The 60,948-nt window shown below is 57.0% G+C and overlaps 2 protein-coding genes and 1 long non-coding RNA gene across 5 annotated transcripts in view; all 3 read left to right on the top strand.

The window, feature by feature from the left end:
* The first annotated feature begins 506 nt into the window (after positions 1-506).
* ECM1 (extracellular matrix protein 1) lies at positions 507-17,502 on the top strand. Its single transcript, XM_034756653.1, has 7 exons — positions 507-674; positions 9,511-9,591; positions 10,240-10,583; positions 11,600-12,043; positions 12,712-12,932; positions 14,610-14,697; positions 16,189-17,502. Exons 1-7 carry the CDS (start codon positions 614-616, stop codon positions 16,372-16,374), a joined length of 1,425 nt encoding a protein of 474 aa, XP_034612544.1. The 5' UTR covers positions 507-613; the 3' UTR covers positions 16,375-17,502.
* A 22,875-nt stretch (positions 17,503-40,377) lies between these two features.
* On the top strand, positions 40,378-48,611 carry LOC117869475. 2 transcript variants are annotated; one of them, XR_004643819.1, is made up of 3 exons: positions 40,378-40,601; positions 40,757-40,906; positions 44,549-48,611. It is a non-coding gene; the product is annotated as an uncharacterized LOC117869475 (long non-coding RNA). The 2 variants fall into 2 exon arrangements; XR_004643818.1 differs by having other exon boundaries at positions 44,151-48,611.
* A 5,203-nt stretch (positions 48,612-53,814) lies between these two features.
* ADAMTSL4 (ADAMTS like 4) overlaps positions 53,815-60,948 on the top strand; it is a 59,731-nt gene continuing 52,597 nt past the window's right edge. For both annotated transcript variants that reach the window (XM_034756408.1, XM_034756409.1), the window contains exon 1: positions 53,815-54,471. The gene's annotated coding sequence lies outside the window, so the exon portion shown is untranslated. The remainder of the gene's footprint in view (positions 54,472-60,948) is intronic.

Genomic DNA, 60,948 nt, shown 5'->3' with positions numbered 1-60,948 from the left:
AAAAATCAAAGCCGCTGGGCTTTGACTGGTAAGTTCACAAACAGCATTTTTCTTACTTTGCCTGTCACTTGTTATCCATGGAAACGTGGGTTTGTGTGTGCGGCGAAATCCGTCTTTACCGACATTTACCGTAAAAAACCAAAATCGAATCCTTCCAAGCTAAGTATCATTATGGAGGGCACCCGTGTGGGACAAACGCCCCTGGCATTTGCCTGCCAGTGTGCTGGGACACGTGGTTGATAATGGGGATCATATATGAGCTACGCATGACACACGCAGAGATGGGAGATGAAGCGTGTCAGTCATTTAGGCTTCTGCTCTTCCCATATGGGAGGACTGGCCGCTTGTTGGCTTGTTGCCGTGTAAGATTATCTCAGACGGAAACCTCTTTATGTTTTGGGGTATTTTCTTAGTGATTTAGGAAGCTGTGTGCACTGCAGGGCGTGACGGCTGACGTCAACCCCATGACTCAACTCTGTCAGCCTGAGAGTATATTACAGGCTCCGAAGGGGAGGAAACGAACAGCAGCTCCACGGAGAAACCTCAGGCACAGAACTCACCAGTGCTGAGAAGGTCGTGTCCTGATCCACCTCGATCTCGCAGGCTCTTCGTGATGAGGGCTCCCGTGTTACTGCTCGTCCCTTTGCTGTGCCTGGCCAGAGCGGCTCCGCATGGTGAGTGCCCTGCTTCACGTGGGCAGTTTTGTTTACACCCGGCCCGGCTCCATTTCTTTCTAGTGGGGATCCTGGTGCTGGCTTGCTGAGTAACCAGAGTGGGGAGACGTGGAATCTGGTCCGCATCTCAGGCAGATCACAGAGCCTCTGTTTCCCTCTGCCAGCCTTTCTGTCTCCTTTAGTTAGACTAGCAACAGAGGGTCCTGTGGCACCTTTGAGACTAACAGAAGTACTGGGAGCATAAGCTTTCATGGGTAAGAACCTCACTTCTTCAGATGTTAGACTTTAGTTAGACTGTGAGCTCTCAGGCCCGGGGCAGCTGTGTCTGGGCACAACGGGGCTCAGGGTGGCAGATATAAGAACTATATTGCAAAGGAGGCATGCAGGATCTCCAGGGTAACCGCCTCTGCTTTAGGGGGAGCTCCCCCCAGTTCATAACAGCCACGCCACATGCTTCCAATTTACTGTCCACTTGTTTAGTTCCCAAGCTGCTGACTCGGGCGGAAAACTCCCAGTTACCAACCCGTCGCCTGCGTTTTTCTAGGACAGACTCATCCCGAAAGGGACAATAGCGCAGAAAACTAGGGAACAGCCAGTCCCGGCCACTCCTCCTGTGCCTGTAGAGATAATAGTCTGATTAGGGGGGGATACGGTGAGGTCACCTGTTTGAATCCAGCCCAGTAGGGGTTGAATGTCTGTTGCCATTTGGTGGGTCTCAGCCCAGTTCCTGGGGCAGTTTAAACCAACCCTTCGTTGGGAACCTCAGCAGAAATGCCAGCTCTGACCGGGCCCTAGAGGATGAACGTTCCCCCTGCTCCATGGAGACGGGGTCCCCCCAGGACAGAGGCCAGGCACATGTAGGACGGGAAGCTTGCCCGGCTGGGACACTTGCTTTGGGGTTAGTCACCAGCCTCTCGGTCCCCTTCCTAGAAATTCACGCGCAGAGCAAGGCAGAGGAATCTCGTGGTTGTTAGTCCAGGGCAGCCAACCCTGCTGGCCCACATGGGGGGCCGGTAGCCCTATGCAAGGCAGGAGCATGGGTGTCCTGATGATGCTGGTCCCGTTTCCAAGGAGATGTCATCTAGCAACACCAGAGAGACAGCGTTGTCTCCCACCAGAGCAGGATGTGGGGAGGGGGCAGCAGAGGCCTTCTCAGCCTGGGATGCCCCTTTAGCAAGTCTGTAGGCAGAGGTGGCAACAAAAGTGACAAGATTTAGGGGCCCCCAAAATGAGACACACACACTCCCAATGGGTCGGGTTTTGCACCCTCTGCACGGCTAGTCCCCCCTTTTTGGTGGCTCCAGTCAGACACCCAGAGCCAGGAGTTGCTACTGAAAACTTAAGCTCAGGAAAATTCTTCCCTGCATCCCTGTTAAAGCTTCACAAGAAAATAGGGTTGGTTATCAGCTCTCTGCTGATCCCAATGGCCCCTTCTGGAATCCAGGAATCCGTATTCGGAGCTGGGGCAGGTTTGGAACGTAATTAGTGTTAACATAACATAAGAACCAGGGCTACCCAATGAAATGATTAGGTAGCAGGTTTAAAACAAAGAAAAGAAAGTACTTCTTCACACAGTGCACAGTTAACCTGTGGAACTCCTTGCCAGGGGATGTTGTGAAGGCCAAAGCTATCATTGGATTAAAAGAAGAAGGAGAGAAGTTCATGGAGGATAGGTGCCACAATGGCTATTAGCCAAGATGTTTAACTTGGAGATTCAACCCTCTGTTCTAGGTGTCCCTATGCCTCTGACTGCCAGATGCTGAGAGTGAACAACATAGGATGGATCACTCGATGATTGCCTTGTTCTGTTCATTCCCTTTGAAGCACCTGGCATTGGCCACTGTCGCGAGGCAGGATACTGGGCTAGATGGACCATTGGTCTGACCCTGTCTGGCCGTTCTCATGTTCTAAGTCCTGTCCACACACAAACCCCCTAAACTTGAGTGTAATGGTGCTTTTAACTCCAGCTGGGTGGCCCATCAGGGGGAACAGGGTACAGTCTGAGTTAACATAGCTTTCCAGATGCTAACACGATCACTTGAATTTGGAGCATGGTCGGCTGGCTCCGGAGGAGGGGTCCAGGTCCCAGAGCGGGTGGGAGAGGCTAAGGTGGGTTGAGCTGGAGACCCGCTAAAAAGAGAACATGGGTGCGGCAGCAGGTGCCGGGCGTCTCAGAGGGGGGTGGCGCGTGGGGCAGTAACCCTCCTTCTCCCTGGCACCACGACAGCGCGCTGTTAGCAGACTAGTTGGATTGGAGCTGGCGCGGGTACACCCCCCCCCACCCCCGGCTGAGATCGGAAAGGGATGCGCTGCCAGCTTCCCCTCTCGGAGTAAGGAGCCGAAGGGTTCCTGGCCGCCACTGTTATGTTTGCTCGGGTTAGATAAGAGTTTAGTGGTTTTTCCAACCGGTCCTTTGGTGGCGTTTGACGAGATCTGCAGAGTCCTTGGCCCACGGCTAGGAAAAAGAGCCAGGATCACCCGATGTTCCCAGGCAAGTGCCCGAGGGGACGTTTAGAGGGGTAAAAGGGCTGTGCTGGTCAGCACTGGGTCACAAGCTTTCGTGCCAGCCAGCTTCCTGGCTGCTCTGGTTGTGACCCCGATTGGCCGTGCTCCTGTGCAAACACAGCTGTTTATTTAGGTGCTTTGGCTGGCTTGAAGATTGACAAAGGTATTTAAGTGCCTAAAGATGCAGATGGGAGCCTAGTAAGATTTGTGAAAGTACCCTGCTTTGGTGCCCTACTCCCTTTGATAGTCAAGGGGGGTTAGGCACATAACTCATTCAGGGGCTATTGTCAATGCCACTCCGTGCCTTTGGCCTCTAGTCCTGTTTTTGCCAGGCTGGTCTCTCTCTCTTGGATACTTATCTGGCCCCATCACTGAGCACGACACAGTCTTTAATGGATTTATCCTCATGCACCCCTGTGGGGTAGCACTGGGCTATTATCCCCATTGAACAGGTGGGGAAACTGAGGCACAGAGCAACTAAGTGACTTGCCCAGGGTCAGACAGGGAGTCTGTGGCAGAGCAGGGAATGGACCACTGGTTTTCTAAGTCCAAGACTAGAGCCCACCCTCCCTCTCCTGACTGAAGCCAGGGGGAGCTAGCAGTGCTCAGCACCTCGGACAGCCTTACGTGGCTGGCCCCCATGTCATTGAAATTGTGCCCTGAATGCCCCAGCCCAAGGCCTGGGTTCCCCCCTCTCATTCTGCAGTTTGCATTATCGCCTGCTAAATATCTCTGTGCTCCTTATCTCAGGCAGCAGCTCCACGACCTGCCCGTGCTTCCTGCTCCGGCCTCAGGAATTTCATAAATAAATTGCTCCTGGCTCGTCACAGTCTCCCGAAAAGTGCAAATAACCCCCAGTTGAATGAACTGAGCGCAGGGAAACCAAGGCAGCCCAGCAGCAGCCAAAGGCTCCAGCATTGCTGGCCTGCAGGGCTTGGCAAAGGCAAAGGAACCTGGCTAGCTCCCCCATGATTGGTGTCTCGAGGCCCCAATGTGTTAGGTGCTGTACATGTACCCAGGAAGAGACAGGACCTTATGAAACGTGCTGAATGATCCCTGGGTGGTTCTGCGTACAGCACCTGACATAATAATGAGGCCCTGGTCCGTGACTGGGGCGCTTAGGTGCTACTGCAATACAAATAAATAGCAATCAGGATCATTGTCCCCCATGTTACAGATGGGGAAACTGAGGCACAGAGTAGGGAAGTGACTCTCCCGGGGTCACGTAGCGAGTCAGTGACAGACCCAGGAGTCCTGACTCTGACTACAGTAACAGAAGACAGGTCATTGCTACTCATGGTTGAGTGCCCAGTCAATCCCAATACCAAAGTGCTAAACTATGGGTATAAAACAATCCCCTCTGGGGTCAGGAAGGCAGCCCGCTGCTCTGTGTATGCCACATGGCACAGCTAGACCTGTGCATTGTGGTCGCTGTTACTGGCCCCTGCCAGGGACATGATCCAGGGCTGGGTGCACCACGGGTCTGAACTGGCATGGTGGTTCCCATGTCACTATGGTCACGTTCTGCCCCAAGCCGACCAGGAACTAAGTCCAGAGCTTCCAGGTGTACTTTAGGCAGTCGTACCCTATACGTACCCATCTCTCTAGGGTCTTCTCATTGTGGCATCTGTTCACCTGCTCAGCAGAATCATTAGTTAGGAATCAGCAAGTGGGGTTTGATTCCCCTTCCCCCCCCGCCCCCCAAGAAAAGTTTCATAATCTGTGGTCGTGAGCGTTTCCCAAAGGGGCTGGGTTAGCTGCATGGGGATCTTGGCCAGAGGGGCGTCTCTGCATGTGTGTGCATAAGAAACAGAAACAATAGGATGAACTTCAGGTTGAGTAGCAGGTGACCTTTCCTAGCAGTGACGTCTCCGGTTGTGGGAGCCCCAGTGCTTGGGTTATTTTAGACTGGACAGGACTGAGCCCCAGAGATGATAATAGAGAATCAATCCTGCGCGTGTCACTACATTAACAACGTTACAGGAGCTGAGATCAGGGCCCCATTGTGCTGGGCGCTGCACAGACATATAGACAGTCCCTGCCCTATTGAGCTCACAGTCCAACTAGACAAAGGGTGGGAGAAAGCCAGGCTTATTCTGCCCATTTTACAGATGATAATATTAATCCTTAGCTCTTACATGACATTTCTCATCGGCAGATTTCAAAGTGCTTTACAAAGGAGGTCAGTGTCCTCACCCCATCTTACATGGGAGAAACTGAGGCACGGGGAGGGGAAGTGGCTTGCCCAGGGTCACCCAGTAGGTCAGTGGCAGAGCCAGGATAGATTGTAGGTCTCTTGAATCTTAGCCCAATGCACTATCCGCTATGCCACACTTCCTCCCTAATAAGGCGAAACTGAGACCTACAGCGATCACATGACTTGCTCAAGGCCACATGGGGAGTCGGTGGCAGAGCCAAGAATCCAGGTCTCCTGAGTCCCCATGCAGTGCTCTCACCACAAGGCTTTCCCCATCACTAACTGCTGTGAATACCCCCCACTCCCCCATGTCAATCTCTCCCCTCCACGCAGCACAGCTCGGCTCTTCGCAATCTCCCGTTCAGAAGGCCTCTAAAATGTTTATCTGCCATTGACCGTTGCCATATCTGCTTGTGTCAATAGGAGATTCCATCTCGTTAATTGCGGTTTGGCTTTGGGGCCCTAACGATGACACACCCCGAAGCTTTGTATTCAATAATGGTTTCTTACACAACAGGCCTTTTGGCATTTTTGCTTTTGGAAAAATCCTGGCAGGATCTTTTGCCTAGTTCAGTGGTTTTCTTGCATCTGGCATCTCAGGCTCTGGTCCTGTGCTCTTGGGCTTTGAGCGTTTTGTGTCAGGGTAGCCTGCAGGATTGGACCTAAGTTCTGAAAATTCCTGATTCCAAGGACCATCTAGTCTGACCTCCTGGCTGACACCCACCAGAGAATTCCATCCAGTTACCCCTGTATTGATCCCAGTAACTTGCATTTGACTAAAGCATCTGGCAGAAAGGCAAGTCTGGGTTTGGATCAATGTATCTATTTGCTGTATTGACGCGCTCTCGTTGCTGTCTGATCTCTGCACTACCTTGGATTTAAAAACACGCAGCTGTGTAGAGACCCCTCTCTGCCGGGGCCTGGTTCAGTCCCCAGCCACGGCCGACACGGAGATCATTGCACAAACCCTTCTGCCCTTGCTTAACTTTACTCACGTGCGGAATCTCACCGGATTCCTGGCACCCCTGAGCTCAGTGGGATGACAGGAGTCAGGGTGCATGCAGGATACTCCACCGTTAGGGAAGGGACATGGCCGTGGAGGAATCCATCCAAAGCCCCAGCCAGGTCTAGTGAGGTGCCAGCCTTCCATTTCTGTACCTGGCTTCTGTGAACCCCATTTTCTCAGGACGTGGCTGATCCTAGCCATGAACCCCTTGGGAGAGGGAAGATCTAGGTCTCGTGTTTCTGTGAGACAAAGGGGAGGGGTGGGAAGCCAACACCCCCGGTTTGCAATGGGCGGCGCGGTGCAAATGTTAGCACAGAGCCGGGAACTCCTGGGTTCTCATCCCCTGATTTGACATGGGATTGGCTGGCAGGGCCTGAGGGCCTGGCTCCCTTTCCCGCTGTGTACGGGGAAGGAAACTCACCGTGCCCAGCCCAGGCAGAAGGAGGGTTAGGCAATATTTGCTCAGGGATTGGAAGAGGATAATGGCTGTCTAAGTGCAGAGCATCATGCGATCCCCAGGGGCAGGGCGGGTGTAGTAAGGCAAAGCAGGTTGGACCAGTCTGTTTGCAGAGACGGGCATGCTTGGATCCGTTATCACACCTATAGTATCGATAGGCCCAGCTGAGATTAGGGCCCTCGGGGCGCTGCACAGACCCAGAGTGATACATTTACAATCCAAGTAGACACCTGGTGAGAGGCAGAACAGAGCCAGCGCACGACTTGCCTAAAATCGCCGTCCTGTCTCAACGCAGGGGGCTGGACTTGATGCCTTCGCAAGGTCCCTTCCAGCCTCGCGTTCCTACGGTTCGATGCCCACACGCAGCAGGTGCGTGGCAGGGCCGGGATCTAGAACCCAGCTCTCTAGGTTGTTAGACCGTTTCCCCATTGGGCAGCGCTGCCGGCAGCCTTTGGGCTCCTCACTAGCCAGAGATCTGCTCTGGGATCAATTGAGTGAAAAGCTGTGAGCGGTTGGGGAAGGCCTCTGGAGAGGAACAAAGGGGTTTTGCCTCCTGGGGTCAGAGCCCAGGTCCATCAGAGCCAGTTCCCTCTGTCGGAGGTTAGTAGGGGACTGGAAACTGCTGCACAGGAGGGAGGCTCTCGCGGATTTAGGGCCAGAGCCTGCTCCTTTTGCAGTCGATGGGAGTTTTGCTGCCCTGTGTAACACGGGAAGTCAGGCAGGGGGCCTGGAGGGTCCCTTCTGAGCATACGCTCTGCACAGTCCTGCCCTTCACTTCTCCTTCCCCCTCCTCCCGCTGCAGAAACCTGAGTCAAGCCGAGCTGTCCCCGCGAGCAGCCGTTCTCCCCACGCTTTGCCCTTCTGCCGACCTAATGCACGAGTTGCCCAGTGGCACAACCCAGGCAACTGGAGGCTGCAGATGCCGCTGTGCCCCAATCCTGACCCGCAGCCCCTGCTATCCCCGCCCTGGGCTCCCCACACACCGCTGTGCCCCAATCCCGACCCGCAGCCCCTGCTATCCCCGCCCTGGGCTCCCCACACATCGCTGTGCCCCAATCCCAACCCACAGCCTCTGCTATCCCCGCCCTGGGCTCCCCACACACCGCTGTGCCCCAATCCCGACCCGCAGCCCCCTGCTATCCCCGCCCTGGGCTCCCCACACACCGCTGTGCCCCAATCCCGACCCGCAGCCCCTGCTATCCCCGCCCTGGGCTCCCCACAAACGGCTGTGCCCCAATCCCAACCCGCAGCCCCTGCTATCCCCGCCCTGGGCTCCCCACACACCGCTGTGCCCCAATCCCGACCCACAGCCCCCTGCTATCCCCGCCCTGGGCTCCCCACACACGGCTCTGCCGCTGTGCCACAATCCCGACCCACAGCCCCCTGCTATCCCCGCCCTGGGCTTCCCACACACCGCTGTGCCCCAATCCTGACCCGCAGCCCCCTGCTATCCCTGCCCTGGGCTCCCCACACACCACTCTGCCGCCGTGCCCCAATCCCGACCCACAGCCCCTGCTATCCAGCCTGTGCCCGGGCGCTGCTCAGGGTGAGTGGGTGGTGTGTGGATTAACCTGTGACTAATGCAGACCTGGTTAAGGTTTCCCATCGCTGGGTTTATCTCCTCATCCTCTGTCTGACTATGCCGATTACCAGCTGCTTTTCCAGGAAAGGGGATTAGCAGCATTTAAGTGGGGATGGGCCCAGAGCTGGGGTGGGGGAGGGCTGGCGTAACACCATCACTCACTCTGAGGTCCCCCGGGTGCTGCCAGTGGGGCCAGTAGGGTGACCAGATAGCAAGTGTGAAAAATCGGGATACTTTTTGTTTCTGGGTAGTGGGGGATTATAGTTGTGTATATGAGATAAAGCCCCTAATATGGGGACGGTCCCGTTAATATGGGTACGTCTGGTCACCCTAGTTGCCAGTTCTGGCAGTTTGATCGCAAATGTCACAATCATTGGTGTTTCCCATAAAGCCCCAGTTCCCGGAGTCCTGGGATTATGGGAGAGTCTCCGCTTCTTTTTTTTTTTCTTTCTTTTTTTTTGAATAAGAAAGTTTCTAACCCTGGCGGTTGGGAGAAAGGCAGGAAGACACGCCCCAGCGGCTAACCTTTACAGCCAAAAGGGACAATCTGCTTGGCTGGCCCCTCCTGGCCTCGGTGTCCCAGGGCTGGCATCTCCCGAGAGCTGGAGATCTTCTCAAAGCCCGAGCTCCTGGAGTCAGGGGACTTCGGCGAGCGTTTCTGTATGGCCCAGGGCTTAGGGCACTAGCTAGAACATGGGAAACCCCGGGTCAGTTCCTTACTCTGCTACAGACCCTTGTGTGAGCTTAGCCTCCGTGCCTCGGTTTCCCCAGCTGTACAATGAGGGTAATAGCCCTGCCCTGGGTCGCGGGGCCATTGTGAGGATAAATACATTAAAGGCTGTGAAGCGCTCTGGGCCCTACTGAGGAAAAGGCTGTATAACAGCAAGGGATGACTTTTACTCAGCTCTTGGGGGGCACAGAGAAAAGCCGCAGAGCAGGACCCCCGAGGGCTCCGGCCCCAGGCTGCCAAGGAAGGGACCCCCCCGCCCCCCCGTTAGATCTTGTGATTTCTGAGCCAGACGCCTGATCTCCTGGCATGGCGGCGCTGGGTCCAGCCGCTCACCGCGTCCTTTGTTGTTCCTCTCCCAGATGGCCAAGAGGAGCTGCCCGATGCAACAGCCGAGGACCTGGTCCAGAGCGAAGTGATCCCGGAGCTGCACTTGGAGCAAAGTGAGTCGGATGGAGGGCGCGCTGGCTGGGCGGGTCCCAGTGGGTGACACCGGCCCGGGCGGAAGGAGCAAACACTGCAAAACTAGGGATGGGGTGGGGGGACCAGCACGAAGAGATAGTGGGCAGAGAGCATCCAGGCCATACCAAATGGTGCCCCCTCCCCGCGGATAACGGGGGCCCTGGCTCTGTCCAAAGGGGCTGGGATCTGGCCGTGTTACCCTGCTCCGTGGGCTCGCTCCCCTGCTTCATTAGGGGCAGTGGGTCCAGTTTGGGTCTAGTCCTGGCTCTGCCTGGCATCCCAGTGCGCCCGGGCCAGAGCCATACCAACCTCCCACCGCAGAGCGCACCCGAGCTCCCGGCCACCCGCCCTGATGTGCAGCCCCCTCTGGGGGGGAGCTCAGCCGCTGTCGGCCAGGGATTTAGGGAGGCTGAAGGATTTGGCCTAGAGCTCAGGGTGGCCCCAGGGGGTCAGGATGGAATTGGGGGGACGAGCACCCCCTGGAGGGTGGTCTCCCGTCCTAGTTTAGCTGAGGAGAGCAAAGTTGCAGCCTCGCGTTTGCTGAGCCGGGAATGGGACAGGCTGACGGGAGGCCGGGTGGGGCCTGGCTCTGATTGCAGGCTTGTGAACTCCCTCTCCCTCTGCCGTAGAGATCATCGCCCCCATCCTGGTCCGTGGGGCCCCTCGGGACGGGGTGACCGTGCTGCACACCAGAACCGGAGATGCCGGCGTCACCATCTGCGGCGACGGCCCCTCCTGCCGGGTCCAGCCCTGGGGTCACAAGCTGAACGACTTCCCGCCGGCCCGCCCCAGCGCCAGCAACATCGACAACATCTGCCTGGAGGGGAGGAAGAAGGTGTCGTACGGGCCCACGAGCCTGCCCCGGACGGGGTTCTCCCACCTCAGCCGCCAAGGCGCTGCCATCAACCTCCTGGAGGCCGGCCTGGAGCGGTGCTGCGGGCAGGCTGAGCGCCTGGGCTGCGCGGAGAGCGCGGTGAGTCCCTGCGCTAGGCTCTTGGCTCGAGCTGCACCCGGCTGAGTTCTGGGCGCTGTACGTCTGTACACCTGCCCTGGGAGAGACAGTCCCTGCCCCTCAGGCCAATGAGACAAAGGGCGGGAGGGGAAACTGAGGCACGGGGGTGGGCGTGACGTGGCCGGAGTCCGTGGCAGAACCAGCAACTAAATCTAAATCAAGGAGATATCCCATCTCCTAGAACTGTAAAGGGCCTTGAAAGGTCATCGAGTCCAGCCCCCTGCCTTCACTAGCAGGACCAGGTACTGATTTTGCCCCAGATCCTCAAGTGGCCCCCTCAAGGATTGAACTCACAACCCTGGGTTTAGCAGGCCAATGCTCAAAGCACTGAGCTATCCCTCCCCCCTGAGGGATAAACCCAGCTCTCCGAAGTCTCGGCCTGTGGCCCTAATCACGAGGTCGCACTGCCCCTCTCTCAAGGAAGGATGCTGTAAGGGATCACTGGGGTGGGGGAGAGGCTTCGGGATAGCTCAGGAAACAGTCCCAGCAATCCTGGGTGTGGGGGCTCTCCCCCACTGAGAGACTTAGAGCCATTCGCGGGGCTGGTGATAGGGCCTGGAGAGCCGGGCCTGGGTCCCCACGGCAGGCACAGCACGGGCACTGCGGGATTCTCTGGAGCGGGACCCCTCTCGCTATGCCAGGGGAGCGCTGTCTCCAGGGGCCATTCAGCCCTCGCCCTCTGGGCCGTGGCTGCCAGCCAGGGGCCAACTGTGTTGGCTGGGAGCCGGACAGAGACCTGGCAAATGCATCCCAGTAGCCGCCCGCCGCTGAGCTGTGGCTGCGCCCAGCTCGGGCGCAATGGAGGGTAAGCCAGCCCCCCGGAGGGCAAAGTGCTCCTTGCCCCGAGCCGGGACGGGTTCTGGGGTGGGTGGAGGGCTCTGGGTGGGGGGTCCTGCCGAGGGTGGGAGGGACTCTGGGGCACTGGAGGGGCTCTGGGCTCCCACCGGGACATCCCACTGACTGCCTCCCTCCCGCAGTGGAAGGAAGCCTTGGAGCAGTTCTGTGACGAGGAGTTCTCGGTGAAGACCAAGCACTACCACTGCTGCAAACAGCAGGGCACCGACCGGGAGCTGTGCTTCGCCAGCGAGGCCCTGAACCCCAGCTACGTCCTTAACGCTGCCAGCGCCGTGCCCCCCTGCCCGTCGACTGACCCCGCCAAGTGCACGCCCGGCCAGCCCGGCCTGCCCGGCGCCAGGCTCTGGCCCAACCTGCCCGAGATCTCCTTCCCACCCGGCGAGCCCACCGCCAGCAACATCAAGAACATCTGCAGGTTGCGCAAGTTCCGGCCCGTCTACCTGCCCAGCGCCATCCCCGCCACAGGCTTCGGCTGGTTCCAGCGCCAGGCCCGCGCCCTCACCCGCCTGGAGAACGACTTCAAGAAGTGCTGCAAGAATGAGAACGTCAACTGTGCTCACGCCACGGTGAGAAGGGGGCTCGGCACGGGGCTGGGGGGACGACCCCGAGGGAGGGGGAACCAATCCCAAGGGGCCATTGGCGAGGGGGGGAGGCGTTTCCCCCAGCCCAGCCTCCCTGGTGCTGTTGGTCTGTGTTCAGTCCCGGGGCGGGGGGCGATGGGGTTTGTTACATTATGTTCTCTCCCCTCCCCTCCCCCCCGGGCGCCATTTTCATATAAAGCCCAGAGGGGGCTCTGCCTGACCCATTTCTGTGCTAGCAGCACAGGAATGACTGGGGGGCCGGGCTGGCTGTGGCCCCTCCCCGGCTGTCTCTTTGTGCTGGGTACAGATGGGTGCTAAACAAATGGGATCCCGGGGGCTTTCCAGGCACCGGGAATATTCAAGGGCTTTCGGTCACACCAGGAGGGCCCCAGCTTGAATTCAGGCCCAGCCAGGGAGACACGCCGCACCCCCAAAGAGTTCAGCCGATGGCTAGACAAAGGCCGGGTTATTATCCGAGCCCCCGCTGGGGAAGTGACTTGCCCAGGCTGACCCACGAGGGCAGCGGCAGAGCTGGGAACAGGACCCAGGCGTCCTGTGGCCCACGCGGCAGCCTTAGCCGCCCGTCCAGCCTCTGGCAGGAGCAGAATTGTGGCCCCGTTCCCCCTGTACATGGCTTCTCTTGCTCTCTCCAGTGGGAGAAGGCCCTGGCTCAGTTCTGCAAGCAGGAGCTGTCGGTGAAGACCAAACCCCACCAGTGCTGCAAGGAGGCGGAAGGCAAGGCCAGGTTCAGCTGTTTGTCCAGCCAGGCCCCAAACCCGGCCTACGACAAGGAGATCCAGGCTGTCACCCTGGGAGTGGTGACCCCGGCGCTCCTGGACATGCTGTGCGGGGAAATCAAGCTCTTCACCAAACAGTGAGTCTGACCCGCTCGGCCAGGGACCCGCAGACATTGACCGGGCCTCCGGGGGAATTAGCTTCCCCCGCTGGAAAAGGGGGACGTTGAAACACAAGGGACTTGCCCAGGCTCACAAACGGAGCCAGCAACAGAGCAGGGAACCCAGGAGTTGTCCTGAACTCCTAATCCCCATACTCCCCTCCCAGAGCTGGGAATAGAACCCAGGAGTCCTGACTCCCAGCCCCACCCCCGCTCTACCCACTAGACCCCATTCCCTTCCAGAGCCAGGAACAGAACCCAGGAGTCCTGACTTCCAGCCCCCTGCTCTACCCACTAGACCCCATTCCCTCCTAGCACTGGGAATAGAGCCCAGGAGTCCTGGCTCCCAGCCCCACCCCCGCTCTACCCACTAGACTCCATTCCCTTCCAGAGCCAGGAACAGAACCCAGGAGTCCTGACTCCCAGCCCCCTGCTCTACCCACTAGACCTGTCAGGTAGGCTCGCCGTGACTGTTGCCACGTGTAATGCCGAGAACCGCAGGGCAGTGCCCTATAGAAAGATAAAGGGGCCTGGGAAGGAATTAATCCAGCAGGTGGTGGGAAAACAGGTTTAATTTCTGGGTTAGCAGTTGGATTAGCGAGGCTGCAGCGCCACCTTCTGGCCATGAGGAGAGGTGCAACCCTCCCCCCTCACCATTGGGGTTTTTCCAGCCATGGTTTGCTCTAATTACAGGCAGCTCGTTTTCAATCCAACTTCGCTCCAGGCGAGCAGGCCAGGCATGAATGATTTAGCCAGAGTAGAATCCCATCCAGCACCTCTCACCCTACGCTCCCCACTTCGTGCTCCATGCTCCGGGGCGAGCCTCCCAGTGGGATTTTCCTAGTGCGAGGGGAATTGCTGGCAGTGGGTTTTGCCTGGAGTGATGGCTGCAGGGACAGAGCCCAGGGTCTCTCCTGGCCCTGTCTGGAGGAACCTGATTATCGCTGGTGCAGGGTCTTTGCCCCGTGTCCAAGGAACAGGCCAGACCTCCAGCTGATATAGGGCAGCGCAGCCCCATTGACTCCACCTACTCTGCTCTCTCAACTGAACATCCCGATGAGGAAACAGGCCAGGAAGATCCCACTTGCTGTCCAAGCCCAGGTGGCTCTATGGAACAGCAGTGGAGAACCTATTCTGGTCTCTGCCACAACTCTCCCTCTGCGACCTTAGGCAAATCACTTAAACTTTTCAGGCCAAATCTTCAGGGCTAAACTTGAAGCTTGTGGTGCGTCACTGAACTCTCCCCAGGCGCTGTACAGGCTGGGTAGGCTGGGTTCACACACCTGCCGCCGAAATGCAGCCACCTCTGGGGAGGAATGCGGCCGCTGTTTAACAGCGCACAGCAACATAATGCTGCGGTTTACAACAGGAGGTGCATAAGAATGAAGCATCCGATTGACTCCACCTGGAGAATTTAGAGGGGAGGCAGGACATAATTCAGTGAGGTCGTATTTAAATGCGGTGCTGGGGGCAGCATCCCAACTGGATTCTCCGTGACTGCGAAAGAACAGGGTCTTCGTTTCATGTCTCCACCAAAAGGGGGCACCTCTGGCAGCGCAGCGCCCTCTAGAGCATGATACTGGGTATATTCCAGTACTAGCCAAACAGGCTGCTGATTAGTCCAAGCCCTGAGCTCCACTCTCTTCTTGTTACTAGGAAACCAATCCCAGACTTGATCCAGAGCATGACGGAGCCTTGCTGCAGCCTTCAGGGTGAGGAGAGGACTCAGTGTGCAGAGAAAGAGGTGAGTGCAAGGGAGGGGGGGCTGTGGTTATCAAATAGACCCTGCTGTAGGCACGCAACGTGGCGGTGGAAAGGCTGGGGAGCCGTGGATCCCAGGCCTTCTGGCATTGCTGCCCTGGGCGGAGAGAGGCAGGGTGGTGCAATGGTCAGTGTGGCCTCTGGGACTCCCAAGACCTGGGTTCAGTTCCTGCATTGCCAGAATCCAGCGTGACCTTGGGCATGTCACATCACTCTCTGTTTCGCGGGGCCTCAGTGCGGGTCGCGGTGAGGCCCTGCCTCCTGGCGGGCCTGGCAGGGTGAATACCAAGAGGTGCTCCGATCCTGGGAGCCAGGCAAGGCACTCAGCGAGAAGCAGTGTTAGTAATGGGAGAAGTGTCTACACACAAGTCCGCTCCGCCCAGGTCAAGGACGGCTTAGACCAGCTGACGGCTGCTGTCCCCCGGGAGCTCACATCGGCCGTGGGGTGTGAAAAACCCACCCCAACGAGAGCCGGAGCTGTGCCGACCTCAACCTGGTGCAGACGGTGCCGGGTCGACCACCTCTCGGTGCCTGGATTTGCCACTGTAGCGGTCTAGGTGTAGACAGACCCCGAGGCTTTGTGTAGTTTGTGCTCTGGGGGGGAACGCTCCTGTCTCAGTGGCTCATTACCCTCAGGGCTGCTGGACAAATTCACACTTCTGTCATTTCTGCTAAACCAAGCCATGCTGCTCCTACGCTGGAGTGAGGGCAGCCGGGTCCGGACCGGCACTGGTTTGATTCAGGTTGGCTTAGAAAGCACCTTACCCTCCCCCCCGCGAGAGATCTGGCACCCCAGGGGCAGTGTATGAATCGCCGCAGGCAGACCTGGATATCTGGGTGACCTCATGTAACCCGGCGGCCTGTACCTCCTGCCAGTGCCCCCTAGATCTAAGTGTTAAGGTCCTAGCAGGGTGGCACCACTTACCCTTGGACTCGCATGGGCTTGGCAGGAGCCCCCTTCTCTCCCGATCATAACATCTGGCTGGGAAACCCAGGCCTCCCCCGTTCTGCACGGCGCTCGGGCCCCCGACTTTCTGGGATCGGAGCTTTGGTTTCCTCTGGAGCAGGGGTGTGAAAATGGGCTCTGGTTGGCTGGGGAAAGGGGGAGGCTGGAGGTGAGCTGGGGGGTTTTCTGTGCAAAGATGAGCGACCGCTTGCGTTATTTTGGAACGGGGGGGAGGGGAGGGGTGTCATGTGCTGCGAGTGCTCCCCTGGGGTGAGGGTGCAGGGAGATGGTGTTTCAGAGCTCAGGACATGCCCATAACTGGAGAGGTGGGGAGAGTTTATCCCCATAGTACAGAGGCAGGCAACTGAGGCACAGAGAAGGGAAATGGCTTGTTCAAGGTCATGCAGGAGACACTGGTGCCGCTGGAGGTAGAACCCAGGAGTCCTGACCCCTAGTGCCCTTGGGTGACTGACTCGCTGCGTGTCCCAGGCCTCGGCTCTAACCGCCTCTGCTCGCTGCTCTCCCCAGAAAGCCCGATCCATCGCCGCCCTGTGCACCACCCAGAAGGACTCCTGGAAGGACAAGGATCAGTGCTGCTCCCAGGAGGAGGAGGAGGACAGAACCTACTGCTTCAATGCCAACTACCTGGACAGCATCTTCCTGGCCAGCACGGGCCTGGGGCAGGTCCCCAGCGAGCCGAGTTCGGCGCCGTAAAAGGACAGAAAGAACCAGAACTGTCTCCCTCGCGCGTTCGTGTATCACCGAGCCCCCTTCTCCCCCGCGCTCCCCCCAGTGGTTTCCAATCCAGAGCTAGGTGGCAGCAGGCCGTTGCTGACCTGGCCTTCGCTCTCTAAGAACGTGAGCACTGAAGAGATGCTTGAGGGATTCCGCCAGCGCTTGGCTCCCTTCTGGATTGCGTTTTAACGCCGATCCCCCGGGCCCTGGCTCCAGCTGCGTTTCTCTGATCTCGAGGCAGCCAGCCCGAAGCTTCCTCGTCCGGGCTCCAATCCCCACCCCCTGGGGTGGCAGCAACGGATGAGCCCAGGTTCTTGTGCCCCATCCCCCCAGCCCTGTATCCTGCCCGACCCCCCACCCGCAAACCTCCCCCCCACATTGCAACCTGTGGCCCTCTCTTCTGCAACACATACGCAAAAGGCACTTAACGTGGGTTGATTCCTTCACGGGAGAGCGAGGAGGCTTTGAGATGGGAGCTGAGTGGGTGGGTTTGGCCGCACCTAACAGCCAGCGCCCCCTACTGGCTGGCTTGGCGCTTTCGGGTGGCGGGATACAGAGAAGCAGGCTCCAGCCCTGGCTGGAATCTGCGCTCTGGGGTCCTTCTGGGAGCTGATTCCAAGCAGGGTGTCCAAGGGGAGCCGCAGTTTAGGTGGATTCAGCCTGAACCAGCCGGTTGGTCTCCTGGGAGGGCCTGGGCTTGGGGTTTTGTACAGACTGACATGGGTGAGAAGCAGGGAGTTGGGGAGAGTCGGAGGGGACTAAACTCCCGCGCTGCTTCTCCCGTGAGCCGTCGGGCAGCTGGCCCTGTGGCCTCTACCCTGGGGGCAGCGTAGCTGGGAGAGTCCTTTTGCCCTTGATCCAATTTGCCAGCCCTGGGGGGAACCCATCACCCCCCGCTCTGTGGAGTGGGGGTCCCCGTTCACATTCTCCGCTAGCGCCCGAGCTGGCTTTGGGGTGCACAGGGCAGCGGGATCCTGATCTCCCGGCGGCTCTGTTGTGTCCCCCGCACTTGTAACCTGTGTTTGTACCTTAGCCCGGAGACTATCAACTCTTCTCTGCCAGAGGCTCTAGGGAGATTCCTAATAAACCTTTTTGATGAATAACCTGGACTCTCTCGGGATTCCTGCTCTTTTCTAGCACCTGTCGTGTACCTGATGGCAGGGGCAGGGCTCACCCCTGGGCCGGCCTTTGCTGGCTGCTCCATGACATTTTCCTGGGTAGTTTTGCACAATGGTGCAGGGGCTTTATTGGTGAATTGGCTACACACGAGACCCCCCTCTCTGCTGTGGGCCTGCCACCAGCCACGTGGGTGATGCACGGGGCTCGGAGTGGGCCGGTCCCACGTTCTGATCCTCGGGGCTCGGCTTCTAAAGGAACGTGATGCCATGTTTGGCTCTTTGCAAACGTCGAGCCCCCCAAGCGCCCCCTTTCTCCACTCTGTTACCAAGGTGGGGTCCTGTGTGTGTCCCACTCAGTTTGAGGGATTGATCCTGTTTCTCTGCATCATCGCAGCGGTGGGTGTCATGGTCCCTGACTTCGATGTGGTCTTCCTTAGCGGGAGCACCAGGATTCCTGCTGCCAGGATACAGCTGATGCGGGTGGCCGGAGCTGGGGCTGGGCAGGGTGTAACTACGGGCAGGGATAGAGAGATCATGTTTGGATTAGGGTGGCGCCAGTTGAGAGCAGGGCCCAGGTCTGCCCGGACTCCGAGACAGTCTAAACAGACCGAGGGTTGGAGGGAAGAGAGAGCGGGGACGGGACTTGCCCAGGTCACCCAGTGGGTCAGCTGAGCTGCACTTAGAGCCCCTGGGTCCCAGTCCAGTGCTCCACCCACTGGACAGCACTGCCTCCAGCACCGAGCGGGAGGGGCGGAACGCCCTGGTGCAGGGAATTGTGGGGTAGCGTTGGCAGCGGGGTGCAAAGGGGGTGGGGGAGAGGGGCGATTCTGCATGTACTTTGCCCCGGCTCCCCGGCGCGTGGGGCCGATATGCGCCCGTGCACGCGCTGAAGGGCTGGTGTGTGACTGGTTGGGGGAGCTGGGTGACGTGCAGCCAGGCTGCCCTGCAGACGGACCCCGGGGCAGCTGGGCAGAAGAGAACTCCTGAGGGGGAGGAGAGCCCGATCTGCTTTAGCACCAGGTGGCGCCGGCCCCAGCTGGCAAGAGGCACATGCCAGGCTCAGCACTTGCCCTGTTCCCGGCTCCGCATTGCAGCGCTCGCCCGGCCAGCTGCCCGGCTCCACCTCGAGTCCTGCGAGACACCAGCTGCTCAGCCGAGGCCGCCGTGAGCAGATTGCGGAGAGACGCCCGGGTCCAGCTGGGCCGGGAGCAAGCTCTGCCCTTCCATCCCCCCCCCCACCCCCGCTCTGGCCTGGATTCTCTCCCACGCATCTGCCCTGGGCCGGGGGCACCCGGGTCCCCCGCCTGGCTTGACATTCACACCTCTGTCCTGCTCCCCAGGGCTGTGGAAGATAAGACACCCGGGATATGGGGGTGGGAATGGGCAGGGTGGGGGTGTTAATGTTGTTTTTTCTAAATACGGTGTCGAAATTGACACATTCCCACAGGAAATTTCAGTTTCGCCAAAATGCTGTTTTCCGTGAGCCGAAAGTCCCGTCGGCAGATATTCCACCAGCTTTAATCATAATCCCCATGTTACAGGTGGGGAAACTGAGGCACGGACTTTCACAAAGGCCCATCTCCTTCACACAGATTCTTTGGCTGGGTTCCCGTGTGCACACGTCCATGTGTACAGGTGCATGTTCTTCTTTCCTGGACTCCCCCGAGGTGAATGAATCTCTTGTCTAGATCCCTCCGTCCTTTTCTGGATTCCAGCACAGCTCCCTTTCTGGAAACCGTGCGCCTCTTGTCTGGATCTCTCCGCCCTTTTCTGGATCCCTGGCTGGATGCATGCACCCTCAGTCTGAATCCCCTGCGTGGCTCTCCTTTTCTAGATCCAGCCTTTTCTGGATCTGCCCCCCACTTTCCTTGCTACGTGCCCCAGGTGCTACAGGTCCCTCCCCCTACTGCCCCAGATGCACAGAAGCAACAGTCCAGCTGTGGGGACCTCTGCCCCCCACATAGGTTGGGGATCGGCCGGCGTTGCGTGCACGGCTGGGTTCACTCCCAGTTCAGAGAGCTTTGCTCACTCCAGACGCGGGGGTTGCTAGTCCCCAGATGGGCTCTGTGTGTGTGTGTGTGTGTGTGTGTGTGTGTGACACACATACACACACACAGCTGCATCTCTTCTGCCGCTGACCCCCGCCGTGGAGGTGGGGAGCTCTGCAGACCCTCTCGAGGTCATTGTTCGGGAGCGTCTGGTTCCTCCCCCGCCAGACGGGGGCCTTGACCGCCTGGTGGTTCTTCTTTTCCCCTGTGAACCCTGCCTTCAGGAGGAGGGCCATGCGTGTTATTGGAAACCCGGGGCTCAGCGGCTGCCTGTTTGCTTGGGCTGCCTGCCCGCCCGCTGGCTGGCCTCTCCCTCCGCCACCTCCCGTGTGCGGCCCAGGGGCCTGGGACTATTTGCTTTAAACAAAGTGGGTGCCAGGTTTTCTCCTCCGCGAGATGTCCCGGCCCCACAGCCCTGACTCTCCGGTCACCCCTCCGCCAAGGGCAGGTGGGCAGGTACGGGCTGGGCTCGGGCGGGGGGGCTCTCTGCCTCCTGGGTGCTCCTGGCCATGTGGAGGAGCCAAGCAGGCCGTGGGCACGGGGCGTCTGGCTGCTCCCAGGTCAGGGTGGGTCACGCGGGTGGAGCAGGACGAGGCCTGGCTGACCCGGCTCGGCTGGGTAGCAGGTTCTGTGGAGCGAATTCCCAGCTTGGGTGGCAGGGCCCAGCCGGCTCCGGCTTGTTTGCCCAGTTCTGGACTGCAGCTCCCTGGCACCCCCAAGTAGGAGACTGGCTGTCCCTGTTTGAGTCACCTGCCACTATTCACTACCCCCAGCGCTCCCCTCGGGCCCTGGTGGGTTGGAGGGAGCCAAGCTCCCAGCGCCGAGAGATCAGTGGGGATGGAGCCCGGTATTTACTAGCACCAGATAAGCCCAGGGGCAGTGCTGGGATTTCTCGGCTGTGGGTCACCTTCACCAGGGGGACTCAACAGCCGCTCTGGCCCTGTGGCAGTCACATGCCAGGGGCGAGGGACCAAGCCCTGGAGAAGAGACTGGCCTGGCCGAGGGGCAAGGACACACTGGGGAAGCAGCCACAGAGCCAGTTACGCCGTGCCCCATCCGGGGGTCGCGCTCGGTTACAGCTGTGGGGTTTGGCCTGGGCTAATACATCAAGTGCTCAGTGGGCCGGTCCAGCCAGCAGAGATTACACTGCCGAGCGTAACAGGAGGTGTGTGCCAGTCTCTGGGACAGGACAGTCAGGACGCCCGGGTTCTATTTCCAGCTTTGCTAGTGTGGCCATGGTCAAGTTCCTTAACCCTGCTCAGTGCCTCAGTTTCCCCATGGCCCCGATAACACCTGCCTCCCCAGGGGAGCTGTGAGCTCAGGGGGCTGCTGCCATTAACAAACCCCGGCCCAACCTCCACGACACGAAGAGACCACAGGGTAAAGCCACAGCAGGGCGTCTTCCGGAGCCTGGCCATGCCTCCAGCCTTTTCAAAGGATGCACCTCTAGCATCTTGGGGGGGGTGTTGCTCCAGCCTGCCCGTCAGCTGGTGTAGTCCTAGCGCCCTGGTGCATGATGGGAAAATCCCCAACCCTCTGCTAGGGTACCTGCTGCTCCACAGTGAAACAGACCCGGGCCCCCTGAGGGCAGAGATGTTAAACTTTGTCTCTGTCGGCGTCTCACCTGCCTCCCCCAGCCCTTCGTGGCCCTGGTGCATGTCCTGGCCAGGCGACGAGGGGCAATGCTTATGTTTGGCTTTATAGGTGCTGGGGGGGGGGCGTGACACATGGTTGGCTGGGCACGGATGGGCTAGTAGATGGCCCTGGGTGGCAAGTGGTGGACTCGAGGGCTGGGTGTAGCGAGTAAAGGACTAGTTGGCCTATTGGCTGGTCATGTACAAGGCTAGATGATGTTCCGGTATGGCATCGGCCAGGCCAGCTGGGTCAACGAGGCGTCCAGTCGGGCAGCAGCCGGGCCAACGAGGCGTCCAGTCGGGCACCTCCTCTGTACCGTCTGGAAGGGAAGCCCAAGAATTGGCTGCAGACCCTTGCAGACGTTAATTTGGTGCAGGTTATTTTCCCCAGGTGGCCAATCCCCGCCTGCCAGGACAGCGCGTCATGTGGACAGGCCCATGGGACCGGGAGACCCCCTGGTAAAATCTTGCTCCCCCGCAGCATGGGCCACCCCTGTTCATCACAGCCGCTGGCACTGCTGGGTTTCAGGCTCCTCCTCAGTCGTGCTGCAGCTGGGTCCCACTTGGGGGCTCTTCTGGGGGGGGGCGGGGGCTGGCGTGGGAAATAGATTTAAAGGGACAGGACTGAGTTGACAGCTGTTTTCCCAAGGGGGGTCCTTTCCAGCAGGTCCATCCCCCCAGACCTGTCCCCTCCAGGACTTGGGCCCCTAATACCAGCAGCAACTCCAGCCCTGTGCCAGGGGAAGCAGTGAGGGGGGGCTGTGGGTAAGTCCTATAGGGAGCTCAGGTTCCTGGCGCCCTCCCAGCGCCAGATCGCTGGCCCCACACCAGGCCACGTAAAGAAGGGGCAAGTGGCTGGTGGGAATCGCTCAGCGCCTGGCTCAAGCGACGAGGGAGTGAGTAGCTGATGAACAATGGCAGGCGGGCGTGGAGGGCATGTGGGGTGTGTGTAGGGAGACCCTCCCTGCCCCGGGGAGAGCGCCGCCGCTCAGCTGGGGCTATAAAGCGGTTGCCTAAGAGAGGCAGTAGGAGCTAGTGGTTAGAGTGGGAGGAAACGGGAGGCCTGGGAGTCAGGATGCCTGGGGTCTCGTCCTAGCCCTGGGAGCGGGGTGAGGGCTAGTGGGTAGAGCCATGAGCGTCAGGACTCCTGGGTTCTATTCCCAGCTTTGTCGCCCTCTCTCCCTGGGAGGCCGCTCCAGCGGAAGTCGAGGGTGTTTTCCCTGCCTGCTGTGCAGGGCTGGGGCAGCTGCAGGGTGTGTGTGGGGTGGGAGGATACAATGAGCCTGCAACTTCCTTCGTACAGGAAGGAAGATGAAATCTGTAACCCTGCCTGCCTAATGCCCGATGGCATCTCTAGCCATCAGGGGTTATGCCTATGCCCCAGCCCTTCTCCCTGCACTCGGACGCCATGTGGTCCCAGAGAGGTTTGGCTGCTGATCTGTCTGGAAGGCCCCAGGCCCAGCCGTGCCCTGCCAGCTCCCATCGCTGTGGGGAATGGACAGTGTGTGCCAGGCACGGCTCATCTGGCGAGAGACGCTGCGGAGGCAGACCCCCGTCCTCAGAGCCAGGCAAGCAGCTATGATCCGGTGGGTCGGGCCCAGGGCCTGTGAGTCAGGAGCCCTGGCTCTGCTGCGGGACCATGGCTGAATCACCTCCCCCGCTGTGTGCCTCAGTTTCCCCTCCTGACCTGAAACTATGTTCTTTTACTTTTTGATTGGCAGAAAATAAAAAAAAAAAATTGCCCTGAACGGATTTGATTTTTTTGGACTTGGAAACCAAAACTCCTGTTAGTTTCAAAGCTTTGGGCCTGGCTGAGAACAGCTCCCCCCACTCCCCATTGTGCCAGGTGCTGCCCAGACAGAGCGCGAGAGAGTCCCTGCTCCAAAGAGCTCACAAAGGTAGGTGGGGAATCTCAGGCACAGGGTCAGTGGGAGAGCCAGGAATAGGACCCAGGCATCCTGCGTCTCCATCCAGCGCCATCCGTGTGGGCATCCCCGTTTTGCTGCTGCCTGTACCTCATCCTGGCACTTCTCCCCCGTGCCCGGGCTCACCCCACACTTGTCTGAGAAGCGGTTGGCAGGACTGACTGGAGCAAGTGCTGCCAATCCGGACACCCACCCCCCAACCTGCCCGTGCTCTCTGGCGTGCGGGGCATAACCTTAACCGAGAGCCCAGGCGAACTGGGAGAGCCTTGGAGCGAAGGGGCCTCTTTGGGCAGCTCTGGGGATCCCGGAGCTGTCGTGACACGCTCAGCGTTGGGCACCTGCCACCGCACGTGTTCTCTGGGGGCGGCTAGGCTGGCAGAAGGGAGCTTAGCGGTGCGGAAAGAATCCACTGGCGTTAGGCGAAGGGTTTGTGCTGTGCTTTAACCACCCTTCCAGCAGGGCCCTGCCTGTCTCTCCGGTGGCACCCGCCCAGGGGATTGGGAGCCAGGACTCTTGGGTTCTCATCCCAGCTCTGGGAGGGGGTGTTGCCTAGTGGTTACAGCAGGAGATTAGGAGCCAGGACGCCTGGGTTCTATTTTCCCACGTCCATCGCTGACCCTCTGTATCAAATGGGTCAGGTCACAGCCTTGCTCTGTGCCTCAGTTTCCCTCCCTTCTGTGACTAGAGCAGGATGAGCCGGAGTCTCTCTCCAGCCTCTAAGGGGTTAAAAGGCCTTTGTGGTTTCTCCCCGGCTAGTGACCGTTGCTGGGGCGGTGTCTGGGCCCAAAGGCGCTGGCGAGCTTGTCCTTGGCATGCCGCTGCACCCTAGCCGTGGGGCGCTGCACGCGCTGAGGGGGGTAATCAGACCCTGGCTTTGGCACGCCGACGAATAATTGCCATTCCCCAACTCCCGCGATCCAGCAATCGCTGGGAAGCTCTCCTGGGCTTCGGGGCGCACGCATCTCCTCCTGTTTGTTTAAGGCTGACGTTAATGAAGCGGTGAGAATCAAATGCCGTGGCTGGGTTGGAGAGCCAGGAGCCGGGCCACGCTGGGGTCACGGGCTACCTGAGCTGCCTGTGGTCGCGGTGCTTTCATGCCCAGCCAGCACGCTCACATACTTGGAAGCAGGAGAGAGCGTCAGTTCTGCGGCTTGGAAAGCCGAGAGCCTCAGGCGGTCGCGACGGCTGTTAGGATTTATGGGGCCGGCTCTGAGTGGGGGTGAATCCGGAGCCGAGGCAGAGCCTGTAAATCTGGAGTCAACCCACTGGCTGCCATCGCGTTAGGTCCCGGTTTTGATCGGTGGGACCTTGGTGTAGCTTTGGAGTCACTCCACCCACTGCAGTGGAGTTGGGGGCCAAATCCAGATCTCGCCTGCACGAGTGTAAACGTCATCTCACTCCATTGACTGCAGCTGATGTTAGAACCGGATCCTTAACTACATAAATGTAAATCTGGAGTCACCTTACCAGCTTTGCTGGATCTGGGGTCTGATCCTAATCTATTACACCAGTATAAATCCAGAGTCACTCCATTTACATAAGTAGAGTGACTCCAGATTTGCCTTGGTGTTACTCAGGGAGGAATCTCACCCTTTAGCTCACACCCGAGGCCAGATTTGCATCTGGCTTCAGCAGAATCGTGCTGAGTTTCCAGTTAGTGTCGGCCAGACATAAAACCGAAGTTGAATTGGCCAATATTTGCAACAAGCAGTCGGCTACAAATGAGTGTTATCGGGTCTGTCGTGCTGCCAATGTGCTGGTTGCTGCCCACAACGCAGCGAGGGGCTCAGATACCGTGGTGTTGGGCACCACAGCTGGCTCTAGATAGTCTGTGCCCCAAAGAGTTTAAAATGGCCCAGTAGAATTTAGCTTGACCCTGCCCATTAGGTGCCTGGTTTTTTTTGCTAGCCCTTGTGGGGGTCCCTGGAAATACAGCCGCGGCCAGGGACCCCATTGGCAGGGGAAGGGTCTGGGTTTAGGAGCGATTCCACCACGAAGGACGTGACGTTTGTGCTTCTTGGAGCCTCCCAAAAGCAAAGCGGAGCGTTTTCTAGGCTTGGGCCGCACCGCGCTCCTGGCCGGGGCCAGGCACCTGCAACCGATTAGCGCTGGCTCCGTGGAGGCCTCTCCGGGCGGGAAGCTCAGCCCGGAAACATGGAGGACTAAATAACCGCACCGAGCATAGCGGGGATGGATGGGAGTGCGTGCGACGGTGCAGGGCTTCGTGGCCAGCCCACGGACAAGCCGGCTGCTCACCTGAGCAAAGGCCCTGGTGCAACGTGCAGGCTGCGGATCGGGCCCGTGTTCTTGTCGTTCACAGGGTCCTGGCTTGGTGGAAGCAGTTGCTACAGGCTGGCGGCTGAATGGACCTCAGAAGGGGCAGACCCGAGCTGACCGCATGGCGGCTGCAGCTGTGCGTATGCACAAGCACCCGCGTGTGCAAAGCTGTGCACACTCACACATGCGTATGCTCACACGTGCCTGTGCACAGGGGCCCGTGAATGCCTACATGGGCACGTGCACCCACACGCGAGCCCGTGCCTAAACACAGGTACACAAGGATGCACAAGCACATGGGCTCATTTACCCGCACACACACAGTTACAGGTGGCCGTGCACCCACGCACAAGTGTATGCACACATGCATGGTGCACGTATGCACAAGTGCTCGTGCTCGCTTGTGTCCGCTGTTTACTTTGTTGTTTGCTGCTAGCGCGGGCTGGCTCTGAGCGAGGGAGCGGATCAAAACAGCAATACACCCCTGCTGGCCCCTTAGTGTCCGAACACAGAGCACTTCACTGCTGCCGAAGGGCCTGGGCGTGTCCCTAAGGTGCCAAAGCCGTGAGGATCATGGTGCCAGCTAACATGGGCTCCATCGAGGGTGCTGTGCCCAGGGCGAGGTCTGCATGATGCTGCCTGGTGCACTCTAGGGAAGGGGCGCTGGGTGCCGTTGCGGTTCTGTGCAATGCAGCAGCAGGAGATGGAGTGGGGGGCTGGCCATTAAGGCGTTAATCTTAGCAGGTCGGGTCCTGAGAGCACCCCGCGGGGTGGAGGGGGCAGCTGGGAGGGCTCCAGGAGTCAGGGATGTTTACAATTGGCTGGGATCCCCTGCCACTCGCCCAGTGCTGGCTGGCCACCTTCCCCACTCTGCTGGCTGTGCTGTGCTGCTGGGAACCATGGCAGAGTTGTAAACTCCTTATTCATCACTCACAGGAAGGAAAGCAGCACTTGAAGCCTGGTCATGAGCCCCGGAGCCTTTCCAGGGCCTCGAGCGTTGGCGTTCCTTTGCGCAGGTCAAAGGCACCAGGTGGGCGTTGGCCTCGGGCGAGGAGCACAAGGGGACTCTCTGTAGACCGGGGTAGCCAGGCTGAGAAACACACGGGCATCGTGACGCAGGGTGATTGTGCAGTAGTCCTCAGGCAGCACAAGCGCGCAGGCTCCCGCAGCGAGTGTGAGATCTGCATGCACAGTGGGTGTGCAGCTCTGGGCACCACTGATTGTGCCATCGGCCGCAGCGAGGGTGAGATCGGCGTGCGTGGTGAGCGTGTGGTTTCGTGCAGCCCGGGTGCCAGCTGCGTGGCTGGCGAGTGCGAAATCCCACGCTGCCGGCGCACAAGCTGTGTGCGCGCTGAGCACGAAACCTTCGAGCACCACGAGCATGCAGTCTTGCTCAGGGAGCGTGCGAGACGTGTGCACCAGGAGTGTGAAACGCCCTGCAGCCCGTGTGCAATCTGGGTGCACCGGGAGCATGCAGCTTGTGCACACCCGAGGCCGTGCAACCCTCCACGGGGAGTGTGCTCTGTCTGTGCACTGGGACCGTGTGGTCTCAGGCCACGAGTGTGAGCTCGCTGGCTGATGTGATGACCATGCTGTAAATTAGCCTGGGGGAGGGGTGCGTGTGTCATGGCCGAGCGGTCTTGTCACAGCAGCTTCTCCTTCAGAGTTAATACAGGTGCTACTGACTTCCCGATCCCAGAGCTAATTAAACCCAGCAAGGGTATTAAGGCTAATTCCCACCTGAGCAGTGGCTGAGATTTCACACCTTTCTGGGGACAGGGATTCTATGATCTGTCTGGCCTGGGCTTAGCTGGATTGGACTCCCTCCCCCATCCCTAGGAGCAGGGCCCAAATGCTTAATTCGTGCCTTCACTGTTAACAGCATCTCTGAGTGCTTCACCAGCACTGAAATGCAGCCGCCTCTGGGGTGGGGCGTGGCACCTGTTGAAAAGCACGTGGCAACGCTGCATGGGGATCACTCATCTACCCTGGAAATGCAGCTGCCCCCGCACAGGGCACAGCAGCTGTTTAGCGACAACACCTAGGAATCCCGTCTACAGCACTGGAATGCAGCCACCTCTGGGGCGAGGGCAGCGGCTGTTTAACAGCGCACAGGAACACGGCACAGCGGGAAGGTATCAAGAATGCTGTATGCAGTGGGAAGGGGATTCCAAGTAGTTCCAGTTTCTTTACACCCCCCCAATGTCCTGCCATCCTTCTCCTAGAGGCTCAGGGCTAGATTCATCCCTGGCATAGCCCCTTTGTGGCATTATAGTGTGGGGGGTGCTGCTGGGAGCCGGAGCCCTAACAGACCCTGCTCCCCGCAAGAATCGCCGGGCTGTCTCGGCCACAGCTTAAATATTTGCACGTGGCAAGGAGCAGAGGCGCCTGGAGCCAAGAGCTCTTGTTTGCCAGGGCCGGGAGCTGGCTAAGCTCTGGGGTGTGCGGTTACGGGAGCGGGGCAAACGAACAAAGCGGGGTTGGGGGGAGGGGGAAGGCAGTGCTGGGATGTGTGGGAGATGCTTGCGGTCACTTTGCTGTGGGCTGTGAAGGCAGCCAGGGCCAGGCGCCCACCCCGCTCTTCCTCCCCCGACGAAGGAACCGGTCTGTGCGAACGCTCTGGAGAGCGGCTCTACGGAACGGAGACCCCCTGTCCCATTGGAGGGGTGACATGGAGCAGAGCCAGGCAGCAGATGATGGGGTATACAGCCCCCCTTTACCCTCACTCCCCTTTGTCTGGCTCTTCCACTCTCATTTCTTCCCTCCCTCATCCTCCTCTCCTGCCTTCATCCCTTCTGCATCCCACTCCCTTGAGAACTCCCCCGCCGCACCACCACCACGTTGTTGCCAAGGGAGAATTGCCATGGCTGTGGGAACAGATCCCTCTGATCCACTGAGACCGGCTGGGATACAGGCAGCCCCTAGGGCCAGGGATCCCCAGCGGGAGTGTGTGTGAGTGGCCCGGCGAGGATGTCAGCAATACATCCTCCCATCCTCCCTTGATGCCCTCTGGTCCTGCTGCTCAGGTGCATTGTGGGATATTCCCACCTCCCTCCTGGTGCAGATGTTGGGGAATGCCACCTGGCCTGCTTGTTTCTGCCAGAGATGAGGAAGCGCGGTGCAGCAGTTAGAGCACTGGACTAATTAACGTTAGGGCCAAACGAAGGTTTCTGGCATGGGGAAACCCCCCGCAGAAAAACAAGCTGTTCCTCCTCCCCCAGCCCCCATCCTATTGCCTGCAATGAGAGCTCATCAGCGCTGGGGGCCCCGCATGCAGTCCCCCAGCTCTGCCTGTGAATTCACACTGGCTCTCCTTGTGGGCTCTGGAGTCATGACTGGAAGAGCCTGGCCCGGGGCCTTGAATGTAGGCCCAGATTCTAGGCCAGAGCCCATGGTAGAACAGGGATTTGAACCCAGGCGTCCTTGTCTGCTGAGCTCACTGGGTGCCAGGATGTGTATTCAGCGCAGGGGACGAATACGGAGACAGGGAGATTGTCGTGAGCCGGCTGTGGAATTTGCCCCCGCCTGGTTTTTGCAATGCCTCCCCGGGGAAGTCCTGTGTTCCTGTAGCCTTTCCCCATCTGCCCAGTAATCTCATCTGTTAATCTCACTCGCTGAGCCCGGGTTTAGCTCCCCATAATCCTGCAGACTCCCCTCCCCCCCAACCCCAGAGGTCTTAATTGCTAATGCAGGTCAGGGCAGCAAAATCCGGCCCCGCTTCACCCAGCTCTGGAGGTGGGCTGATGTATCCGGGACCGCTGTGATCCCCTGTATAACACAGGCCAGGGTTTGTACCTCTCAGATGCCCCTGGTCTTCTTAGTTTGTAACTTGGTAGTGGGGGGAGGGATAGCTCAGTGGTTTAAGCATTGGCCTGTTAAACCCAAGGTTGTGAACTCAATCCTTGAGGGGGCCACTTTGGGATCTGAGGTAAAAAATCTCCCTGGAGATTGGTCCTGCTTTGAGCAGGGGGTTGGATTAGATGACCTCTTAAAGTCCCTTCCAACCCTGGTATTCTAGGCTTGTGCCTGACTGTACAGCACTGGGGCCCTGACAATGGAGCTCCTGCCATAGAAACACTAATTAGCCTTGTTTTAACAGATGGGGAAACTGAGGCACGGAGCTGGAAAAGAATTTGTCCAAGGTTGTGACTACAGTCTCCTGCTTCTCAGCCCTGGGCTTGGTCTACTAGGCCGCAGGTGCCTTTCCAACCGGCCACTGGCTGGGTTAATAGTTTGCGTGAGTAGGGAGTTTCGAGCTGGTGGAATAGCCCTGGAGACCAATGTCCTGTGCTTATCTACAGAGCCAGTACCGCGGGGGCGATGGCACAGCAAGCTCCCCCCTTCCCCCCAGCTCTGGCAAAATGTCCCAGCGGCTGGGAAGGGCGTGAGGACACTTTCATCCTGGGCCTCTTGGGTGAGGCTGCCACAAGCCGAGGATTGTGGTTGTTTGCCTGGTAGGAACCAGCCTGAGACCCAGCAAACTCGGTTCATACAGGGCATTGTGCTGTTGCCGCTTCTACGGCCCAGCCTGCCCTCCGTGGGAGCCAAGGCTGCGCAGCCCCTGCCGTGAGGCACTTCCTGGGTCGCTGAGATCAGGCTCAGGCCACTCATCTCAGCGCCGGAGCCAGCCAGTGCCCTGGGAGCCACCTGTTCCCACCGTTCCCCATCGGCGCCTGGCAGGGCATAGCAGGCTCTGCTGACAGGTCGCTGTCTGAGCTGCCCTCTCCCATCAGCGCGTTAGCATCAGCGAGGCTGTGGAGCAGACGAACCCCTTGGCACCCGCCCCGTTAGCCTCACCAGCATCAGCCGGGCGAACTCAAAAGCTCTCTGAACGGGATAATATCGCGTGCCCCTGACGGGACTCCCCGCTTGGTGCTCCGTGGGCCGTCTTTGGGCATCACGTTCACAGAGGCTCGCCCCATTCTCCCGTCCCCCGTCCCGGGGGCACGTGGAATTCCAAACCCATCCGTTCTTTGTGCCGCACAGAACAGCATCAATTCACAAGGAGGTGCTGTTTGGACGGCTCCAGGAGAAGGGAAATGGGCTGGAGGAAATTTACGCCAGCCCCGCCCCTAGCATAGGGAAGCAGCACGGTCTAGTGGGTAAATCACTGCCAGCCAGCCTGGTACTGCTCTTGCCTGCGCTGGGTGACGGTGGGCAAATCGCGTCACCGCTCTGTGCCTCAGTTTCCCCTCCCACCCTGTGTCACTCTTGTCTTTTCGATTGCAAGCTCCTTTGGGGCAGGGATGGCGCCTGCCCCATGGGCTCTGGTCTTGCTGACTTTCCAGTAGCACGTAGAGGCCCCAGCTGAGACGCGGGCCCCCACTGTGCTAGGGGCTGTACGGACACAGAGTGATAAACAGCCCTTGCGCCAAAGAGTTTGCAACCTAAATGGACAAAGGTTGGGTGTGAACCTGAGGTGCCTAGACTCATCAACAGAGCCCCAGGCTCCCGAGGGCCAGGTCTGAGGTTACCACCCCCGCTGGACCCTTGGCCTGAGACGCGTCTCTCGTTTGCTTGCTGATCCTTGCGAGGAGACCATGTCCCAGCGATCTGCCCCAGCCCCATCGTGGGGAGAAAAGCAGCACATCTGCTGGGCAGATTCCAGGGTTCTCCACCCCTGGGCTGCCTGCGCCGGCCTTGTCAAAGGCAGAGCCAAGAGCCAGGGTTTGAGGTTGGTTGTATAGGAACGAAGGGGGGAGGGATAGCTCAGTGGTTTGAGCATTGGCCTGCTAAACCCAGGGTTGTGAGTTCAATCCTTGAGGGGGCCATTTAGGGCAAAAATCTGTTTGGGGATTGGCCCTGCTTTGAGCAGGGGGTTGGACTAGATACCTCTTGAGGTCCCTTCCAACCCTGATCTTCTATCAAGCAGCAGCTCTCTCTCTCTGTGGCCAGACCCTGCCGGCCTCTCCTGGCAGGGCGCAGGAGCTGGTGCTGCATAAACACCGACTGGCCGAGATGTTCCTGGGAAAGGGGAGCTGGGGCAGTCTCAGTAGCAGGCTCTGGGCTTCCACTGCGATTGAAAAAGCCCTGAGCCTCTCCCAGGCTGAGTTTCCCCTGCAAGCGTTTGGCCCTGTGAACCAGCCTGGGCCCTGCCAACACCTCTCTCCCCCCCGGCCCCTCCTCCAGTCTGTGCTAGGCCCCATCTGGGAACAGCTGCTCCCCTGACCCATTGCTAGGTTTCTCCCTGGGTCCTGACCCCCTTCACCTCAGCCAATTCTGGGAAACCACCCAGGCTGGGCCCTGCTCCCTCCCGAGTCTCCTGCTGCCCCGCCCCATTGAGGATCCATGAATGGGGTGCGTGCGGGGGTGGGGGCAGTTTGCACAGCAATCGCACTTAGCCTGTTTTTTTCCCCCTTCCTTAGATTTCCGTTCTGCAGCTGGGGGAAACTGAGGCACAGAGCGGTGAGAGCGACTTGCCTGAGGTCACACGGGGAGTCCGTAGCAGAGCCGGGGATAGGCTCCAGGTGTTCTGCCCTGCCCCCCACCATCTGCGCCGTTCAAGCTCTTAGAGCAGAGCTGCCCGTGAAACATGAGGGTTTTCCACAGCGACGGACACCAGCAAAAGGCTTGGTCCTTATGGCCTGGGAGTGGACCCCAGGCCTCTTTCCGAGCCGGAATGCCACGGAGCCGGGAGGCTGCAGGAGCTGGCTTGGGTGACAGGTTCTCGCAATATGTCACCATTGCGTGTCCCTGATCAAGCCCCTGCCGTGAGGGGGACCACGGAGGCCATCCAGTCTGAGTTCCTGCATTGCGCAGGCTGGGGAACGGCCCCAGGATAATTCCCTAGGCCAGGAAGCGAAGGAGGACCCCATGTCCAGGTGAGAGAATTTAAAACGGCTCCCGGGGTGGTCTGTGGGGTTAATGGGTGGTTTTGTCCTGTGTTCATTAGCCAATGGGACCAGGGCAGAGTTGAGGATAGAACCCAGGAGCCCTGACTCCCAGCCCCCTGCTCTAATCACTTACCCCCTCCCCACGCCATGCCGGGAAAAGAACTCAGCTGTCCTGACTCTCAGTCCCCTGCTCTAGCCACTATACAAACTCCCCTCCCAGGAATCCCGATTCCCCACTGCTCTAACCACTAGCCCTCCCTGTCTCTGAGATAAGTCGTGCCAAGCTGAGTATCCCCTTGATCTGGGAGGGGGGAGATGTTTGCTCGGAGTTCCCCCGTTCTCTCTACATCCCAGGAGGTCGGTCCCTGAGAAGGTCCCGGCACTGGGATCTGTGGGATCTGTAACAGAGATGTGGGATTCAGAGCACGTTGCTCTCGGATAGGTCCCCTTGCAGATGCTTTGCACGGACAGTCCGGAAGCAGCAGGGCGGGGCCAAGAGACAACAGATCCCAGGTCCCGCCACCAGGAGGGAAACTAGACACTGCGTGATTCCAATTAGAAATGGACTCAGGGATTTATTGGCTGGGGTGTGGGCTGCTTAGTCCATCCATCGTCGGGAGATGCGTTCAGGTAAATTCCGGTCCAGGTCACTGAGCTTAGTAGTCTGGCCTGTGCTGGCACCTTTCCTCTGAGAATCTCAAAGCTCTTTACACACCCTGCAGGGCAGTGACATCCTCCTCCTCGTACAGAGAGGGAAACTGAGGCACATAGTGACTTGCCTGACCTTAGACAATGGGTCAGTGGCAGAGCTGAGAATAGAAGGCAGGATTCCTAGCTCCTGCTGGCCACGTTCCCGGCCGTCCTGACCCCACGCTCCCGGCCAGACCTGAGAACACAACCCCAGAGGCCCAAATTCTTGGCACCTGCTTTGGCCACTAGATTCTTCCCACCCCCACACGGGCCCTGCTCCACCCCCGCCATACTCCCTCCGGGTACGTAGCAGAGCACAGGAGTCCTGGCCCCACGCCCCTCCCAGCGCTGGGAACAGAACCCAGGAGTCCGAATGTGTACACACATACACACACACACACAAGCACTAAGAGGTCAACACATTTCCTGTGCCCGCTGCCTTAGTTACGCTGCAAGTTCTAGGTTCACCTGCCGCTCGCTGTTGCTGACTCCAGAGGTTGCTCTGGTAGGTTGGGGTCCTCGTTGGACCTGTCGGGTGTTTCCTCACCCGGCCCCTCTCTCTCTCCATTTCCTCTCGGGCTCTAGTCTAGCTGGTTTGCCGGGTCCTGACCCCTGGAGAGGGAACTAGGACACAGCTGAGCCTGGCTGAGAGTAGGGACTCCAGTCCCGCCCCCAGGGGGCAGAGTTAAGGTTACGGTGCTTGAGTTGGGCCTGGCTCCCGTTCCTGGCTTGGACACAGACTCCCCGTGTGACCTTGGGCAAATCACATGGTCCCTCTGGGCCTCAGTTCCCCACATGTAAAGTGAGGGTGACGATCCTTTGTCCAGTTAGACTGTGAATTCTTGGGGGCAGGGCCTATCTCTCACTGTGGATGTGCAATGCTAGGCACGGGGTGGAGGTGGGGGGCTTGGGCGGGGTCTGTGCAGTGCTTGGCACATGGGGGGGGCTGGGCTGGGTCGGGGTCTCTGCAGCGCCTGGCACAGTGGGGGGGGGGGGAGCTGGGGTGGTCCGGGGTCTGTGCAGCGCCTGGCACAGGGGGGGGGGGGGGAGCTGGGTGGGTTGGAGTATGCACAGCAGCTGGCCCAATGGGATCCGGGGCTGGGTCAGGACCTCTGGCTACTGCTATAATCTCAATAATCATAAGCAACTCCCCCAAGGCGCCTCTGGCCTTTCCAGGCTTCCCGATTCCCCGCCCCCCCACTAATCCCGTTATCTGCGCCAGCAAACCCCCCCCCCATGTGATTAGAGCCCTGGGACGATCCCCGGGCTGCTCCTCCACCCACAAAGGTCCCGAACCCAGAGCGAGGCTCTCGTTCCAATTCCCCTTCCCTGCTCCGTCCCACCCTTGGCACCCCTCAGCTGGCCAGCCCAGCCTCCTCCCTCGGCCCCTGTCGCGCTGGTCTTGGCGGCTGGCTTCCCATAGCTTTCCTATGACACGACTTGGCCCGCCGCTGCTGCTGCATTAGCTAAGGTGCTCTCCGTCTGACCCCTCGCCACCCAGGCCCAAGGGGCGCCGCTCTTCGTGTTGCTGTTGGCGAAGTGGCCCTTCTCTGCCTCGTCCTCCGCTCTTGGCCTGCAGCCCTCCCAGCTCCAGCTCCGGCTGGGAGCTCTGCCGAGCAAGGCCTGATTGGCGTTTGGGTGGGAGATCCCAAGGGAAGGCCCGGACATGCCGAGAGCAATGAGACTTGCGGGGGCTCCCACGCTGGAGTTGGGGCTGGAAAAAGCTGGCAGTGCCAAAGAACGCCGCGCTGCAGGGAGGTACTGGTCCGAGCCCAACTCTCTAACCGGCTGAGGTTCTGATCCACCCTCGGTGCCCTGCATCCTGGCACTGAGCCCCCAGTGCCTGGCATCCCGGACCCCCCCAGTGCCCGGCCTGGGGTTGCTGCCCCAGGGTTCCAGATCCTAACGAAACAACCCACCCCCCCGCCTCCGTTCCCTCCCAGCGCCAGGACCGCGGCTGTCAGCGCTGGGAGCCAGTGCCGGGGGCTGAGTCACTGGTGTGCGATCAGATCACGAGATGATGATTACAGAGTCACCCGCTTTGGCGGGGATGTCATCGTGTGCCTGTTCTGCTTTGCTGGCTGGATTTCCTCCGCCCAGGGGCCTGGGTACACTAGAGGTGGGGAGATGTTCTGGGGTCAGGGGGCCGGGCTGGGGAGGAAGGAGAAGTGAGTCTGGAGAGACCCCAATCCGGATGGATGACTTCAGCGCGCTGGTTAATGAGGGGTTGTCCCGGCACCTGATCAGAGCCACGTCCGTCCCCGTCCTGGGCGCGTGTCATGGAGCTGTACAGCAGGCGAGGTGTGTGTGGCTAGTTGGAAGTGGTACCCAGGTACGGAGGCAACGCTGGGGCTGTTTTCTCGGGGACTCAACGCAGCGGCTGGCGGCTGTGGGGCGTTTTCTCCAGCCCTCGAATCCTCTGGCGCTTCTCTGCCCCCTCGTCGAGTTTTTTCAACATCCTTTTAAAAATGCGGGCACTGGAACCGGATGTGCTGTTCCATAGCTGGCTCACCAACGCCGCGTACGGAGGTAAAACCACCTGCCCCTGCTAAGGCGTCAAGGACGGCTTTAACAGTTTCTCCCACGGCATTGCCCTGGGACTTGCATTGGGCCATGTGTCCACGCTGAGCCCTAGATCCTGTGCAGAGGCATCGCTTTGCGGGGCCTGTCCCCCAGGCGGGAGGTGCGGCCTGTGCACCTTGTTCTTAGCGGCACAACTTCGCGCTGGGCTGCGTGACAGTGCCTCTCGTGGGAATGGGCCCGGTTCACCCGGCGACCCAGCTCACTCTGTGGCTGCCCTCGTCCCCAGCGACCGCTCGTCACCGGCACGGTTGAGCAGAGTGATTTTTTATTTCCTCGTTGGGTCGGTGCGTGCCCCCAGGCGGTGTGTCTTGAGGCTCGATGCTGCCCACGTTGGGGGGGCCATGCCAGGCCTGCTCTAGGGCCTAGCCGTTCCTTGTTCTCGCTGGGCCTCCGGCACTGCTCCTTGGCTGCACCGGGCGGAAGGGCTGGCAAAGGGCCACCTCGGCGCTGTCTGTCCTGTGGATGAGGCTGGCTGGCGATGATCGGCTCCGTGCGGGGCGTCAGAGCAGCTACAGCGGGTGTGCTGGGAGCCAGGACTCCTGGGTTCTAGTCTCAGCTCTGGCCGGGAGCATTGCCTAGTGGTTACAGCAGGTGTGCTGGGAGCCAGGACTCCTGGGTTCTAGTCTCAGCTCTGGCCGGGAGCGTTGCCTAGTGGTTACAGCAGGGGGGCTGGGAGCCAGGACTCCTGGGTTCTAGTCTCAGCTCTGGGAGAAGGATTTGGTCCAGTCGTTAGAGTAAGTGGGCTGGGGTCAGGACACCTGGGTTGTATTTGCATCTCTGGGAAGAGGGGTTGCCTAGTGGTTTGAGGAGAGGGTGCTGGCTGCCAGGACTCCGGGGTTCTATTCCTGGCTCAGGGAGGGGCATATCATCAGCACATATCCGTAGCGCTAACGGCGATTGCTGCATGGAGCAGCTGTGGCTGGCTGCCAGGACTCCTGGGTTCTCTCCCCGCCCCTGCCCATGCACCTTGGGACTGGCTGGTTTCCTGACGGTTAATCGCTACATCTGGCACTCAGTGCTAATTCTGGAAACACTCGGGGAGGTGACTCCAGGGCAGGAGCTTTGTTAGTGTTTATTGAAGACATTTAAAAAAGGCCCAAGAGATGCAGCTCCGGTGGGGTCTGGGACAGACGCAGCCCCACCTGGCTCGGTCAGCCCCGGGCGCCCCGGTGTCCAGCTAAATTTGAAGCTGCAGTGGAATCAGACAAGCTGAGATAAGCGAGGGGCCAGAGGTGATGTTTCCTGTGTCATGTCCCCACAGTGACCCTGGTCCTCCCAATGCCAGGTGACTTGGGATGGTCAACATTTGGCCGGGTCACTGGGACTCAGCAGTGGCGAGTCACCTGAGGCCACTTGCCCTCAATTCCTTCTCCAGACCTGCCTGGCTCAGTGCCCATAATACAATAGCCAGGAGAAGCTTGGAGGCACCTGGAGGCTCATGGGATTGTTACAGATGAAATATAGAGGCCCTCAGCTATGGGCTATATCACAGTATGGGCTTGTGGATAAGGCCCTGGGCTGGCACTTAGGAGAGGGGGGGTTTAATTCCTGCTACCAATTCAGTGCGTGACCCGGGGCAAATGACTCCCGCTTTCTGGGCTTTATTTCTTCCATCCTGAAAGGGGGCGATCATCCTATCTGGGTTCTCGATCAGCTGGTGGGTAGAGCAGGGTGTCGAAGATTTTCCTTCGGAGAATGCTGTTTCGAGGAAAGGGATTGTTCTCGGGAAGTTGTAGAGATTTTGGCTACGTTTCATTTAGAAAAAAACATTGAGGGGGGGGAAACATTTAGCAAATCTTGAAATGTCCCATTTTGACATTTGGGCAGGAAAAAGCTTTGATTTTTTTGACCTGGAAACGACTTTTGGCTTGGAAATTGTCTTTATCGTTTACAGTGAGAGAGACGAGTGACCCACACCAGCGAACTTGTCTGAATTTCATTTCGTAAAGTACTGGTAATTCACAGTTTTGTCCCAATTGAAGACAATGTTTTTTTGGTGGGTTTTTTTTTTCTGAATCTCGAAACTTTTCATGGGGTGAAAAATCCAATTTTCTGACAAGCTTTAATTACCAGCTCTTGGGGAGTAGGGACTGTCTCTCAGGGTATGTCTACACTGGAGCTAGAAGGTGTCGTTCCCAGCTCCAGGATACATACCTGCCACTAACTCTGATTGAACTCGCATGCTACAAATAGAATGTTACACTGACAGCACGCATGGCCAGCCGCCCTGAGTACATACCTCATGGCTCAGCAGGGCTCATCCTCGGCTACCCCTCCATTCATATCACCGCAGCTACCCTTCTATTTTTAGCACACCAGCTCAATCAAAGTTAGCGCGAGTATGTCTCCTCGAGACATGGTCTCAGCTGGGGCTTTTAAATTCTGCAACAATAATTCTAATTCAAGCTGGTTGGAAAATTTGACATTTTTTCCCACGAATGCTTCCAAACGGACGATCTCCGAATGGCGTTGGTTTTAAAAAAAACGGCAGTTTTCCTGGAGGAAGTGTCAAACGGATTCAAAATGAAAAATTATTGGTTTCAAATTGACATTTTGAACTGAAACAGCAATTTTCATTTGGGTCTGACTTATAACAACAGGCTTGGAAGGATAAGATTTTTATCCGTAAACGGTGAATTCACCATAGTCTGCAGAAAAGAAGAGTGAGGAGGGATTTGGTAGCTGCTTTCAAATACGTGAAAGTGGGTTCCAAAGAGGATGGATCTAGACTGTTCTCAGTGGTAGCAGATGACAGAACAAGGAGTAATGGTCTCAAGTTGCAGTGGGGGAAGTTTAGGTTGGATATTAGGAAAAACTTTTTCCCTAGGAGGGTGGTGAAGCACTGGAATGGGTTACCTAGGGAGGTGGTGGAATCTCCTTCCTTAGAGGTTTTTAAGGTCAGGCTTGACAAAGCCCTGGCTGGGATGATTTAGTTGGGGATTGGTCCTGCTTTGAGCAGGGGGTTGGACTAGATACCTCCTGAGGTCCCTTCCAACCCGGATATTCTATGATACTATACCAACAAAAAACATGTCCATGGATAATAATTGACATTTATAGATAGGCAAAGTAAGAAAAATGCTGCTTGAGAACTCGTTAGAGTCTTGCCTTAATGTGTATAAAGCATGTTGTAATGAACGCACCATAAAGCACAAGTGTGGGGGAGCCTTGGGGCAGCTCTAACTTACACCCTGCTCCCTGCTGCCCCCTATAGGGCTGGAGGAGCACAGAATACATGTAGCACAGCTCTGCTAAAACACCTGGCTGCTAAAGCTTTAATCTCAATATCTACATTACATAATTACTGTCCGACCGCTCCACAACGGTGAACATTTAAACAGATAAAAAATGCTTAAAATAAACATTGAGATGATCCACGGAAAATAATAAAACAATAAAAACCAAATGCTGCCAAACCTTATTGTACTACTCATGCTCTCTAGCTCTTATCTAGTATTCCTTCTCCGCAGATCCCAAAGTGGTTTACAGTAGCACGACCCTCCTTTTACAGAGGGGAGAATTGACGCACCGAGAACTGGGGCAACTTTCCCGGTGTGACTCCACTTAAAATGTCCATTTACAAAAGAGGAACAAAGCGCCATTCTCACTCCAAACACAAACGAAAACCGGCGTTTGCAAGTCGATGCTGTGACGCAAGTGGAACCACAAAGTGGAAAGATGAAATGAAGTGAGAATTTTCCTTTCCTCCTTTCCTGGAGGGGGGGCAGAGGAAATCAACATGTTTAATTAGAATGGACATTTCCCTGCCAAAAAAATAGGTTTTGGAGGAAACTTGTCTTTTTCTGGAGGCGGGGTGGGAACTTTCCATGAAAAACATTCAGACCGGCACTACCGTGGATACTGAGGGACGCTGCCTGAGAACGGCTAGAGGAAAGCCTCTGCATCCACGGCTCAGTTTCGAAGGACCCAAAGATGTTTGCCTCTGGTCTGTTGGAGAAACAGGCCCCAAGGGTAGGTTTCAGATGCAGATCCCAGCTGGAGTTTGATGCCTACCTCGAACCCCAGAGGGCTCCGTGCTCAGAGATTTGGAGCCGACTCAGAGCCCTCTCTAGCTCTTGTTGGCCTGGTGTGACATGAGTTTGGAAGGTCTCAACTCCTTTCCCGGTGGGTCCCCGGCTCAAACCGCCCCCTTACCATGGATTCACACTGGTCCCCTCACTGGCAAGCTCGGTCGCAGGGCCTGTCGATGAATTGCAGTGCCTAGGAAGGCGAGCAGCAGCGTATGTCTACGGGGAGGTGTGGGGGAGCCTTGGGGCTGCTCTAGTTTACCCTCTGCTCCCTGCTGCGCCCTATGAAGACTTGGAGAGCACAGAATATGCGTAGCACAGTGTGTGCTACTCCAGCCACACGCTCGGTCTGCCTCCTATGCCAGGGGCTGGGCGGAGGGCCCTTTTGCCAGCTCCACACCAGCCAAGGGGGGCCCTGTTCAGAGGGGGGGATTCTCGGGGGCTGGTTCCCCACACTTTCTGGCCTCTTTGCCTGGCTGGAGTGGCCTAGAGGGGCCAGCGTGTGACTGAGAATCAGACCTGGTGTATTTCAAACCTGACGTTTAGCCTTCTGAGCCGTTCCCTCCAGTCGTGTTGCAGCCAGAGAGTGCCCAAACTCTCAATGCCCGAGCTGGAGAGGCAGCTGGTGGACATCAGGCCCAGAGCCTGCAGGCGCTGACAGAGCCCTCAGACATCACATCACGCGGACAAGCCGCCAGGCCCGATAGGAGCCGGATGGAACGAGGGGCTCCGATCTCCCGGGGGCTAATTTGGGCCTTGGGCCGATACAGCGACAGCTGCTGGGAAGGATGTTTCCCCGCGATAAGGGGACCCTGTTGTCTGGTGCTGGGGGTGCCAGATCAGCACCACCCGCTTGGCCTGGAACGCAGAACCCTGAAGTGGGGTAGGGGGGAATCATCCAGGCCTCACTGCTGCCTCCGGGATGCCTCATACGTCCCCAAGCGCGTCCCGGGCTGCAGACCAGATCCCGCTGCTGGTGACGCCTGGCCCCAATCCAGCGTCACTCTGCTGAGGCTGAATCCGGCCCCGGGCAACTGTCAGCAGTTTCTAAGAGGCCGAGTTTCTAGCAGGTTAGAGCAGGGGACTGGGGCCCGGGACTCGGTTCTAGTCACAGCTCTGGGAGGGGGAGTGGGGTGTAGTGGTTAGAGCCGGGGAGGAGGAGGAGTCTGGACTCCTGGGTTCCCATTCCTCCCAGTCTCAGGGGATGAATTTTAAAATCCACCAGGGCAGCTGTGAGAGGAGGAAACAAGCCAACGCCGAGTCTGTCCCGCCGTGGCTTCCCCTCTATCTGCGTTCCCGTGGAAATGTCAAGGGGCCGGGCAGGGAATTCACTGGATTTGCTGCAACTTGCCAGAGGTGCCTTTGTGAGCAGAAGGTCAGTAAAGCAGCGGCAGGAAAATGCCTCCTGCAGCAAAGTCCTGGGGGCTCTTCCTGGCATAAACCTGCCCCAATTATTAGTGATTAACATCAGGCCCTGGGTGCCCCCCTGCCTGCCCTCACGCAGTGCAGTGACATGCCTGATGCCGATGTGCCCTCGGCACATGGCTGTGTGACCAGGCCCAGCCCACGTGTCAGAGGCCCCCCCACGTTTGGCCGACGCAGCGTAGCATTGGGCTGGAACCGGCTTTCCCATTTCGTGGGAAATTCGGCCATTTCGACCATTTCCCTCCCCCAGTTCGGAAACGGAATGAAATCAAAACGTTTCCAAATCCCCCCTGAAATGAACTTGCCTGACAAGGTTGTTTAACAGCTGAATGGATTTGGAGGCCTGAAGATGATCTAGGGTGCTCCTGACACACTGAGCCGGGGGTGTGATTACGGAGGGGATGTTCTGAGGAGATGGCTTATGGCACGTAGCCGATCTGCGACTGCTAGAAGCAGCGATCTCCAACAGCTGGAGAGGGGACGCTAGCTGGGCAGGGCTACAGAGAATTCGTTCCCAGGTGTCTGGCCGCTGGGGCTTGCCCACATGCTCAGGGGCTAACTGATCGCCAGATGTGGGGTCAGGAAGGAATTTCCCCTGGGGTCAGATTGGCAGAGACCTTGGAGGGTTTTTCGCCTTCCTCTGCAGCGTGGGGCACGGGTCACTTGTGGGTTTAAACTAGAATAACTAGGGGATTGTCTGTCACTTGAAGTCTTTAAGCCACGATTTGAGGACGTCAGTAACTCAGCTGGAGGGCAGGGGTCTGTTACGGGGGTGGGGAGGGTCTGTGGCCTGCAATGTGCAGGGAGTCAGACTAGATGATCATGATGGTCCCTTCTGACCTTAAAGTCTATGAGACATTCCCATGCTAGCTCAGGGGCGGGGGGTGGTTGTCTCCTCAACTGGTGGACCGCAGGGAGAACTTGCAGTGCACATGGGCCGGGGTCCCAGCACACAGTCTGGTGCCTGCCTGGGAGCCGGGGTGGAAGGGGAGGGCAGGAGAACCGCAAAGCTTCTCTCCAGTCTCCCAGCCCTACATCCACAGGCCTGTACCTCCAACGCCGGCCCCAGCCCACGGGCTGTGTACTTTGGCCGAGCCCCTTCGGGCAGCTGGCAGCCCCTGCCGGCACACAAGGGCGCACTGTTCCCAGCCCTGCACAAACACAGGCCGCCCACGCCCACGGACGCCGCCCGCGCCGCCCGCGGTGCCTCAGCGGCATCACCCCCCTCGGGGGATGAGGGGTCAGGAAGCTGCTGGAGATAGAAGAGACCAGCTGACCAACCAGGCTGGGTGCAAATCAAGGTGGCTCCCGCCGCTGCGCCATGGCCTAGTGGGTGGAGTGCTAGCCTGGGAGTCAAAAGACCTGGGTTCAGAGGAAGATTACGGTTTTGTGGGGTCGTGGGCCAGAGCAAGTGGGGGCCCCTCCCCACCCCTTCTGCCTGCAGTCCCCCTCTGTCCCCTCCTCCGGCGCTCCTGCCAGGGAGCGGGGTCAGGTGCCTCCCCTGCCGACCCAGCGCTCTGACCCTGCTCCCCGGCAGGAGCGCCGGGCAGGCGGAGTGGGTTGGGGCTCCTGTTTTTCCAGGGCCCCCCAATTGGCCGGGGCCCCTGGGCACAGGCCCCATTAACCCAGTGGTTAAGCTGCCACTGGTTCTAGTCCTTCCCTGCTCTGTGCCTTGGTTTCCCTTGTCTCTTTAGATTGCAAATCCACAGAGGCAGGGACTGTGTTCGTGCAGCACCCAGCCCCACGGGGCCCCGATGATTTCTGAGGGCTGCTGGGATGCTGCTCCTATCTAATCAGCCCAAGAGACAGAATTCCCACAGCTGGGATGTTTCCACCTTTTCTCCCCTCTGAGCCACCTGCTTACCACAGGTGTAAATACGCCAAAAGAGAGAAAGAGAAAAAAAAAATCCGTAGGCAGCAACTAACCCCGGCTCCCTGCACGCCCAGACCACAGTGGCGAGAGGGTTTTACTCCACATAGCAATCCCAAGCCCTTCGCCACGTGCTGCTGATTACGCACAACCCCCGGGGCCTGGCCGCAGCGCTGGCGAAGGCACACGAGTGCCAGCGGGCAGGTTGGTCAGCCGCCCTGCTACTTTGTGGCCTACCCCTAATCCCACCACTAATTCAATGACCGGAGTTGGCTGCCAGGCTCCTGCTCTGCTAACCCCAACTATTCGATTGGGGGGGGGGAGGGGAGGAAACGGGGATGCTTCCTTAAAGGCGGGAAACCCAGAGGCCTCTTTAAAAAGCCCCAGTGGGGGGAGGGAGGGGGATCAGTTGCCTCGATCAGTCAGCCCTTGGTCTCTCTCCTCAGGAGTCCAGCGCCTAGCACACTGGGGCTTGGGACTGTGGCTCCCAGGTGCTACCATAATACACCTAATAGCCATAAAAATGTACAGCGCCTAGCACACTGGGGTCCTGGTCTGTGATTGTGGCTCCCAGGTGCTACCATAATACACCTAATAGCCATAAAATGTACAGCACCTAGCACACTGGGGTCCTGGCCCGTGATTGGGCTCCCAGGTGCTTGTCAAAAGGGGGGATCAGTGATGGGGGGGGCGGTGACCCCACCTGAGACCCCTTTAAAAGGGCCTGAGTTTTGAAAGGGTGGAGCGGGTCCGAGTGCCAGGTCCCTGTAGGGACCCGCAATACGGAGACACCCAGAGTCACTTCTGAACAGCCTGGCCTCGGCTGATAGCCGGCGGTGCTGGATTCAAACCGAGTGGCCTGCTCTTGGTCTCCTGAGCCAGTCAGTCCCCTCACTCGCTAGCTGCCAAGGAACGTCTGCCTGGGCCTCCCGGGCGGCAAAAGCCCCAGGAGGGACATGCTCTGAGACCACCTCCCATGCCCCTGGATCCCTAGAGCACTACGCCCTGGGGTCTGGGGTCTGTGGGGGTTGGCGCATTACAGATGCCGGAGGCCGGCAGATTAGTTAAAAACAGATCTGGACCGCAAGGATAAGCAGTGGCTGGGGGACTCGGCTGCGCTCTTGGGGTTTTCTCTTCCCTAGAGAAACGCCCCCCTCGGTGAGAGAACCACATTCGGGATCTCAGGGAGGCCAACAGGGTAGAATAATCCAGCTGCCCTTTGAAGAGTCTCTTGTCTTTTTTATCCTACGTTCTCTGGCCCCAGATCAAAGCGCGATAAGCTCAGACTTCGTCAAATAATAAAAAATCCCCTTTTTTTCCTCAGGTCCCTGTGACTCACTCGCTTTCTATTTCCTCTGGATGGGCGCAGGAAACCAGCCCTGCCAGAAAAATGCTAATATTAGCCCCGCCGTGCGCACATCTTCGCTGAGGGAGCGTTATTTATACGCTGTGGAGATGCTAGTGTCTGTCTTATCAGAAGCACCCTACCTCCATCCTCTCCGCATGTCCCCTCGACCTCTGGGGTACCCTCTCGCTGCACGTCAGACCCAATGACTGGGGGGCAACAGGACAGTCTCTACAGAGGCAGAGTTGTCTAGTGGTTAGAACAACATGCTGGGAGTCAGGCACCTTCAGTTCTACTCCCGGCTCTGCCACGTCCCTTGAGCAAGTCACTTCCCTTCTGCGTACCTCAGTTTCCCCTCCCATTCTTTGTCTATTTAGATTGCAAGCCTTTCGAAGAGGAGATTGTCCTGGCACAATGGGGTCCTGATCTCTGTTCACACTACCGTTAATGCAAATAGGCACCAACAAACCAGGACACCTCACCCATTTCATCCGGGACAGCTCCCTTGCAAAAGGGACACTGCTGGGAAAACCTGGACAGGTGGCAGCTCTAAATGCAAATCCTCCTCATTAATAACGAGGTCGACTGCAGCAAATACATTTGAGAAAGGGTCCTGCTAACGCATCAGCTAAAGGAGGGATCCCCGCCCCCGCAAACAGCAGTCAGGTTTGGGTGCCTGCCGTCACACCTGATTGCAGCAAACCTCCCAAGCAGAGCTGGGTGACATGGACGTTTGCTCTGCATGACCCGGACTGTGCTGAGCCTGCCAGTTGGTGGAGGCTAGTCATGGGACCGAGCCCGGTCAAACCACTGCCCATCAGCTATCAGGTGATAACTGGAGACACTCACCCCATACCTGGGCTGGATTCATACCTGGATGGCAACAGCGGGGCCCGGTGTTAAGAACGAAGCCGGACCGGCTGCCATGACAGCCGTGCAATTGGCCAGCTGGGGGGACGGGCTCGGACAGTCCTCAGCGAGGGAAAACCTATGGGACTTCTTAACAACAGAGAGGACATGCCAAGAGCAGCCCAGGGTGGACGGGTGGCGGCGCCTTCTTTGTGTCCTAAGCCTTTGTGTCCTTAAAATTGCTCTGTGAAACTGGGGAATCCCTGTGGGAACAGCCCTCCCCCAGGGGCTCTGGCCCAGGGCACCACAATATGCTTAGACACGAGGCTCTGTAGCATCGCAGGACCACGACCACGCTGCCCGGCTTTATTCCAAGCGTCTGAAAGCACCACCGGGTTATTGCTAAACTACTGCAGCCGGGTTAATCACAGGTGACCGCGGGGCCCGCCGCCAGTCCATGACCAGGCAGCGTCTCCTCCTGACCTCAAGTCTGGCCTGACATGTGCTGGGCTCTTTGCGGCCGAGGCGGGCAACGTGACCCAAAAGAGCCGGCCAACAGCGGCCAGTGATGAGTTCCGTCCTCTTGAGGCCAGTTCTTAATGGTACGTCCCTATTCCTGACAACATCAACCTGTCTGGTACTCAGTGGTCACCTCCTGATGTCTTGCTGAAGAAGGGTCCAGGTTGCAGACCCACGGAGCCGCTAAACCAACTCCCCTTAGGATGTCTGGCAGACGGCCCCCTTGGAGGACCGTTTCCTGCCTGGATAGATGAGGACGTCCCCTGCTGCCGCGGTGCCGCCGGAAGCACCGAGCTCTGCCTCACGCCTTTTGTGCCAACGTGCTGGGGTTTTGGTTTCGCCCAGAAACCTTTAGCCCCAAGGCAGCTGCCTCGTGCTGGAAGCTCTCTGCTGCGTCTTTGAGATCGCCTGCGTCCTGACCAAAGAGGACGCCACCGTCGCATAACCCAGGCTGGTAAAAGAGGTCAAACCAACGGTTCTCTCAATATTTGCAGGGATACGTCCAAGGAGCCAGTCCACTGCACAACGGATCCAGGCTGCGGCCAGGACATCCCTGCATCACCCTGGATCTAGCATGTGGGTTCCCCAACGCACCCGTGTCCTGAGTCATTAGCTAGAGTTTGAATTTGTCTCAGCCGGCTCTCTCGGACGAATCAAAGGCTGCCTTTAGATCTACGTATGCGGCTGTCAAAGGCCAGTTAAATCCACGGTGGAGCGCAGACAGGGCCCCAGCAGGAGAGAATTCCCCTTGGCTTTCCTGCCGGGACCATCCCAAAGGCGGTGGCAGCCCTGGGGATGCACACCCCTGTGCACAACCCAGAGCGCCAACCACGTCCTCCTGCTGCCAGACGGTTCCAGCAGTCTGAGCCCAGACGGACGCCAGACGCTGACCCAACCCCTGAGCCACAAGGCAAAGTCGCCCCGAGTCGTCGGGTCCCTGGCCTAGGGGCACCTCTCCCAGCACTGAGTCCCCCCATCCCACTGGCCTGTATCCCACCTGTTAGTCCTCGGCCGCACCCTGGTGGGTGGAGGGCTCACGCCCGAGGCTCTGCTCTGAGCAGGTGAAGCAGCTGCCTGCCGGATGTGGAAGGACCTCAGAAGTGCCAAGCAAAGTGTCTTCTGCTTCGCACAGCCGACAGCCAAGGGGAACCCCAGACTGCAGGCCCGGAGCCAAGAACCAGGGGGAGGGGGCAGCACAGACGGAAGGGGAGCGAACCTTCGGAGACCCTGACTCCCAGCGGGGGCTGGGAGCAGCCTGAGCCAGTTTTTTCAAATGCTTTTAATTGCTTTGTTCTATTTTTGGCAAGGGAATTTGCTGGACGATGAGCGGCTTTGACTTGATGTGCAATTACCTGGGGCTGGGGGGACCCACTGGTGCGAGAGACTCACCATCCCTTAGCCTCCCCCCCCACAGTTCCCGTCTACCCTCCTCTCTAAAACAGTGCTTGGGAGAGGGGTCCCATGCACAGCCCAGGCACAAGGGCTTTATTCGCCATCCCAAATGCTTCCTGGGAGTGAAAAAACACTCGGTTCCAGGGAGAAATGGGAGAAATTAGAAGGCCCTGCCAGGGGGAGAGGGTGACAGATGGGGCTGGGAAAGAGATGTAGAGAGGCTGGAGCTGGGGAAAGACACGGACAGGCAGCAACTGTTGCAGAGGAGAAGGCGCTTGTGCCAGCAGCAGTGAGGGATGCAGAAGAAAGTGGCACTGATGCTGTGAGAAGAGGAGAGAGAGAGAGAGACAAGGGGCCTGGTTTCCCAGTGCCCTGCATCTCGTGCGATTATTTATACTGCCAGCCCGATGGTTGCAGTGCACTGGAAGAGGGTGGTATCCCTTTAAATAGCTTGTGGACCCCTTGACAGCACTCACCATGTTTTATGTCTCCAAAGGCGCCAGCCGCCCGGAAGAGCAGCAGTGTGTATGCGGCGCTAGGCTCGGCACACTGCGGGTAGTCAGCAAACAGGGCCCTTGTCGTGCCGTGGGGTTCCTTCACATTATCATCGTCATTGTGTACAAGAGCAAAAAGACCCAACCATGTTGTAGGGACACCATTCTCCACTGCCCTGCAAAGAGACGGTCATTGACAGCGGTGCCAAGTGTGTGTGTGTGGGGGGGACACCCTGTCTAGACTGAATGCACTCTCGTGGCACTGGTGCAATGCTGCCAGCCCTGAGCTTTTGAAAATCAGGAGTCAGGCCCCCAAAATCACAAGACTGACTTAAAATCACGGGATTTTTTAAAAAAAAAAAAGATACACGTTTTAGGCTCTCTTATTTCCTTTCCGGGTTTAGGGTTCACATTTTAAAGTTTTTTTCCAGAACCACAAGGACTTAGACATTTGCTTTTGCTTTTTTAAAGGGAAGTCAATGTTCTCCCAAAATCACGGGAATCTGGGAGCTGGGGCTTTCAGAAAAAGGTCACAAGAATGACGATCATTGTACACCGACCACAGTGCCATAACATGTGACCCGAGGGGCATGATTCTGAGTGGCCCTGGATCCTGTGCTGAGGTTTTATGAGTTATTCAGGTAACGATATGTTTTCTAGTACAAGAGTTTTCCCTGGGAAGCATCCCTTTAAAAGCAGAGGTGACTCCCAGGTGCTGCTCTAGGGCTTGCCTGTACTAAGCAAATTGGCATTGGTATAACGGTGTTGAAGTGGTAAGATCAGACTAAATGCCTCCAGCAGAGGGGGTGGGAAATTTTTCTTGGAAACCTATTTTTAGCCAAAACCGCCGTTTTTATCAAAATCAAGACATTGGGGGGGGGGAGGAGTGTCAGTTTTAATCAAATTTAGTTTATAAAGAAAAACCCTGAAGCATTTCAATAACGTCAAAGCGTCCAGTTTCACCATTGCCTGGACAAAAAGTTGTGATTTTTTGCTTAGAAACTAAAGCCATGGAGATTTTTTAAAAAATCTAAATAAACATTTTTAAAAAAGGTTTAAAAGGCCAAAAGCAAAATGAAATGTTTTGCCGGACCTGCAAGACGAAGCACATTCAAACAGGAGCGATTTGGGGGAAGACCCTGTGGCCTGTATGATACGGGAGGTCAGCCTCCTCTTTCCCCCCCGCTGGGAGATTGACCTCTTTGGTCTCAGGCAGTGCCCTGAACGTGTGGGGACTTGCTGCAGGGCCGTGTGGGGACTTGCTGCAGGGCCTTGTGGGGACTTGCTGCAGGGCCGGAGAGTTTGGATTTCCTTCCTTGCAAAGGCTGCAGATCACGTCTCTGAAATACAACAATTCTGCCTCCAGCTGCACCCCGGTAGTGCCAGGGCTGAAGGGCTTTTCGACCCCAAATGAGGTTCCCCCCCCATTAACTCTGGTAGCATTGTCTGGTGGTTAGAGAAAGGGGGTGGCACGGGAATCAGGTGCCTGGATTCTAGTCCTGTCGCTGAGAGGAAGTGGAGTCTGGTGGTTAGAGGAAGGGGAGGGGGTAGGGCCCGTGGGAATCAGGATTCCTGGGTTCTATTCCTGGCACTGAGAGGAAGTGGAGTCTGGTGGTTAGAGCAAGGGTGGGTGTGGGTGTGGGAATCCAGACTCCCGGGTTCTATTCCTGGCTCTGAGAGCAGATAGCGTCCGGTGGTAGATCAGGGAGGGCTGGGAGTCAGGACGCCTGGGTTCTCTGTGTATCACTATATATAAAATGTGTGCATACCGTTTATTTGTAGTATTTGGTTAGGATCCAGGGGTTCCTGGGAATCAGGTCCTGCTCGACTGCATCTAGGTCAGACCCTGCCCGGTGCAAGCTTGTTCCCTACAAAGTACTGTCTGGTCTAGTTGTAAGCGGCTGGAGCAATGGGGCCTTTACCGCGTCCCTGCACAGAGCTCCCCGCAAAGAAATCTTTCCAGATTCACCCTGCATTTGCCCTCCTCCCACCCCATTCCCCTCTTGCTGGCAGGGGCCTGAGCTAAGCCCGCTGAAGTCAACGGAAAGAATTCGACCAGTTTTGGATCTGGCCCCCTGGGCGTGCGTCTTGGACACCCTCCCAGGCTGTGACCGGAGAAAGCCCCAAGCGCGGAGGAGAACGCCCGCGCTAGGAACCTGCTGGAACACATTGCGTTCACTGGGTTCTGGGGCTGGAAGTCCTGTCAGGGCTCATTCGGGTCCTGGGCATGATCCCTTTCGTCAGCCCCTGGAGAGCAAGAGCAGCGGCGGCCAAATCCGTAAACACGGGGCAGCCATTGACCCGCCTGGCAAAAGACTCAGTCGCGCCGGGGAGAGCGAGGGCGGCCAGGGGGGCACCGTCTCCCTGTGGCATTTGTCAGACGTAATTGTCACCACGTCTGGCTGGCTCTGCAGCAAGGATTCTTGGCCAGCCGCTCTCTGTCCCAGTCGGCACTGGGGCAGCCCCCCCTCGCCAATGTGCTGCTGCTCCCTGACCCACTCTGTCTGTTTAGATCTGGGCCTGAGCTGGCCCCTGTCATCCGAGTAGCTGAGCTCCTCATCGACCTCAATGGATTTAAAGGAGGCAGGGCAGTGCCATTACTCCCATTGTACAGATGGGGAAACTGAGGCCAGCTCCTCAGGCGGGGCCCCTAAATACCTCCGAGGATCTGGGCCTAAGAGACGAAGGGCTAGACTGTGAATGGGATTTCGAGTACTAGAGAGGGACGCTCACCAGGGTTGCCAGCGTTATATTTGAAAACTACAGGGCAATTTTCTTAGCATCGTGATCCCCTTTGCCTCCCCCGGTGAGGGACCCAGAAATCCTGTTTTGCCCACACACATCACACGGCAGGCACCAGCACCAGGCACACATGGGCCAGGCTGGGGCAGGTGCCTGTTACTCGCCAGCCACCCTCTGCGCATGGGCGGGGGGGAAGAGAGCAGCACGAGGCCCAAACGCGGATGCCTCCTGTGACAGTCAGCCGCGTCCTGGGCAGTGTGCTTCCATCTTCAGCCTGCCCTAGCCCCTCCCGTCCCCAGGAGCTCAGCGGCCAAAGGGGAGTGGGGAGAGCTGCAGAGACCAAAGGCATTCTGTGCTGCTTCAGTATGAGGCAGGCGATGTTTTATTTATAGAAAGGCTCTCCCTGATAATACAGGGCTGCCGGCACCCCTCGGCACCACTGACCTTGTCACAGCTGCAGTGCGCCCCTCTGGTGCCTAATTCCCCTAGGCACCTACATTTCTGCTGGTTGGCCATTCGAAAGCAGGCTGAGTTCTGGGTTCAAGGAGCAACTTGAAGCCAGCGGGGCCCAGTCCTCTAGCTGTGCTTGGAACGCCCCTAACCACTGATACCTGCCAGCTCCCAACCACGGCAGGAAGGCCGGATGCGGGCCACCGGTAGGTGCGGGGCATGGGGGAGGAGCACAGCACCCACAAAAAAGACAGCCGGGGGCATGTAAGGTGAGCTGGAGAGGCGGGACTCACCACTCCCCCTCCTTGGGTCTGCTCAGAAGAAGAGTCAACCTGAACCTTTGCCAACGTTTCATGATTCATCCATTCCAAGGCCAGGAGGGGCCCTGGAGACCATCTAGTCCGACCCCTTGTATGACACAGGCCAGCGAACTGCCCTCTCCAATCGCTCCTAGAGCAGATCTGAGCAGGGGGGCCAAAACCTGACAGTCCTTCTGCAATCTGGAAACCTTTGGCTTCACGTTCTCTCCCTGCTCTTGTGGCTCAAACCCCGATTTCCACGTGGCGGTTGGGACAGGAAACAGGAGCAGAGAGAGCTGCTTTCCCAGCGCTCCCCGCCTGTTCACAAGCAGGTAATCTGTGAGGATGGCCAGGCTGGGGCCCTGGGGCAGCCCAGCTAAAATCAGAATCCCCATCCTTGACTGTGTCCTGGAGCTAATGCTTTATAATAGAATATCAGGGTGGGAAGGAACCTCAGGAGATCATCTAGTCCAACCCACTGCTCAAGGAGGGCCAATCACCAGACAGATTTTTACCCCAATCCCTAAATGTCCCCCTCAAGGATTGAACTCACAACCCTGGGTTTAGCAGGCCAGTGCACAAACCACTGAGCTATCCCGCCCCTTTAGAAGGAGATGCAAGACATCCCTTAAAGCAGGATGGTCTTGTTAAGCCATGGAGCTGGGCCTCAGTCTGAGATCTGGGCTCTACTCCCAGCTCTGCCCCCGATTTCCAGTATGACCTTGGGCATGTCGTTTAGGCCCAGATCTTCAAAGACGTCCCAATGAAATCAAGAGGAGTTGGGTGACCTAAAGAGCTCTGAGGATCTGGGCCTTAATCGATCTGGGCCTCAGTTCCCCAGCTGTAGAATGGAGCTAATAATCTCCGTTCCTCCCCCCACCGCCCCGCCGCCTTTGTCTGGCCTGTTCAGACTGTGGGATAGACACTCACTCTCACCATGTGGCTGTGCAGCGCCCAGCACCGGAGGGCGACTAATAATAACTATGCCGTACCCTGGCCGCAGAGGAAGGGTTTTCCAAGCCCGCACCTGTTTGAGGTTGGTTTGTGTCCCGAAGCCCAGATCTGCTGAGGGATTTTGTCCCTTCGCGAGGCCGATCCCCTCCCACATGCTCAGTCAAAAACAGCCAACTTTCCAGGTGTTTACACTCTAGCTCAGCCCTACCTGGGGAATTCGGCTGGGCAAGAACGCACGGTCCAGCCTCTCAGGCGTGAGCTGCAGCCCTCGTAACTGCAAACCCCACAGGATGGGCTGGACTGGTGTTTGGAGGGGAGCCTGCCAGGTGCAGCTGGCAGTGTTTGTGTGACGCTCCCCAGGGATGAACCATCTCTCCAGTCTGGTGCTGGGTTTGGGGGCTAGCTATGGCTAGAGACATAAAACCCAATCTCATGGCAGGTTTTATGGTGCTTTCCTCCAGAGAGGATTTCTCTGTGCCACTCCAAGTTGGGGGGTCTAGTTATTATCGCTCCTCTTATCCTAGCCATGTACGGCCAGGCCTGCTAGAGCCAAGGGGAAGACCGGCTTTCTGTTTAAAGAGCAACTCTTCTAAAGTGCTCTAAAATCCACACGGTTGCTTGGGTTTCCTTGAATTTCAGTATGCCTCATGGGGGCACTGGCAAGGGTTAGTGAGCCAAATTTGGGCTAATTTGAGCAAGGGGTTCCCGAGATACTGTTGTTGCTTTACAGCACCCAGAAGAGAGCTGAGTACTTCCCAGAACAGCATGGGCTGATGTTAGGAGTTGAGGCGATCGGTGGGAAGAGAGTGTGTGTGTGTGGGGGGGGGCGGGTGACGAAGGATGAGGGGTTCTAGCAAGAGACTCCAGGTCTCCGCGGCCACTTTTCCGAAATTGACAGTGGCCAGATCCTGTACGGCGCTTTTCAGCCACAGAGCACCAGGCGCCTTCCAAAGGGGGTCAGTGCCATTAGCTTGACGTTATAGGTGGGGAAACTGAGGCACAGAGGAGGGGAAGGGACTTGCCCACGCTCACCCTGCAGGCCAGCGACAGAGCCAGGGATAGAACCAGATCTGCCAGGCCAGCGCTCTAACCACTAGGCCAGGTTGCCTCCCTAACTATGAAGCTAGGCGTGTCCTTTAGCGAGTCCGGATGCCTGGGTTCCCTTCTGATTTGTGCCGCTGAGTCCCTATACCAGCTTGGGCAAAAATAGGGGGTCCAGATGTCCTGATATGAGGGGCTTTGTTTTGCAACAATACACCCTAGGGAGGTTGTGGAATCTCCATCTCTGGAGATATTTAAGAGTAGGTTAGATAAATGTCTATGAGGGATGGTCTAGACGGTATTTGGTCCTGCCATGCAGGCAGGGGACTGGACTCGATGACCTCTCGAGGTCCCTTCCAGTCCTAGAATCTATGAATAAATAAAAAAAAAAAACCTCCCATGAGAAAAAAAATGTCCAGTTTTTCACACTTGCTATGTGGTCATCCTGGGCAAAAGTCCCTTCCCTTCTCCGTGCCTCAGTTTCCCCCTATCACGTCAAGGGGGGGGCAGGATAATCCCCCCACCTGGGGGGAGGGGACTGGGATTGCCTTTGAATTTCCAGCCCCTGGGGTGTAGGGGTCAGAGGGTGGTTAGGGGAATGTATGAATCACAGCTGGCAATTGGGGGGGGGGGAGCAGGGCTACAGAGCAGTAGCAGATGGGGGGAAGGGGGTTTTTTGGCTCGGCTCGGCTCGTTTTTCTCTTCGGTCCTGTTTCAGGCCGGGCGCTGGGAACCTCTCGCCGGCAGTAACTTCGTGCAAGGAGGTAGGAGGCCGGGAGCAAGCCCCCGGGCGCGGGGGAGGGGAGCGCGGCCGCAGGCTGCGAGGGGAAGCGGGCTGGGGAGGCGGGGCGGCCGGGGATGCATGTGGAAGGAGGCGGAGAAGGGGCAGGGCTGGCCGGGCGGGTTGCTGCTGCGATCCGCGCCCGGGGGGCTGCACCCGGGGACCGGCTGGAACTGACCAGCCCCCGGACCGCTCCGGCAGCCAGGCAGCGGCGGAGCGAGGACCACAAGGAGCCGGGGCAGCGATCGGCGGCGTGACCCGGCCCCGGTGCACCCACCCGCGGCGGCTTGGGGGCGGGGGTGCGAAGGGGGGGCCGCCCGGCAGCAAGAAAGTTACAGCCAAGTGCGGAGCGGCCGCTGGACCCCTCTGCCCGCATTGCACGGGGAGGTGGGTCAGAGCAGACGCGGGGTGAGGGGCTTGCAACCTCCCCGGGATCACCAGGACTGGACTGGGGGCATCCGGAAAAGCGAGTTTTCTGCCTTGGAACAGGAACCCAGCTGTTCGATCCCCAACAAAACATCTGGCGTTACCAGCTACTCAGTGGATTTCCCTCCCAAAATATTATATCCATCTCCTGTTTCTTTCTATCCCTCCATCCTCCCTTTTCTAGATCTATCTATCCCCATACACCCCCTCTATCCAATCTCTGCCCCCCCCCTATTTCTTGAGGAGCATATTTCTTTCTCAAAACAAACCCCAGAGCCAAAGGGTTAAACGTCCAGTCTGCAGCCCCCTCGCCCCAACCCTTGGATGGGAGTCGGGAGCGCTTCAGGAAGAAGGTAAGTGACGCGGCTTGATTATTCTCTGTAGATAAGTGGATTGCCCCTGCCTGTTACTCGCTGGAATTGGGTCAGTTTCACTGTAGTTTGAAACCTGTTGCCTGAGTGTGCTGCTGGCTAATTCTCATACACCTGCTGGGGTTTTGAGACTATCTTTTAGCTGCTACTTCCCAGAAAATGCCAGAAAAAAGAGAGGGAGAGAGAGAGAGAGAGTGTGTGTGTGTGTGTGAGTGAGTGAGTGAGTGAGAAATGGGTCTTGTTGTACCACCCTTGGTTGCAAATGAATCTTTCATCTGCTAGTAATATTTCGCCTTGCACTGATGTCCGCCTGAAAGAACCACTGGGCGGATGGTTGTAAAAGCAATGGGGTGGGGCGGGTGTTCATAATATTTCAGACACCAGAGGCTTAACAAAAAGTCAATCCGGCTTTTTAAAGTTCCCCTTTTTTTCTGCCCATCGTGGGTGTGGCATCGTTACCACGGTGTGTGTATTTGTGTGCGCTGGGGTGTGTTGAAAGCAGTGGCTGGAACGTGCCAATGGGAGCCAGGGGCAAGGCTTTCGCAAGCCACACAAAAAAAGCCACACAAAAAAAGCGCCCCATCAAGTTTGCTTTTACTTTTATTGCAGAGACAAAGCTTTGCCCCCTCCCTGCCTGGGAAATAGCTCGAAACATTTTTTATGGAATGTGCAAGTGAGAAATCCCCCCCCACCAACGGTTTTCTCCTTCCCAGTTGTGGTTCTCACACTTGAAGGCTTTGGACCTGATGCAACCCCCCCCCACACACTGCCCTATTGATTTGGGGCCTCTCTGTGCAGTAGGAAACAGCAAAACGCCATTCTACTGTTTCACTTTGGCATCCAAAAATACTTCAGATTCTTTCATTTCAAAGAGCTCAGGGAAGGGGGCAGGGAGGGGAATGTTTACAAACAAGGACAGGTTACAGAGGGGAAGAGAAAGGTACATGCAGAGCTCTGGCCTTTAGCCATTTCTGGGCCCAGCACAGATCTACCCTGTGGGTCCAGGTATTTACCGGGCGGTGTTTTCCAAGATACTCCAGTGAGGAATCCGAGCAGTGGAATCCACTGGCAGCCCTGCTGTTGTCACTAAAAGGGAAAAGGATTGTGTTGAGAGAAATGTAAAAGGACCCTGCGTCGCATAAAGAAACCTAAAGGGTGCTGTTGGTTTTTTTTAACCCTGATCTATAGCCACATTTGGCTGGCACTGCCCTCCCGAGATATTCAAAGAGTAAAACCTATGACATCTCTCCCATTCAGTCCTCAATGCCAGCCTGGGTGGTCCCAGGTGCAAGCGTGGGATGTGGGTCGTTTCTCTGCGATAGATATTATTATGGGACACATTGCTTCAATCTCAGCCCAATTTGGTGCCAGCCCGTCGCACCCAGCCCCTGGCTCTGTTCCCCAAAAGACCCTAAAAACCACCTCTTGATGCGTATCACCCATTGCAGCTGCTTCTGGGGTGATTGGAACCTCAGTCCTTCCGGGACTACGCGGGCTGGACTCCGTTGTCGTTCACACGGCACGGCTTAATCCCCGAGGGAAAATGTTAGCGGGCCGTAATCCTCTGGGAGGTGGCAGGCGGTGGTGCTACAGCAGAACCCACCTGCTGTCAACTCCCAGCAAAATTCCCTTTATAGAGCCATGTGTCGAATAAAGTCCCAGATTGTTTCACTACATTGCAATGTGCTGATTGGGAAGCTCCCGTGTGGAGTGGAGTTGCTTGGTGGAAAAAAAAATGACTTCACTATAAATGTGTTTGTGTGCGTTCTCTCTGGTGCATATGCACTGTAATAGTGGCTAGAACAAGGCAGACTGCGGGCCAAATCTGGACCTCCAGGCACTTTTGACCACTCCAGACCCCACAATCTTTTTATTTGCTTATTATTATCATTATTATTGTTGACTTTTTTATTATTTTCACTGAAGTCTGGACCTTGGCTATACCTTGACCAAGAAATTTGGAATTTGACCAAAAAAACAATTGACTACCCCTGGGATAGACTGTCAGGGATCCTGCATTCTAGAGCTCGCTTTGAAAGAGGAGTGTTTGTATAATCATCAGATCAGGGACCGGGAGTCATGACACCTGGGTTCGTTTCCCGGTTCTTCCATTGCGTGCCCTTGTTCAAGTCATTTGCCTGCACTTCAGTATTGCCAATGACAAGTGTTTGAAAATTATGAGTCATCTCTCCACCCCCCCTTGCTGCAAAAAAAAAAAAAAAAATCCATTAGATTGGTTTAGAAATGATGAGATTGCTAAAGAAAAGAATAAATGTTGTGGGATTTCTGTAAGGCCTCGGGATTCTGAGACGTTGATGTTCACAACTTGAAGCTTTTTTCATAACCATGAGGGCTAGTAATGTACTTTAAAAAAAAACCCCAAACAACCAGGAAGCTGAGATTCTGATGTATTCACGTGACTCCAGCAGCTGGGGCTGCAAGAAAAGCGCCAAATAGCTCAAGACTCTCAGTTAAATTAGGAGAGCTGACATCACTGGTTTTGTGCCTCTATTTTCCCAAGGGGAGAATATTCCTTGCTTTTATAGAGAAGTTGTGAAGTACTGCTGATTAGGGTCTCACGGGCTCCCATGGGAAGTTTGCCTGAGTGGGGAGTACAGATCCCGGCTGGCTGTGAAAGGTTTTGACCTCATCCGATGTAAGGCAATCTATAAGAGCAAGGTATTATTTCACAAGGATATGGGGATATATTATAAGCCTCCTCTAAGTGTACATTTGAGTGGCAATGCCAACATTAACCCCTGCCCACCCATTAACCCTAAATCCTGCCCCTGATCCCTCAAATCCTCTGTCCAAGTCAGTTTAGAACCAGCATGGAGTCCATATCCATCCTGAATCTCCTGGAGTCTAAGGTCAGTAGCAGCCCCCGAAGCTTTGAGTGGTCCCCAAAATAATGTGCAGTGGAACTTGCTAATTGTGGACTGGAACGGAACAAATTCTGTTTATAGTGGAAGAGAATGGAAAGCCAAAGCTATTTCAGTGCCCTGCAATGTTCAGATTGCAATCCACGCCCGTGACAGGGCAGGGTGTGTGTGTGTGTGTGTGATGACTTTGCTGTAGTATAAAATCCCTCCTAATTGATGGTTACATGCACCTGGATTATTCTGTGTATTCTGGAGTGCCACCCTTTGTGCTGGGTGCCGTCCCGACACATAAGAGATGGTGCCCAAGACATTATTAGATGAGAAGCAAATAGCATTTCCCTGCCATATTTATTCCTTTGATTGGAGTAAATGCGCTGCTAGCCTAAATATCACATTTAGAAGCTTCCTTTTCACACCTCTATCCGTGGGAATCAAAGAAAGTCGAGACGAAAGAACCATATGGGCTCATGCCCAACACCGGATTTTTCCCTATGCACCCCGGCGATGCTCTGGTAGCTTTCCATTGCAGGAGCCCTCGCCAACCAGCTGGCTTGTCTCTCTACAAAAGTGTACTCTGCCCGTGTAGTAAAAGCGGTACAAGCCTCCCCTAGTTATACCGGTATAAAGGTGGTTACAGGAAGGGGCAATAAACTATCCCAGCATAAGGCACTTTTATACCAGGACAAAAACTAGGTGTGGACCAGAATGTTCAGTCACGCGCCCTCTTGAGAAGGGATCTTGCATGTATCACGTGTCTATAACACACGACTGAATGAGGGTACGTCTACACAGAAAAAACCCAGTGGCAGCAAGTGTCAGAGTCCGGGTCAATTGACTGGGGTTCACAGAGCTAAAAATAGCAATGTAGGTGTTCCCGCTGAGGCTGGAGTTGGGGCTGTGAAACCCAGAAAGGGGGGGGAGTGGGTTGACCCAGGCTCTGAGACTCGCTGATGTGGCTTTTGTTTTGCACTGTGGATGTACCCTTAAAACACTTAAACCAGAGCCGCTTGACTTTAAGACCAAGAGAAATCCTGCTGACATCCAGTTGGTGAGGGAAAACCTGGAACGTTTGGTAGAAATTTTTTCATGTTTGTTTCATGGGGGGATAAAAATCCCCATTGCCCACTCAGTTCTGTGAGTGACGTTTCTTTCCCGGATGTTGATTTGCACCAGTTGGCATCACGTTCTTCCTGAACGGCCCTTGTCCCGCTGTGGATGGAAGCTGATTTGCTACTGCGTGCTTGGTACATCTAGTTACAGGTGCTTTCAGCAGCAGTGCGTGATCCTGGCGGTGGGCCTGCAGCTACAATGGCATCCGTGCAGACGGACTCCTGCACCCAGATCTGATTGCAGGACCGGGGCTGGCTGATCTCTGCTGTAATGCAGATGGTGAGATTGTTAAGATGAAAAGGTAGATTTTACCAAGAAATCAGGGCCAGATTTCCAGGGGATCGGCACCCACGATTGGGGCTAGATTCTCCACAGCACTCTGCGCTCACCAGCTCCCATGGGGAGATTTTGCAAAGATCTTGGCAACCCGCCCCCCACGCTGAGCTCATCTGAAACTCTTGGGCTTCAGGAAGACGCAATCCTTTCTTGTGTTCCAAAACGTGAGTAGCGCTTGGCCGCTGGTGCCGAGCGCTTTGTAAAGCAGATGTCAAACCAAAGGAGGGCGGAGGGCAGGGACTTTTAATGGGATTGAACTAAGTGGAGCAGTTTGGCTTGGAGCGGGAGTGTTCTCTTGATGTTGGCTCTTCGTTTCCTCTTGTCTCCGGGTCTCTGCTTTATTTCCCGGCGCCTTGTCTCCTTTTCCAGCGCATCTCCAAGAAAAGAGTACGTCATAGTATTAAGGAACATATGTGAGCATAATGAATTGGAGCAGCCCCGGGTCTCCAGGGAGGCGTTGTGGCAATCCGGAGGCTCTGGGGCCTAGGCCTAGACCTGACACATAACGTAGGCCCTTAGGCAGGTTTTTCAGACCCAGCTCAATGGATGGAAGGGAAATCAGTGGCCGTCAGGAGCCAAAATCCCTTTGAAGAGCTGAAGAGCTGGGCCTTAGAACCTGAGATACTTACGCTTGTCCTCAAGTCTTTCCCCATTTGACTGAGGTTGTGTTTAAGCGCTTGGATAAATGGTACTTGGGTGCTTTGCTGAATCAGGGTCAAAGTAACTAGTGATTTGGGGGGGCCCAACTTGCGACAGCCGACGGGGTGCTGGAGGGGCCCAGTTCCCGTTGATTCTGATTGGTGTGGTGGGTGCTCGGTGCTCAGTGCCTCTGAGACACTAAAAATCCAAGGCCCACTCTGGAAATTTGGCTTTGAACTTCTGTGATCTGTTAGCACCAGCTGGGGAAAATGCCTCCCTGAGTCATTGGGGAAGAGTGGAGGATGGGCTAGAAAGCTCAGGCTGTAAAATTGGATTCCCTTAACCCCTCAAAGTCCGAGGGCGTTTGATCAGGCCCCATATATGTGATGGGCTGGGCCAGACAAAATGAGTTGGGACTGGGTTTTGGTCCCAAGCTACAGCCCCTTTTCATCACTCTCCCATCTAATTGGTCAGCTCTATGCTGCCTATACCCTACCAGGTACAGGGGGCCGATGGAGAGAGGAGGTGGAGCCATGATGCAAAGTGCTCCAGCAGTCCTTGGCTGGTTTAAAGATCCTTAGGGGGCGTGTGGCTCAGAGCAGCCCTTAGGCTGCTCTAAGTTATGACATGGGCTGGCCCAGCCCTGAGGCAGGCTAAAGATCAGGGGAGAAGGGGGATGGCTTAGAGCCACTCTTCTTCCCCTCTTCCCCGCCCCCGCTCTTTGCAAAGATCACAGATCTACATTTTATTGTGATGACCTGGCTTTTGTTTAAGGACCGAACCACTGCTCTTGTCTAGCTATTAGTTACTAAGGAACATGAAACAGCTTGTCCAGTGAGAAAGGGGCAGAAGGGCCATTATGCGGTGTGGGAAATGTCTCCAGGCAAACCATCCTGTTTTGAGCCGGCTAGTTATAATGGAGGGTTTTCCTCTCCCTTTTTCTTTATTACCCTCAGGACAATTTGCATCAAAATGGGGTGTTTGCTGCTCTCTGGGGCTCCCCTTCTCCCTCCTGACATCATGTTTCTCGTTTCTGGTGTCACCGTTGCAGCATTGCCGACTCTTGACATTTTATCGCGATAGTTGGTGTGGGTTTTTTTGTAAAGTTCCAGCTCCTGGAGTCCTGTGACAGAACAAGAATCTCACCTTCAGTTTAAAAGAAACAGAAGGTTTCTAGCCCTCACCGTGGCAGATAAAAGCTCGTGTCCTGAGTGTGTCCTGAAGGCGCAAACTCCAGAAAGCAAATAAAAAGAACTCAAAATGCATTATTATTTTTAAAATATTATTTTTAAGCCAATCTGATGATTTTTGGGGGGCCTGATGAGTGATTTTAGGATGCTTGCAGTTGGCAGTCCTGTAGTTGACTGCCACAGAAATGACTGTGATGTTATAACTTCAGGTAGGGAGTTTATAAGCATTGGAGCCAAATTCCTGAGTTCTCATGCAAAAGTTCTCGAGTCCCTTAATAATAGAGAGCAATAAAAGGAGTGAA

This window comes from Trachemys scripta, chromosome 24, assembly GCF_013100865.1.
Source record: "Trachemys scripta elegans isolate TJP31775 chromosome 24, CAS_Tse_1.0, whole genome shotgun sequence".
Taxonomy (NCBI): Eukaryota; Metazoa; Chordata; order Testudines; family Emydidae; genus Trachemys; species Trachemys scripta.
This window is presented reverse-complemented; position numbering and strand designations above follow the sequence as displayed.

Excerpts from the sequence above, each read along its gene's own strand:
- ECM1 (XM_034756653.1), top strand. The coding sequence starts at position 614 with ATGAGGGCTCCCGTGTTACTGCTCGTCCCTTTGCTGTGCCTGGCCAGA. Across the intron at positions 10,584-11,599 it reads TGGGCTGCGCGGAGAGCGCG|TGGAAGGAAGCCTTGGAGCA; the intron begins GTGAGTCCCTGC and ends TCCCTCCCGCAG. Across the intron at positions 12,044-12,711 it reads TCAACTGTGCTCACGCCACG|TGGGAGAAGGCCCTGGCTCA; the intron begins GTGAGAAGGGGG and ends TGCTCTCTCCAG.